The sequence below is a fragment of the Bufo gargarizans genome, chromosome 3, assembly GCF_014858855.1.
Source record: "Bufo gargarizans isolate SCDJY-AF-19 chromosome 3, ASM1485885v1, whole genome shotgun sequence".
NCBI classification, from domain to species: Eukaryota; Metazoa; Chordata; class Amphibia; order Anura; family Bufonidae; genus Bufo; species Bufo gargarizans.
Window position 1 is genome coordinate 165,024,036 of NC_058082.1, and position 72,089 is coordinate 165,096,124.

Sequence of the window (72,089 nt, forward strand, 5' to 3'; positions counted from 1 at the left end):
CGACACAAATTACAGCATGCTAGATTTTCTGTGCTTTTTTATTTTTTGGAGGGGGGGGGGGGGGGGGGGGTTGCAGTGGATCTTGGGTGAGTTCCCACACTTTTTTTCCCAGGACTTGACCCCTGTAGGCAAGTAATGCAGTTCCTCAGTATGTGGTGTCTAAAACCACCCTAAGGGTGGTATCACCCACAGGTTTTCTGAGCCAAAGCCAGAATTGGGTTTGGAAGGGAATGTGAACTATAAAGGACTTCTACCTCTTTCTGCTGGATATACTTCTGGCTTTGACTCAAAAAACCTGCCACAAAAAGGTGTGTGATACAAGTAAGCCATGAGGTCAATGCTATATGTCCATACCTGCACATCACTAGCACTGAATATGCAGTTCACCAGGTGACAGATAAGTTCATCAGTGAAGAACCCTTTTAAAGGTCTCATTCCTTTGACCACAATGTGAACACATTTTATTTTAGACTGTGGGTCTAATGATCCAAACTTACAGCATCCCATGTTGGCTGGGCCAGGATTTTAGACTAATTCAGATGCTTAAAAATACACCCAATACTACAGACCTCTGAATGAGGCCTGTCCTCAGCAGTATATTGTAAGCACAAGTTGTCAAACTATTGTCAGCATTAAACTGGACTTGAACGCCCATTGAGGACATGGAATGAAAACCACTGGAGGGGCTATAGTAGAAGGCAAACTTGGTTAACAATAGATGACAGAATCAGCCAATGTATAGAACCATTGATGGTTGTGGTCAACCACTTGGTTAAATACTCAAATTACAAATATCATGCTGTTCCTATATATCTAGAACCAGTACATGGAAAATCATGAGGCCGATGGCTTACCATATGCACTAGTGGACTCCTGAATGACATTATGTAAAATACACAGATTCAAAAAACAAGTGTTACAAAGTACAGTTTATCCTATAATCATAATATGCCAAATGAATCATTTCTGTAATATACATTGCATACACGATTAACCACTGCTACAAGCAGCTTCCCTGATTAATAGAAATGTTCCACATACGTCAATTGCTCACAATACGTGTGACCATGTGTTGGGCTTTAAAGCAGCTTCCTCTGCCTTCTCATGGGGGCTGGAGGTCTTAGTCATTTGGAACAAGACTCAAGATGCCTCAAGCACTTTATTCAGAGATATTCTGTGGGTCTGGACAAGGTTTCTTTCATGTCTTAGCAATTTCTACCTATGATGGAGTGAAAAAAAAATGTAAAGAAATAAAAGACAGCGGATAGAGAACATACTGATGGTCCTGTGACAATCCAACCAGAGCAGATCCTAATGAAGAACATACTGTATCAGAACCAAGATGTAAGGATAATCAATAGATGTACAAAGGAAAGACTTCAAAGACACTGCTAAGTATTAGCATACTGCCCAATATCCTAGGAGTGGCTTGTAGATCATGAATCTAAACCGAAAATCATAGAGAAGTAGTGATTTTTAGGCTGTGTTAAGTGCAAGGGTTCGTTAAACAAAAGCAACGTGCAAGAATTTGGCCCAGCTGTCCCATCAAGTGCACAGCATTTCTGCCTTCACTGCATGTGCTGGCTTGGTCTTTCACCTGCGTGGATTGAATTAAGCACGTCTTCTGAAATTCAGACAAGATTCCAAAAGACGTTTCCATGGCTGACCACTCCTATGACAACATACAGTCATGGACAACTATGTAGAAATGCAAGGGAGGGGGCTCACAAAAATTTCTGGCGTACATAATATCAGAGATTAATAAAATGAGATAAATATAGCCGTTAAGTTACTGTACTGAGGAGGGTCCAGTTTCAACAGAACTTCAGAAGAGAAGGGCACGGACCTGATTATAGCCATTTCCTTGTGTTAAAGGGATTCTCAGGAAACATAAACCGCAATAAATTAACAGAGGGTGTGTTCAGACGGAAGTTTTCAATGGGAGGCTGCGCCGCAGTTCATGCGGCACTGGATTTTTACCACGCTGTTTTCAAGATCGCACCAAGAACGTATAGGTCCGTTACCGTACGGATCCCTCGCAAAGCTGCAGTGGGAGCCTGTTTGCAGTTGAGCTCCAGAGCAGGTCCACATGAAACCCATGGCAGAATCCTCAGTAGAGCGCAGTGGCTTCTGCCATGGAATACGTGGAAGATTTATGTATGAAAATACCCCTAAGGGTACGGCCACAGGGTTAGGTTTCTTAATGCAATTTTGGAAGAGAAAAAAAAAAAAAGTCCTTAATACTTTCATTTTATGATTAATTCCTGGCTTTGGCTTACAAAACTGCATCAGGAAACTATTGTAGCTTCTATATCTTGAGTATCAACTGCAGTATTACTGAATGAACTTTGATCACCATTAGGGCTCATGCACACAACCGTATGTATTTTGTGGTCCGCAAAAAATGCAGATGTCTTTTGTGTGCATTCTGTATTTTGCGGAACGGAACAGCTGGCCGCTAACAGAACATGTGGAAATACGAAAACTAAATGCACATAGAGTAATCCAGTTATGTATTCCGCTACCACGGACCATAACGGAATTCTATGACAGCATGCACCACGGAAGCCTATAAGAGGCTTTCCATATTGCATTCCGTCATAATAGAAGTCCAGCATACACTTCTATTATGACGGATCCTCTTATAGGCTTCCGTGGTGCATAATGTCATAGAATTCCGTTATGGTCCGTGGTAGCGGAATCCATAATGAGATACTTAGATAACCCTAACCTGAACGCCGAACTTAAAAACACAAGTTTGCTCAACACTAATTAGGTCCAATTCTGACAATTGTAGCATGGCTCTGTACTGGAGCGGTGTATCCAATGGACATGGTCAGATCCCTTCCAGAATCTTCGGGAAATTATTCCCCGCTTCTTCCTGGCAGTAAATACACAGTTCCCAAACACAGCCATATTAAAAAGTAATACGAACGGCAGTAATTTCCGATTTTTGCACCAAATCCTGCATGTGTTACTTGCAGACTTTGGTGGATTTGGATGCAATTTCCCCGATCTCATGCTTTGCATAGCAAAGGGTGAAGCCTGCACAAGCAATTGACATGCTGCAGATTTCAAAGTCCTGAGATTTGGAAGATCTTATCTACTAAGCTGGTGCTGTATTAGGGCTCATTCACACGACCGTGGTTTGGTTCCGCATCCAAGCTGCATTTTTTGCGGCTCTGGTGCGGACCCATTCACTTCAATGGGGCCGCAAAAGATGCGGATATTGCTCTGTGTGCTGTCCGCATCCGTTGCTCTGCAAAAGTTATAAATCATGTCCTATTCTTGTCTGTTTTGCAGGCAAGAATAGGCATTTCTATAAAGGGCTGTCTGTTCCGTTCCACAAATTGCATAAGGTACACGGGCGGCATCCGTGTTTTGAGAATCCGCAATTTGCAGACCGCAAAACACGGCACGGTCGTGTGAACAAGCCCTTACCCTGCAGATTTTCTGGAGAGATGTCATCGACTGCGGGACTTGCGCTCCAAGGTCCTGCATACAGCCCGTCACAGCTGTGGTGCCTTCCTTGGGATGCTGGAATGTGGACTTGTGGTTGGAGCTGCTGTGAGGCCTCAATGACAGTAACATTTGTCCAGCACATGGTGCTCGTTCTGCCAGTGTGCTTCTGACTGGCATATTGTACTGTGTCAAAGAAGATTTGTAATAGCTACACATGGGAACAATTCTCCAGCATTCCTCCCACACAGGCAGGCAGGAATTTAGGAGCGCCCCGTTAACGTCCATAACACAGCAGTAGCATATGGAGTGCGTGCTATAAAACAGCGCGAGTGTTGTATGAAGGAAAAGGTTACCTTTATGAACTGCAAGAAGACGGACGAGCTGCTTATGATTTGAAGATGTGGCACTGAGCGCCTGCTTCATACAGCTCATGTGAACCGTGCGCTGCTAACGCCAAAAGAAGCACAGGGGTCATCTCAGGACAGAGCGCCGATCGCTTTCCTGGAAGACATTCGGAGACTGGCTCCAATAAGCTGCAGATTTACAACACCTAGAAACTTAACAGGCAGGTCGTCTAATAAACATGCACCCCTGGTAAATCCCGACAGTAACCGGTATAGATAGCAATCATCACTTTAAAGGTTAACCCTTCAAGTGCTTCCGTGGGATGATCAGGCAGTTGGCTCCCTGATCTACGTCCGTTAACCCTTCACAGTCCTCGTTTTATGTTGAGAGCAGGCGCAGCCGTACCTGCCGACTACTCCTCTGACACAATGTGTGGGGTTACTGTCCTAGTGGATACAGTAGAACTGGTCATTAGGCAGGTCCCTAACCTTTAAGTTATAATTAGAGCAAATACTACAGGAATACTTAAAGTACCCAAGGAAATTCTGACATCTGGAGACCACAGTTTGCACACCACTATCCTATCAGCCGAGACGTTTTGGATGTGGATACACAATTCTGAATTGTGTTGCATTGTGAGGACCTTACAGAGTGGACCAGTCACCACTCCAGACATGTCTGTTTAACAGTAAATAATTGTATTCCACATTAAATGACCATTTTGGAACATCTATTCTTAGGACTATGTTGGGTCATCCCTCTATTATTCCTACTGGCAGTTTATTAAATTAATTCCCAATGGGAATGTACTATTTGGGGTGTTTTCCTGCACATTCTGACACTATCCAATCAGTAGTAAATAAACTCTTAACAGGAATAATAGAGGAATGGCACAACAGAGTATAGATGCTCCAGAATTATTATTACAAGGGGAAAGCAGGCAGATACTAATAGACATGTCAGGAGAGGGGACAGTCCTACTTTAAAGACTCAGACTAGTACAGCTTCCCTATAAATGAAGCATCTGTACAATGTGGGCACAACTACATTAACTAAACAGCCCATAAAGTGCCCAAAAATGGGCCCAGAAGACAGCGCTCCACGCCCCCCCCCCCCCCCCCATTAAAAAAATGTGAGTTTTCCTGTTCCCTATAAAGGCTCAGGGCAACCACTCTTGGTTTTGGTAAAATGTAGGAAAAGACACCATCTTTTTAAAGGTGCCACTTGGGTAGTGGTGGGTGCCAATTAGTAGTTCTTTGTGCCCACTACTCCACCATTTATGTGGGAAAGTATAGATAATATCCACCCCAAAAAATTAAAAGGGTTGTCTTTTTTTTCTTTATTTTTTTAAAAAGGTTAAAATTAAAAACAGTGCCACGCCTATCCATATTTTATATCTTGTATTGCAGTCTGGCTCCATCAGAGTTTATGGGACTAAGCTGCAATACCACACACTACCTGTTGACAGGTGTGGTGCTGTTTACAAAAGAAAAAATGTTTTTCTAATCCTAGATAACCCATTTAGAGGCAGCTTCATATGGACCTAATCTTTATCTCTTCCCCACACTAAGGTTTCAGCAAGCAACACAGCTACGAAGAAGATACATTGAGGCGGCACGAGAACTGCAAGTGTATACTGGACGGTCAGAGAGGACATAGAGCAAGAGAAGGAGATCTCCCCGATTACTACATCTGCCCAATTCCAACTGAATAAGCCTGTACATAAAAATCTGTCAGTCACATTCATCATCAGTTCAATGAGAGCCTTGTGTGCCAAGAGTTAACTATAAATCCAGGAAATTAACCATTTAATGTATCCACAAGTTAGCCGTGGCCCATACCTCCACACAATGGGGAGTGTGTTGCATACATAGAACCTGACAGAGCTTTAGTTACTAGATTTCGTGTGCGGCAGGTTCCCCTGGCATTTAAGGAGAGGTGCTGCAGTGTCTCGGCTCTCGCACTATACAGGAAGCAGGACTCTATAGTGCTTTGAACCAGAACAAAACCGTTTACTGTGCAGCAGCGTCCCGCTGGCTCGGGTACTCCTCCGTAAACCTTTGAAGAACAGAATTCACTTGAAGAATGTGTCATAGAAAAACCTGGCGTTTGGCACCCGCCACCTTTGCAAACATTTTAATGAAAAACAAAAAGTGGTATAAAGTTTAACAATAAAGTCTAACAAAACAAATACAAAGATTTTCACTCTTCTCCAGAACAATAAATAAATAACTTAACTTTTTATATAAGGGGGGTGAGGGGTGGGGGCTAAAGAGGACTGGCCTCCTCTTCTAAAGATCTGTTTAGTCCAGGGATAAACTTCAGAAGTCTTTTCCGAAAACTTTTGTGTTTTTTCCTGGGTAAAGACACAAAGTTATTCTGCTCCTTGGGCTTCTCCCAGTTCGTAGAAGGACTTGTACACTTCACACTCGAGCTGCGAGTGAGTGGAGACTTGTAAGGCTTGATTGTGCTTTTGTTGAGAACGGTGTGAATATCATCTGTAGAGTCGGAGCTGAAGTAGCAGGTCTGATAGACCGCTTCCTCGTTATCCTCGGCTGTGCTCAGGCAGCTTGCGCTGCTGCATATACTTCCAGTGGCCAGGGTGCTGGGGAGTGGATCTTTGGTACATGGTGGAACTGTCCCGTAAATGTATGACCTGACGGATTCCAAGGTGTCATAAACACTGGGGTCCTTTACAACGATGCCTGGAAGACAGAAAATGATTGCATGAGAAAACCGAGAACTGAACTACGTCATGGCAAAGTTGACTTGCCTGAGCACCACATGTCTCAACGTTAACCTCAACTGAAACAAGTATTGGCCTTGTCTCCTTTGGTGGCATAAATAAGCCCATTATGACAACCTAGGGCATAGTAAAAAAAAAAAAAAGTTTTGGTTAACTATTAGAACCTGGTTCAACTTAGTCCAAAAATACCTCAAGACATGGCAGCAACGTATGCAAACATGTGTCCTCTGTTTGGAAACCATAAAAAACTGCCGTCTCCAAACATTTTCCCACTCCTTATGATGAGATCTAGGAAATTCCATCCACTTAATAACTAATCCAGTAAAAGAAACAATCCTCCCGACCCCATGTGTAACCTTTGACCTGGCAATAAACCGTTCTTCTGCACAGGTCAGGTAGTGTGTGCGCGCGTTCTGGTGTTGTAAAAGTACTGCAGATTTATAAAGAAAATAAAAAACGGCTGACAATATAGACCGAAAAGAAAAAGGAAAGCTGTGCAGTTACACCAGGGATCAACAACCATTTGTGGTAAAACTACGATTCCCAGCATGCACACTTGCTTGGCTGTTCTCGGAACTCCCATAGAAGTGAAATGAGCATGCTGGGAGTTGTAGTTTCGCCACAGCTGGGAGTGCCAGCAGTTGCAGACCCCTACATTACACCATATGAAAAAATGTTGGGGTAGCAACCAATTCTAACTAATTCAATTTGCCGACCAATGAAGTGAATTCGTAGCGGACTGAAATTATATTCGCAAAATTCAGTCCTCTATTCAGACCGATATGGATAGAAGCAGCGACAGAAGGGTCTATTCAGCAGGAAGAACTCTAGTGTAAGCTTTAGATTGTAACCATGTCACTTACCATGTAACAGCCTCTGCTCCTGCACCATTAGTGAGCGATATTCTTCCCATTTCTCATATAATGTTTGCTGTAAGAACGAGAAAGAAACCAGTAAGTACAGAGCAATGGGAGAAAATAGTACAAAGTAGACAGTGCTGAGCTGCCATGTCGACTTTGGAACCTGAGGAGCGTTTTCTTATTGGGTTATATAATAAATTAAAGGGGTTACCCCATGAGTAATGTAAAAAATGAAAATCTGATTAGTACATGACTCTCTCTTGTTAACAAACTTAGAACCAGCGCTGACCCTCACATGGAGCTTTGTATACTGATGACCTATCCTCTAGATAGGTTATCAGTATTTGATCGGTGAGGGCCGGACACCCGGAACGCTCTCCGATCAGATGTTTGAGAAGGCACCGGCGGCTCCTATGAGCGCAACAGCCTTCTCTCAGCTTTTCCTTGGCCAGTGACAACATGTTCATCTATCACATCACCTAGGAGCCCCCCCATAAAATGAATGGGGCCAAGCGTGATACCAAGCACAACCACTATACAATGTACGGTGCTGTGCTTGGTGTTGGACCCCCACCGGACAGATAATGATGACCTATCCTAAGGATAGGTCAGCAGTACAAAGTCTTGGAAAACACCTTTAAAGGCAAAAAGTATGTGTTGCTACAGATAGATTTCATTGAATAACTCAGTACCTATGCAAAATTTTAAGTACAAAAGTATTCAGATCCAGGTGCTGGCGGAAAAATGTAGAATATTTGATGAGGGACAAAGTGTTTAACAATGTGTATTATATTGTATCAGTTTATGCTCAGCCATACAGCCCAATGGACCAGACATAGCTTATCTTCTTTTGAGGCACTGCAATAGCACAGCCACAAGGGAGACAGCAACATATAGGAGATCCCCCGGGGAGTTACTGACAATCACTGACCTTTAGATACTGTAGTCTGGCCTCCAGTTCAGCTTTTCGGATGGCAGAACCATAGACCGTCTCCAGCCTGTGAGACAGCACAAGAGAATGAATCAACAGCCTCATAAAATGTACAACTTACAAGGAGACTGCACCAGTGAAGTCCTGAAGCCTCGCACAGTTTATTCTATTTCACAGATAAGATAAATGAATCCAATATATCAGTAATCGACGCCGCTCCGTAAATCAGCAGCCATGTCAAGGCGCTCAGCTACCCACTGATTGAATAATTAGGCTCACAGCTAGAACTCCCAAATGTCATAAAGAAGAGGAATAGGAGAGTGGCTGCCCAGAAACGGATCAGGCAAGGATCAGCAAAAGCGCTTCAGTTTCTGGTAATACAACAGTCTGCATCTGTTACGAACGGATCTAATTGTATTATCTTTAAAGGGAACCTGTCACCAGGATTTTGTGTATAGAGCTGAGGACATGGGTTGCTAGATGGCCGCTAGCACATCCGCAATACCCAGTCCCCATAGCTCTGTGCTTTTATTGTGTAAAAAAAACGATTTGCTACATATGCAAATTAACCTGAGATGAGTCCTATCCCTGACTCATCTCACGTACAGGACTCATCTCAGGTTAATTTGCATATGTATCAAATCGGTTTTTTTACACAATAAAAGCACACAGAGCTATGGGGAATGGGTATTGCAGATGTGCTAGCGGTCATCTAGCAACCCATGTCCCCAGCTCTATGCGCAAAATCCTGGTGACAGGTTCCCTTTAAAATAGCAATGATGGATGCAGCATTAAAACCATTGTATGTCAATGGGGGACAGATCAGTTTTCTATTGTGTCTGAGAAAACGGATCCAGTATGACCCACAACGCAAGTCAATGGTGAGGGATCAGTTTTCTCGGACACAAGCTTGTTGCAGTTTGCTCTTCGGTATGGGAACGCAACCAAAAGGAACGGAAGGCATTTTGGAGCATTCCGTTCTGTTCAGTTTTGTTCCCATTGACAATGAATGGGAACAAAACTGAAGCGTTTCTCTCTAGTGTGAAAGTAACCTTAGAATTCTATGGTGACTGTTGCGGGTCTGCCATTATGGGCATTACTACGGGAGCCAATACTTGCACTGAGGAACCAGCATATTTAAGGTATGACCACTCTGCTAAAGACTTGAAAAACAGCTATGGCATCAAGCTGTGCTCGTCGCATGTAGCCATCCCTCTCACCAATTTGGCAAAACGAGGGACAGTGACATTTTACCTTTCACCACTGGCAGCAAAAGGCTAGAAGTACCCAGCGATGTACAGGAAGTTTGCAAATACATTTGTGGGAAGCAAGAACTGGCCACGTTCCCCAGTGCTTTGGATTAGATGTAAAATAGCACATTGTTCTGTAACTGGAAAAAAATGTCATATTAATCCTACCTGATTTTATTCCCAGACGCTTTAATCAGTTCTACAATGTCTTTGTGCCTGACTCCTTCCATGTTGAGGCCATTGACACCAGCAATTATATCACCTAAAAAATATAAAAGATATAACAAGCAATTTACATGGAGGCACACAAAGTACACGGAGGTCAGTGGCAGAACTAAATAAGCAGCGTACATTTTGTTAGCACATGCATCCTTGTCATATGTCCTATGTTCTAATACTCTAATAGAAAATCACTGGGCAATGTACACTAGCTATAAGGCCTCAAGCACATGGACATATTTTTAGCCCGCAGCCGATCTGCATTTTTTTGTGGATCGGAGGTGGACCCATTCATTTCCATGGGGCCACACTGTGTGGTGTCCCAACCCATATGTCCGTTCCGTCATCCTGCACAATGGATAAAAGATGTCCTATTCTTGTCCATTTCGTGGACACGAATAAGCAACCATATTTAAACATAAGACCAGATGCGCAGAACGGCAAAATATGGAACTCACACTGCCGATTTTTGGACTGCAAAATGGATACGTTGTGTGCACGAGGCCTTAAAAAACGCACAAGAACAAGGTTTATGGATGGACGCTAGCTAGGAGGCACTGACTCAAGTGAGGGAAAATGTACTGTAGAGAACGAGGTCCTAGTGGTAAAAAGGAGACTATATCTACTAGGAGACCGCAATGCAGTTATATTAGAGAATTACGGCAACTATAACCTAAACTCTAGCCTGTGGTCATATGGACTGGAGGGAAGGGGCCTGAAATGCAAGGATTTCCCTGAATTTCTAAAACATTTGGCAGCTCTGATTAGAGCAGGAACAGAAGAAGTTCATGCTCTCTCCGTCCTGTGGACACAATCGGAGGCTCCTGTCCAAGTCCTCGGCTTCACTGACTCATTTCCTGCACTGAACATGCTGTATAATGTAAAAAAGCAACAGGGACTTGAACAAAAACATCCCAGCGAACATGAGTTTCACATTAACACACTGCTGTTCAAAGTCACAGAATCATTAGCCAAACAAACACTGGACATGGACGGCAGATTTTCTTAAAATACAAGAAATTAACCGGATTAAAGAAAGTAACCAGAGTTGAGGGAAGGAAGCACTAGTAAACAATGCTGTCAGGGTTCATATACATTATACAGTCATTCACCAGGATCAGTCAGGTCCACCATACTTAGGAATACATGTATTGTTGTCTGTATACTATTTATGTACTTTCTGCACAGATCTCAGATCTTGTGGGTTTCTGACCATATCACCAAATATACACCTTAGGGTACTTTCACACTAGCTTTTTTCTTTTCCGGCATAGAGTTCCGTCCTAGGGACTCAATACAGGAAAATAACTGATCAGTTTTATCCCCATGCATTCTGAATGGAGAGCAATCCGTTCAAGATGCATCAGGATGTCTTCAGTTCAGTCTTTTTGACTTCCCAGGACGGAGATAATACCGCAACATGCTGCAGTTTTATCTGCGTCCCAAATTCATGTTTAACAGTGCGGACAGATTCCCTTTAAGTCTAAGGCTTACCATCATTTCACAAAAAGGTACATTCATAGGGGACATAGTGATGTGGAAAATCCTAGATAAAATGGAATTTCTCCATGTTTAGTCAAACAACCACAGCTTCATTTCGGAAACTCCTCGAAAGTTAAAGTTGTGCATTTTATTAGTCACTCGTGTCAGTTTTTTTTTTTTATACCACAAATGAGCCCGAAATTCTGATATGTTTTGTGGGAAAATATTAGATACACAATAGTTTTTGAAATTCTGTGACACCTTAGGAATTGCACCCGCACTGAATCAGGACCCATTCATTTCTATGGGGCTATGCACATGAGCAGCGATTTTCACACATCACTTGTGCGTTGCGTGAAAATCGCAGCATGCTCTATACTGTGTGTATAGAAGTGAATGGTACTGCGTGAAAATTGCAAGCATCCGCAAGCAAGTGCGGATCCAATGCGATTTTCACGCACGGTTGCTAGGAGACCCGATCATTATTATTTTCCCTTATAACATGGTTATAAGGGAAAATAGCATTCTGAATACAGAATGCATAGTACAATAGGGCTGGAGGGGTTAAAAAAATATAAAAAATTTAACTCTCCTTGATCCACTTGTTCGGGCAGCCCGGTGTCTCTTCTGTCTTCAGGACCTGGGTAAAGGACTTGTGGTGACATCACGGCGCTCATCACATAGCCCGTCACATGATCCATCACCATGGTAAAAGAACATGTGATGGACCATGTGATGAGCGCAGTGACATCACCACAGGTCCTTTACCCAGGTCCTGAAGAAAGACAGAAGAGACACTGGGCTGAGCGAACAAGTGGATTATGGTGAGTTAAATTATTTAGTATATATTTTTTTTTTAACCCCTCCAGCCCTATTGTACTATGCATTCTGTATTCAGAATGTATCATTTTCCCTTGTAACATGGTTATAAGGGAAAATAATGGCAATCTACAGAACACCTAACCCAAACCCAAACCCGAACTTCTGTGAAGTTCAGGTACCAAACATGCCTTTTTTGCACGCGCAAAACGCATTACAATGTTTTCGTGCATGTTCCCGCAGCGCACCAGCATCTTTTCCCACAACGCCCATGTGAAACCAGCCTTAGAGTGTTTGACAGAAAATTGACAAAGTGCATTGCTGAGCAACATTCAGTCTGACCTTACGCAATAAATAGAGGGCGATTCACATGATCACGCTCAGGCGGTGTGTTGTTGCATCTCCCGGACCCACCGTAGCTCCCCTGATCCCGAACTGCCTGCATCATAGCGACTTATGATATGTCAGTTCTTATCTGATCGTGGCTCTATTGTACTGAACTTACATGGACGATGTGAGTACAGTACAACAGACCTGCAATCAGATAGGATGTTTTATAAATTACTATGATGCAGTCAGTTCGGGGAGTATGCAGGGACCTCGCCTGATTAGATAAATGACCGGCGGTCACATTTGTCTTCTAGGCGATAGGATTTTCCTTTTCTCATTTCCTTTGCACTCTCGTAGTCTACCAGTCGATCGTCTCTTACCAGATACCTCTCAGGCATACAGACCTGCCCATACTGTCAGTCATAACCGCTATAATACATATGCAACTGTCTTACACTTTGATAATAAGCAGCACAAAGCAATTACTCTAAGAATCATTAACTGGAAAGAGCAGCTCAGACAGGAAGTCACGTCTTTGGTTTCCTAAGCAAAACCACTCGCATTACTTCTAACGGCAGCAGGATGATGGTGATAACCCAAGGAAATTCTAGATAAATGCAACGCTCGCATTTTACTTGAACTGAGGCAAATGTAAAAAACCTGCTCTGGGGGGGCTTATCTTGAAAAAAATAAATAAAAATACACTTACCAACTTTCAACCCACACAACATGGCAGGACTTCCTTCGTGTACCCGACAGACAAAAGTGAACATTTCCACTGCGTTTCTGTCCTTGTGATGTAGTCCGTACGTCTAGAGAACGAGAAAAATGGTACATAAGTAATTAGAGACAAGGATAAACAAGAGGATGGATAACTGGGTAGGAGGCTATGATGCCAAAGTGACACTAAAGATTGGAAGAAAACTTTTTGGAAAATGCTGTCTAGCTTGATATTGAAAAATACTACAAGAATAAACCTCCACAGTCCTCGAGAAGAGCTGGAAATGGTCAGACAAATATGGAAAAAATGACGCTGTGCAAACACTTGGTCTGAACACTTCCTAGCAACCATGACAGGCGGCTGCGCTGGATGAACACAGTGCCAGATGCTTCTGTTTACTTAACAGATGATAATCCAGGAGCCCAGCTAAGTGAACGGATGTAGCCATTATTAATTAACCACTTGCTGGATCCATAATCACAGGGTACATTTTATTAAACCGTTCATACTTGTCCAGTATTAATACAGTCTAATTAAAAGGGATTCGGGATGTACTGAAGCATATTCTAGGAAAGGAAATGCATCAAAGAAAAAAGCAGTGGCCTATCATGTTCCAAACACCACTGGGAGACGACATCTCTTGTTCACGAAATGAAAAGAACTAAAGGGGTATTCCGATTACAAGTTACCCTCTATTCCCAGAACTATTAGATTGGCTGAGGTCCTACTGCTGGAATCCCACTGATCACGAAAGGACTCCACACCCCTCGGAGCCCCCCAAAACTGCCATTCCATTCATCTCTAGTGACGTTCTAAAACAGGAATCAGCAACCTTCGGCACTCCAGCTGCTGTGAAACTACAACTCCCAGCATGCACACTTAACTCGGCTGCTCTTGTAACTCCCAAAGTGAAAGGAGGATTCTGGGAGTTGTAGTTTCAGAACAGCTGGAGTGAGGGAGGTTGCCGATCTCTGTCCTAGAAATAGCTGGGCACTGTACTTGGCTGTCTCCAGCACTCCCATAGAGATAAACGGAGCAGCAATGTGCGTGATCAACCTTCTGCCCTAAGGGTTAAGGGGGCTTCCGTTCAGTTTAATATTTATTCTCCATCCTGTGGACTGTGAATAACTTATGACAACTGGAATACCCCTTTAACTTGCGCAAATCACACAGGCCCTCAGGTTTAAAGGGAACCTGTCACTGGGATTTTGTGTACAGAGCTGAGGACATGGGTTGCTATATGGCTGCTAGCACATCCACAATACCCCGTCCCCATAGCTATGTGTGCTTTTATTGTGCAAAAAAAAAAACTGAGATGAGTCCTGTACATGAGACGAGTCAGGGACAGGACATCTCAGGTTAATTTGCATATGTATCAATCTTTTTTTTTTTTTACACAATAAAAGCACAGAGCTATGGGACCTGGGTATTGCAGATGTGCTAGCAGCCATCTAGCAACACATGTGCTCAGCTCTATACCCAAAATCCTGGTGATAGGTTCCCTTTAAGTCATTTTTTTGCATAAACTAAGCCTTAAAAAAAAAAATAATAAACATACTTTGAATGTCACTTTTTAAACCATGTTTTCCAAAAGTTAAAGTCAGCAAGGCTTGCTGGCGGGGGACATGGACTAGAACTTTTAAAAATATTTATTAATACTAAAGCCAGAAAATGGCGCAAGTTTCGGCATAAATCTATTCCTAATAGTCTAAAGTGTGTCACATTTATTAAGAGGTGTGCCCCTTTTTGATAAATTTGCTACCATTCACAACAATCTTTGTGGGTCAGGCGTTGTCCAGTTTAGAAAAGCCATTTTCCTATACCCTATTAGAGATTTAGTGGCCAGAGTGAAGAATGATAAAAAACTAAAATGCCTTTCAGGAGGGTGCTCCTTTACTCACCTGAATCTCAAATCCAAATGTTTCACAATCTTCTTTTTCTAAAGTGACTGTTTTCCTGGAAGAACAAAGAAAAAAAAAGGCTTTTATATTTAATGCCTTCCTTCCCCCATACATGTTCACAGTCGTTTGCCACTAACCAGGACAAAGCATATGTGCAGCGTCTTGCACAATACGTCTTTGTTCTTTCTAAATGAGGCTGTGGGCTGCTCACATAGAAAGCCACAACACCCACCAATGCTTGAGGAGCCCTTTATTCAAGAGTCTCCTTGAAAACTTAGTCGCGCATAAACTCCATCTATACTGTGCTACCTAAAAAGCAGTCCACTGACCAAACAAAAATGGATAATGCACAGTTAATATACATTATAGAAAAGACAACGGTGAGCGACGCTCCTCCATAATAATTGCACGAAAAGTCCACGGTTCCCAACTACAATAGAAACTCATAAGCAGAATATGGAAAGCAGATGCCATATGAAACTAAAACCAGGAATCTGGTAATAAATATACTAGTCAACATAGAGAAAGCAACGCAAACGAGGAATCTGGAATGTTTTTTTAAAAGGGTTGTCCAAATCTTCTATACTGATGGTAGGACAGGTCATCAATATCTGATAGGTGGGGGTACAAAGCTTGGAACCCCCACGGATCAGCTGTATGAAGAGGTGGCGGCACTCCAGTGAGCGCTGCATCCTCTTTCTAGACCAGTGATGTCACTTTCATAGGCCAGTTCATTTGTATTGCCATGTGACCAGAGCTGCAATACCAATGCCGCTATTCAATGTACAGCGCTGTGCTGTGAGACCGGAGCGCTCCCACCGCCTCAAACAGGTGATCGGCGGGGGTGCCAAGAATCAGACCCCCATAAATCAGATATTGATTTCTATTACAGATGTCTTACCTGTGATGCTCCGATACCTGGCTTACGTTCTTCCAACCCACTGGAGATCCCTAAATGAAGACAAACGGTGACACATGAATGATACATCTGCCTGCAATATATGGAATCATTCAGCAAAAATTAATATAGTAAAAAAGTGAGAACAAAGGAAAGGAAACGGTTTCTATTAATAAACGGGTGCCTTATCTTCTGAACAAACCGAAAAATTGTAATAGCGCAGGGTTTGACAGCACAGAGTCTAAAGACACCTTTACATGTGGTGATGATCAGAACAATGAATGGTCCCATGAACATTGGTTTCTGATCAATGTCCCATGTAAACATCCTGCCCATTAAGCATGCGCTCTTGTCGGCTGATTGCACGTTTTATTTGGCCGTACAAATGCTAGCGCGTCAGCAGGACGGTTCGCCGCGTACACAGGGGATGTGCTGCTGATAAATGCAAACTGAATGGGGACGAGAGAATTTAGGTAATGCTCAGAGAACATTTTTTTTACAGCTACTTATTCCTCTGTCCATGCTGAGCACATGCACGCTTGGACAAACAGTGCGTGCATGTATGTGCGGTGGGAGATGTTGGGAGGAATCATTTCATCCACAAAGTTTATGATCTGTAAAGTGCAGAGTTAAGTGGCTGTGACAGACTTAGGCCTTGTTCACACGTCCATTTTTCACGTGTGCCATCTGCAATTTCTAAGGACAGCACACCTACCCATTGATTTTGATGAGTTTCTTCACACATCAGTAGTCAATGATCAGTGGTAAAGTCACAAGAGACGTGCACTGCTATGGCCCTTATTTATCATACCGTCACTCCAAAATTCTGGTATCAAAAAGTTGCAAGAATAGGGCTCTTGCAACTTTTTGCACTCACGCGCGCAAACGTTTGCGTCTTTTTGCATTTTTACACCCCTCGCTCCAGTTTTGTAATGTGGGTGGAAAGAGGGGCTGATAATCAGTTTCACTCCAGATTTATCATTGAGACTTTTTTATTTTTAAAGTTACAAAAAGTCGCAATCTGGAGTAGGAAAACTGGAGGGGCTTCTCTAGACAGAAGTGTTAGGCCCCTTTCACAAGAGGGAGTTTTCCGCACAAGTGCAATGCGTGACTTGAATGCACAACGCCCGCATTAAATCCTGACCCATTCATTTTAATGGGTCTGTGTACATGAGTGGTTTTTTTTCACGCATCAGTTCTACATTGCGTGAGAATCTCAGCATGTTCTATATTCAGCTTTTTTCACGCAGCCCATAGAAGTGAATGGGGCTTCAGTGAAACACGCATTGCATCCGGAAGTGCGGGTGCGATGCGTTTTTCACTGATGGTTGCCAAAAGATGTTGTTTGTAAACCTTCAGTTTATCAAAACACATTGCACCCATGCGGACAAAAATTAAAAACTGAACGGAATCACAAAACTGACTGAACTTGCTTGCAAAATGGTGCGAGTTTCACTGAACGCACTCAGACAATCTACCACGCTCGTGTGAAAGAGGCCTTAGGTCTGAGGATAAGACAAGTTTATCAAGTAACATGAGATATTTGATAAGGATACATGCACACGACCGTATGTGTTTTGCGGTCTGCAAAAAAATAAAAAATAAAAGATTATATCCATATGCCATCAGTTTTATTTTTGCGGACCCATTGTAACTATGTTACTTTTTTTGCGGGGCTACGGAACAGACGCGGATGAAATGAATGGGTCTGCATCCTATTCGCAAAATAAATAAAAAAAATGGGACGGACACAAACAAAAATTGAAGTCAGTTCTGCTCGAGTCAGTGTTGTACTTTGTCACATTTAGGCCTCATGCACACGAAAGTATTTTGTTTCCGTGTCCGTTCCGTTTTTTTGCGGATAGGATGAAGACCCATTAATTTCAATGGGTCCTCGAAAAATGCAGACAGCACACTGCTATCCGCATCCATATGTCCGTTCCGTGAACCCGCAAAAAAAAAAAAAAAAAAAAAAAAACACACACAACATGTCCTATTCTTGTCCAAAAATATAACATGTCCTATGGCATACGAATATACGGTCGTGTGCATGTAGCTCCAGTCTGTGAAAAACCACTGATGTGAGAGGCATCCGTGTTCTGTCAGTGGTTTTTTCAACGGACCATTGGTAGGAGATGAGTTGAGCAGTGTATGTGGAATATGGATTACGATGGAGGGCAAAAAACAGACAGACCAAACATGCGCATTCTTCATGTATGGACCGACTTTCCACGGACGTCAGTGTTAACGAGGCCTTACGGCATTTATACAGCGGCCGTATGAATGGTATGAATGGAAACAAATGGTTCAATTCTTTAAAACAAAGACATTCATTAAGAGTGGCATGCTAAATGGGATGATAATCTTAGACATGGTACCAAGACAACAATAAGGAATTCAGTAGGTTAATCTGGGATTAGACGTATTAAATACATTGTGTGCAAATGCAAGACTGGGTCAAATGGTTACTGAACAGGCAAATTAACACCGAGGTGTCTACAGAGCCTGTTAGGTTGTTGGTGATGACCTTTTCTAAGGAAATGAGGTATAATGAGCTGTATCAGAACAAGGGCCTCATTAACCAATTAATGCAAATGTTGCCCTTTTACGCTATAGCCAGATACTATCATCTTTATTAGGTCCCTTTCACACGAGCGAGTTTTCCGCGCGGGTGCAATGCGTGAAGTGAACGCATAGCACCCGCATTAAATCCTGACCCATTCATTTCAATGGGTCTGAGTACATGAGCGTTGTTTTTCACGCATCAGTTCTGCATTGCGTGAAAATCGCAGCATGTTCTATATTCGGCGTTTTTCCCGCAGCCCTGGCCCCATAGAAGTGAATGAGGCTGCGTGAAAAACGCATTGCAAGTGCAGGTGCGATGCGTTTTTCACTGATGGTTGCTAAGAGATGATGTTTGTAAACATTCAGTTTTTTATCACGCGCGTGAAAAACGCATCAAAACACATTGCACCCGCGCGGAAAAAACTGAACAACTAAACGCAATTGCAGACAAAACTGACTGAACTTGCTTGCAAAATAGTGCAATTTTCACTGAACGCACCCTGAACGCATCCGGCCCCAATTCGCAACGCCCGTGTGAAACCAGCCTTATTTGTTTTACTCTTATATAGCACCGACATATTCTGCCGTGCTTTAGGCCTCATGCACACAAATGTACTTTCGTTCCATGTCCGAGCCACATGGACCCATTAATTTCTATGCTATGGGGGCTGCAAACAGTAGAACATGTGTAGAACATACAAACTTCATGTAGATTAGGTTTGTCCTTTGTCAGGATGAACCTAGGAGCCCAGCGCTGCAAGACACTGATGCTAACCACCTAGCCACCATCCTGATCAGGCTATGTTCACATCTGCATCGGAGGAATCAAAGTTTCTGTCATATATGCGAGGAAAAAGGACAACATGCATTATTTTTTTCAGTAAAATGATGGGCACAGTCAAGGGGGTCCATCAGGATCTGTTGGTGCCAGTCATGTAGCAGATGTCTCACTGCTTTAATGCCCTTTTTTCCGCACCTAAGGCTCCTTTCACACCTGCGTTCAGGTGTCCGCTCGTGAGCTCCGTTTGAAGAGCCTCACGCAGCTGTCTGGCCCTAATGCATTCTCAGTGGAGGCGGATCCACTGAGAATGCATCCGCCTGCCAGCGCTCACCCTCCGCTCAGTGAGCGGACACCTGAACGCTGCAAGCAGCGTTCGGGTGTCCGCCTGGCCGTGCGGATTCGTTCCGACTTACAATGTAAGTCAATGGGGACAGATCCGCTTGAAGATGACACCATATGGCTCAATCTTCAAGCGGATCCGTCCCCCATTGACTTTCAATGTAAAGTCTGAACGGATCCGCTCAAGCTACTTTCAGACTTCGAAATTTTTTCTAAGTTATAATGCAGACGGATCCGTTCTGAACGGAGCCACCATCTGCATTAATATGAGCGGATCCGTTCAGAACGGATCCGATCGAACGCAGGTGTGAAAGTAGCCTAAGACGGAACAGTACAAGCACGTTTCACCCTGGCCACAGGCACAATGCAGGAGTGACGTCAAACATCTGCTTGTATCAAAAAGTCAAGCAAAATGACGCTGGTTCCACGCAGACTCTACAAAGCCACCATTATTGAAGAAGCTATCACAATATTTAATATTCATATATTTAAATACGCCAAGACATTTACATCTAAACGGCATCTACATAGCGTTCAACGCAAGCCACATTCTTGTCTTCACTCCATATTTCTCCATAACGTTCTGCCGCTTATAAGGAGAACCCTTTATCTACAGTCCACACTCATAAAAGTCTCTTTCACGTTGTCCGGCGTAAATTTTAATAACTCGCAATTCATTACCAAAGACAATTTCTGCCATTGTACTACTCGAGGTCCAGAACTGAAAACAAGGGGCATATTCTGTGGGGAAAATGGGCTCATTCCAAGTTCATTTATTACATCTCAATGGGAACCTCAATCTTTCAAGCAGGCGTGGGGGGGAGACGTGAGAGTATCACAGCATTAAGCTTCACACGGGCAAGAATGCAAAATATGTATTAAACGTGCAAAGTCAACGTAATATTTGCAGCAAAAGCCGAATTGTTGCAGAACATTGAGGAGCGGACCATGTGAAGCATCATATATAGACGGAGCAAACCCTTCCAGTCCAGAAGGTAACATTACATCAGCTGAAAAGAAGAAGAACTACAATTCATCTTAAATTTGCTAGAAACAATGGGGAAGTGCTGTGCAGATCTATTTCTGTTCAGGGTGGTTCTATCAGTACCGCTTCACAGGGAGGATCACTTTAAAACATTTAGGCTACCTGAACGTACTACCTGCAGAAAAAACGCAGCGTAATGCTGCACAAGCTAAGTGAATGAGATCAGACAAATCTCGCGTACATTTTGCGCACCTAAGGGCCCATTCACATGACCGTATTTTTCTGTCCGCCTCCGTTCCACAATTTTGCGGACCCATTCATTTCAATTGGGCCAAAAAAGACGCGGACAGCACGCAAAAAAGATAGAACATGTCCTATATGGCCTCGGCCTGTATTCGTGTTTTGCGGATCTGCAATTTTCGGTCTGCAAAAACGGATATGGTCGCGTTAATGGGCCCTTACACTGCAGCTGAGCGACCTTACCGCCAGGCTAATTCTGGGACTAAGGTAATCCAATCTATGTTATTGAAGAATGGAAGCCATACCTGAAGTGGCCAAAGATTTGTTCCTAAAGGAGTTAGATTAAAATAATTTCACTAAAACTACGCGATTTGGACCCGGCTGGAACCTTCTTCAGGTATAAGGCCACAATCATTGGCATTCCTTTGCAATAAATCCTTGATTACAGAACCGGTAGAGGTCCATTCTATCTACAGAACTCACTGGGGTGGTTTCGCAGTTTTTTGGTAAAGTCGACACTGCTCTGTCTGACGCAATTATTTTTTTTAGCTAATGTTGGACCTGGATCCAGCAGGAAGTAGAAGTATACGACCTTTCTTTATATTTCTAATTTGTTTTGAATCCAGTTATGGTTTTAGCTCAAAAAACTGCATCAATTCTATGTGCGAAACCACCCACTAGAATTTATTAAATTAGGGGTGGGGCTGGGTTAATTTTCGCATGCTACTACTACTTCTGTTTCAGTGTGTCAGCGTGGGTTGCTTTACTCTAACCGGTGTTGTATGACAAGTCAGGCAATGTTCTGGTCTGCCTTCCGTCGTAGATCCCTTCAAATAGAGAGGGCAAACAAAGTCCCAAATGCAGGCCTTTTTTATCCGGTAAAAAGCAGCACCTCAAATAGAAACCAAACCCTGTTATAGTGAAAAGGGTGTGTTCACCTCCGTTCAGTTCAGTTATATTCCAAATCCCAAACTTCCTGTATTTTCGTTGTTCTACTCCTCTTATGGAGCAGAATGATGGAAATTTCTAGCGCGCTGGTGTGAACCTAGGCTTAAAAAGGGTCCTCAAAGCTTCTGCAAACAGCACCTCTTGGTCTGGCTGATCTGTCTACGTATCCAGAGTCAGACTTTCAGAGACAAATGCTCACTCAATGTAAACAGGTGGTGTCATGAGGAGACATTCCCTTTAAGGAGCACAATTTTGAGAGTTGACAGAATAGTTGTCACTTCTTGCGAGATGTGAACGAGACACTGCGTCTCCAGCCTGCGCAGAATAAACTTTTTTACGCAATTAAATGAGCATAAAAGACTTTGCGAGTCTGGTAAATACAATGCTGGGGGCGTGGAGTGGGGGGGGGGGGGGGGAGTTTACTACTTCATTTTATAACCTGTTGCACTGAGGTCCCCAGTCAAGAGCTATTCAACTTGTCATGTGGTTGGCTCCAAAGATGCACATGACTCCTAGAGTGGACTCTTGTGAGCATGGCGACAGCGGATAGTACCTATATAAAAGGTTAATGTCTATGGGGAAATGCTTAGTGCTGAGCTGGAGGAAGAAAGTAACGTCATCAAATCCAACCCCAAAGCTTCTGTTCCTTATTGCTAAACCTTAAAGACAGCAAGTGATGTAAGGGATGACCACAAAAGGTCTAATTTCTACATAAACGCTTATAAAGATATAACGTAAAGGCCTCAAGCCCACAGGAACTTCCAGAATTACTATAGGCCATGAGAAGGCGTTGACAAGGACTTCTCCAGACATGTAAACAAGCCTTCAGGCCGTATCACCAGTGTTTGCTGCAGGTGCTTAGATACTGCAAAACCAGTTTAGGCCATCAAAACCAGGCTGACGTGTCAGCAGAGGTCCTGAGAACGAAGCATGTCATGGAGGGATCTGGCTTCACCATCAATGTACGACAGGTTCATTGAACTACGAAGACGGAATGGAAGCCGAGATGAAGCTTCATCGTTAAGAATGTACATTACATCTAGTGAATGAGGAACTCAAACTTCTACAAATGAGGATACAATACTACTATTTGCTAGACCATAAAACAAAAAATGAACCATATGGAGAATAGAGAACTTGTAATTGTATTGTATCGTATGGTTCCTGCTTGTGACACACAAAGTAAATAAACTAGTCCTGGCTATAAAACTCCACCGGGCATATGGCTACCAGCTTTCAAGGGCCCGTGTCCCTGCTCCTGTCTACCAAAAGCTCAATCATCTTATTGTCCCCAACTCCATGAGCCATCTGCTCTCCAAAGGATAGTGGCTAATACAGCTTAAACAAAGTAATCATTAAATGTGGGCAATTTAGAGAGACAGGGTGTGACTACCGTGCCACTACTTGCTGGGAAGACCGGAAAAACAAATGGATTATTAAAAAGATCAAGGGGAAAAAAAAAAGCCACAGACAGCAGCGTGTCAGGGTAATGTCACTGAGAAAAGTGCAATTACGGTAAATTAGATCAAGTTAATAGACAGCGACTGGGGAGCAAACATATCATTAGCCGATTAGCCGCAACGTAAAGTGGACTAGCACCAAATGTGTCGCTGGTACAGAACGCCCAGGCTGCCGTCACTCAAATGTAATTAAACTGAGAAAATGTGACCTCTGCCACCATGACACTTGTAAAGCCCAAACGACCCTTCAATACGGAGAGGACGTGGCATTACCCATTAACTCCCTAAACATAACAGAGTAAGGCTACATGCACACGCGGTCCGCAAAAAGCAGATTCGTGTTCCTGTTTTTTTTACATCCACATCCGTTCAGTTTGTCCACAAATTTTGTAGGTCGTTTTTGTGTGAACACACAAAAAAAAAAAAATGCGGGTGACATACGGATGGCTTCCGCTGGTCATCCGCATTTTTGCGGACCCATTGACTTCAATGGGTCTGCAAAACGTTTATTGCGGACAATAGGACATGCAATACTTTTTTTGCGGACAGGAAACCTGGACAGCAGACGCGGAAAAGAAATTGTTGACTACGCCGCAATTTTAAAGACTCCATAGAAATGCATGGGTAACCATCCGATCAGCCCAAAAAAAAAAAGGGACAGACGCAGAGAAAAATAACTGTCGTGTGCATGTAGCCTAAAACATACGCTTCTCAAGTTATGGCAGCTCAAGGGAAAGCCATTTCTGCACGTGGCAAAGCCTTGGCACCTGTTCCACAATTAGGCAACGTAATGTAACATGTCTCTGGGTAGATCTAGCTACATGCAGATGTTACGTACAGAAGCAAGTTTTACAGAAGTTCTCAAGATCAATGACGTATGGCCAGACAAGTGACATTTCATCACGATGGGTAAGGTACGCTCACTTCTCCATTCAGCTGTCTGAGCGCCAGATGACTAAGCTTTCAATAAACCAGGCTTATGGTCCTACAGAACTACATATATGTATGTCTGATATGAACTACCACTTAAAGGGAACCTGTCACCGGGATTTGATGTATAGAGCTGAGGACATGGGTTGCTAGATAGCCGCTAGCACATCCGCAATACCCAGTCCCCATAGCTCTGTGTGCTTTTGTGTAAAAAAACGATTTGATACATATGTAAATTAACCTGAGATGGGTCTTGTGCGTGAGATGAGTCCAGCGGGAAGGAGCCCAGCACCGCCCCGCGTCTTCCGAATCTCCTCCTGGCTCCCTGACGTCAGAAAGCCAGAGCGCCATAATCTCGTGACACGAGAGCTAGCGCATGAGCAGTGTCCCTTCTCTGTGCTGGCATCAGCCTCAAGGAAGGAACTGCACATGCACTTGCTCGCGCATCGTGAGATTACGGCGTTCTGGCTTACTGACGTCGGGGAGCAAGGAGGAGATTCGTAAGACGCGGGGCGGTGCTGGGCTCATCTCACGTACAGGACACTTCTCAGGGTAATTTGCTTTTGGATCAAATAGTTTAGTTTTTTTACACAATAAAAGCACACAGAGCTATAGGGACTGGGTATTGCAGATGTGCTAGCGGCCATCTAGCAACCCATGTCCCCAGCTCTATACACAAAATCCCGGTGACAGGTTCCCTTTAAAACTTTAGAGACCTTGAGGATCTGGAACTTAGCCACTGACACAATCATAAGGAACAGCGAACCTCGAAAGGGTTGCCAGAGACAAGGGGACAGATTCCTTTCTGTTGCATCTCTTATTTCTTGAGGACATTGTGATAAATGAAGTTTCTTGCTTGACCGGCCACAAAACGGCTCAGCGGGAATGGCCTGTGACCTGATGCCGATCTGTCAGTAACAGGTTGGATCTCACCAGGGACACAACGCACAATTAATAAGTCACCACATGTATGCACTTGCTGTTTACTTATCAAGCTCAAGGATCCTTGGGAGAACAAGCTCCTGACTAACCCATAACCTTACCAGAACAATATTTTAAGGTGAGGTCTATAAATGAATATAGAAGGATGTCACTATGTCAACTGACAAGGTCCTCCTTAACCAAGAGTGATCTTCATGATTTTACAAATATCATTGCAATACAGTCAAGGGCAGAACGTAAAGCAGATGGGATTCCATCTTATCTCTTAAGGTGGCTATATACATTTATCTAAAGTTTATCAAAATTGATGATTTTAACCAAAACGATCAGTCAGCGGCTGAAATTTAACAAATGATTATTTCAGAAGCTGATGGCAGAGCATTATCATCTGAAGAGAAGTAGGCCATGCTTGAAATTTTTGGCCAATAGTTGGACCTTTAGTTTGTGATATCTTTCTTTGAAAGAAAATTCCCAGAAAGATCCTTCATTGAATGTGTATGGCCAGTTTAAACAACTGCAACACCCAATACGGACTAAAGTGTATATGGCCGTGTCTGTGAAATGATCGCTCACTAGATGTGTTTGCTCAACTGCTGTTCAACTATCGACCTACTTCTACCTAATGTGTATGGTCACCTCTACAAAATGTGGCTTCTTCCTACAAGATCAGATAAAAATACATATATTAAAAAGGAGTTTTATAAGAGCACACATTGGTCCAGATTTACTAATCCTAAAGATGGCAGAAGCTAAGAGACTGTCTAGGCCAGGGATGGCCAATCTGCGGCGCTCCAGCTCAAGTAAAACTACAACTCCCACCATGCCCTGCTGTAGGCAGCTATCAGACTGCTGGGAGTTGTAGTTTTGCAACAGCTGGAGAGCCTCAGGTTGGCCATCCCTGGTCTAGGTTTTCACCAGATTAATCACAGGGTCTCATGCTGGATTTTACAGGGAGCTATGCGAATACAAAGTGGACAAAGATATACCTATGTACGTAAAGACAGGCAAGATAGTGGTTTACCGTTTTAGATTCTGCCACATTTGCACTACTTTTTCCAGGAAAATGACAGACACCAGGAAGGAACCCTGATGGACACCAAGTCACACATATCTATGGAGTGTATGAAAACAAGGACTCCTCTTCTGCAGTCCCCGAGACCAATTTTAATGCGTTTACTTACACAACTCTATTTCTCCGAGGATCGCTCTAACTTCTACCAATGACTGCACCAGTCCACTAGGAAAGATGCATGCTGTTTTCTGAGGCAGATGGTGGAAGATATTACTTTTCACTCCATTTCTATGCGACTACTGATACTAAGCAAAAAAAAAAGTGCAGAATTCCTTGCCCCAGCTGCTTGAGAACTGTATACAGAGACGTGACACGTGAAGGTTACAATGTGCTATAGGCTTTCCAGCTTGGCTACACAGATGGAACAAATACAGGAAAAGGGAGTCCTGTTAGACATACATTACAATTCGGAGCAGCTGACCCTTTCGCCCACTCCCAGCCCTGTATTGTCTCCAGCTATGCAGCAGGACACACTTGGAATTAATCGCCATTTTGAACATATTGTAAGTGAAATTAGAAAAGGAGGCGGCAGGTCACTTGTGGGCTATGATATACACAGCTCAGCGACATATGCCGACTAATAACCCCCCCTCCCATAATCATTCATCCTTATTGCACATATAACTGCAGGACGGTTTACACAACTCTGGCAGATGCTTATCTTTGCCGTCGCGATTTGATTTGGCTGACTTCAAGTCATGCAAATTAGTACATAATTAGGCCTTCGTTTGCTAATAAAATGAGCCCTAAAGAAGCCTGCTGTACGCAAAGTGAAACTCGATTTTCCAGTTTCGTGTTAAGTAAATAGCCAAACGTTTGCATAACTGACGGCTTTTTATCTGGGTGCCAAAGGCTGGATCCAGCTTGAAGTAATTCTATTCCCTCAGATCAGCCTGCTATTTCATTACAGTCTATGATAAGGCACTTACACAGCTGAGCTCCAAACAGTCAGATCCGCACCAGACTCGCCAGCACCAGCTGTGCACAATTACCGCCGCCATACCTTTGGGGTAGGCCTCTTTCGGACGAGCATGTTGTCCAGTGCAGAAAACACGCTCTGTGTGGGGACGTGATTTCCCCTTCTGGACGCTGCTCATTTCACAGGATATTATAATGATTTACAATGCTGCGTCTCTCTGCGGGACCTTGCTTCTACAGAATTTGGCCTCATGCACGCGAACGTCGTTTTGGTCGGCATTCGAATTGCATTTTTTTGTGGCTCAGATGTAGACCCGTTCACTCCAATGGGGGGTCGCAAAAGATGCGGAGCATCCATTCCTCCGTTCCGTGCCCCGCAAAAAATTAAAATAGAACATGTCCTATTCTTGTCCGTTTTGCAGACAAGAATAGGCATTTCTATTATGGGCACCCTCCCTGTTCCGCAAATTGAGGAACGCACACTGGCAGTATCCAATCTTTAGCAGACTGCAAAACACAGCACGGTCCTGTGCACGAGGCCTTCGGCTGCATTCACACGACCGTGGTGTCATCTGTAGGACCGCTCAACACAGCCGCCAGCCATGTCAACTCCGCATCGCGGTGCGGACACATTGCCTTCAATCTGCAGGATGCACCAAAAGATAGACACGTCCTATCTTCTGCGACATCTTGAGAAGCGCAGACCCATTAAAGGAAACAGGTCTGCACAGTAATGCAGAGTCCATGGTCGTGTGAATGTGGCCTTATACTGACATAATGCTGTCAGTATAATTCTGCAGAGACACACAGCATTATAAATCATTACAATGCTCTGCCATCCTATGAAATTAAGAGGGTGTGTGTTTTCCTCACTAATATGCTGGTCTGAAGAGGGTCTATGTGCACATCTGCAGCATAATCTCATTAACACAGTGCAGAGATTTTCTGCGCAGAAATTGGTCCGCAGTGGGAATTCTGGGGGAAAAGCCACATTAAAATCGAAAATTAACACATGCAGATTTTCATGAGAATTTGGTGCAAAAACCAGACAAAAATTGTCAAACTACACTACCATGCGCATATACCCACTGCATACAACATATATGCTAAGGGCTAGTCACAGACTGGACCGCAAACAGCAGGTCTGCAATACATGGGCACAGCGACCTTCTGTTCGTCTGAATGAGCCCTTACCGATACTGCTGCATCAACATTGTAGAAATTACCAAGTTGACATTTAATTTGGCTCCTACTGTGTGACATGCCGCACACTACTTTAAAGGGGTTTACCAAATTTTTGATATCAGTGACCTAACCGGAGGATAGGCCGTCAGTATCAGATTGGCTGGGGGTCCAAGTTCCAACTGCTGACACCCCCACCGATCAGCTGTTTGAAGAGGAAAAAGCACTCTGGTTAATGCTGCAGCCTCTTCCTAGGCCAGTGATGTCATGTCCATCGTTCACATGACCAAGGCGCAGCTCAGCCCCATTCAAGTGAAAGGGTTGAGCTGCAATACCAAGCACAGCCACTATCCCATGGATGGCACTGTGCTTAGTACCTCTGACACACGGAGCAGATTCTCCACACTAAATACACTGGTGTGAAATCCCACACGTAACATATGCAGTACATTTCGATGGGAAAAAGGATTTAAAAGCATAGCGTATATATGAGTGCCATGTCTTTACAAAGGAACCCTATGTTGACGGGTGTCACTATATGGCATCTGTCAGAGGCATCCGTTTAACCTATACGTCATATGTACAGCATAAACGTGGTGGCACGGGGGCTTTACAAACATGGCATATGACCCCGTAGTAATTACATGAACACTGCTCCCCACCCGTATGACAAACTCTTCGTTACAGATTTGTGCTGGAATTGCTTTTCTTCTCTTGTTGTTGCAGATGCTTGGCCCGAGGAGCGGAGCAGTGGACCTCATCCAATGTGATCCAGAGTTTATCCTGTCATGAAGTCCTTGGGTTGTAGCCCTGGTGTGACCAGCTGTGGTACTCTCAGCTTTACTACATTTTTCCTCTATTAAATGTTACAAGGCCAAACACTCCCCAAATCCCACAGCCAGCACTCAGACCTCACCCAGCATACCACCTTCATGCAAGGGTGGTCAATTAAATCAGAGGTCAGATGAGGCAAATCATAGGAAGCAAGCAAAACGCTGAGGGTTGGCCATACACATGAGGTAAGTCTCATCCAGCTGACCTCCATCTCTCCCAATCATCCCCTCCCCCCCCCAATATACAAGCACATTTGGCTCTGTCAAGCATTTATGCGTTGTGAATGGGGTGAAAGCCGCCGGCCGATGGCTTATTCACCTAAGAAAACAGAAGAATCGGCTATTCGAAATCCAACTGCTCTACGGGAGGTCGGCTGTTAAAAAAAAAAATCACAGGTTTGGGCGACTTATCTAAAGTGTGTGGCCTGCAACAACTGGATAACTTCATTCATTCAATTGTAACAAGTGCTTGAAAGTGTCGCACAGGATGAGAAAAACATGGCCGATTTCTTCTAAACATGGTGCCCCATCTGTCCACAGGTTGTCTGTGGTATTGCAGCTTAGCTCCGTTCACTTTAAAGGAACAGAGCTGCAATAGTAAACGTGTATAGAGCAGAGATACCAAAAGGAACAGAGCTGTGAGACCATGACCTATAGACATTGGTGGGGCTCTTAGACCCCACCATCAACTGAGGAAAGAAACCAGCTTATCTAAGCATTGTGCCCCTTCACCCCCATCAACTATTCCCACCTCTCCTTGGAAAGCTGGGTTAGATGTCTACAAGCTGAAGGAACAGACATTCACCAGCTTGCGAAGATGTTAATTCGAGGAGGACAATCCCAGAAGCCAGAACACAGCAGGCACATTTACTAAAGTGCTTGCGCCTGTTTTTAGTCAAAAATTATTTTAGACTGTCTTATTTTTTTCATTCAAATTTACTAAAAAACAAAAAAATGTGCACTTTGAGGCTTTTGGGCCTCGTTCGCCTATTATGATTTTTTAGACTAATTCAGACATTTTCTAAACTTTTTCCAACCCATTTATGTAGGTGTGCTTGAAGATGTCGCAAAATCAGTCTAATTTCTTCTACTCCACTCCCAGGCTGGCGTACTTTTCTTTGTCTGTTTCGAGTGGTGAAGTGTGACACTTTTGCATTAAAAAAGTCAGTTTCCGAGAGCCATGTGACTTTCCTCCTCAAAGATGCAATTTTTTTCCGGCACAAATAAATTAGACCAGTCTAAGTGAATATGAACCTGTCGTACTTAAAAACAACCACCAGAGGTCAGACTAAATCACAATACTCCTAGTCTAATTCATGAAGTGCTGTGCGACTTAATTGCTTGGCAAAAGAAAGACAGACAAATTAAATTCGTCTGTTTAATTTTAGGCCTAAAAACAGACAAGCTTGATAAATGTGTCCTAGCAATTTGGAAGTGGGAGAACTTGCTCTGGAGCGCACTACTGGCTCCTGAGGTCCACGGCACTAAACTGACGTGAGAAGACGACAGGCAGCAATTTCAAGGGCCATCTCCAGCTTAGGGCTCATGCACACGAATGTATTTTCTTTCCGTGTCGGTTCCATTTTTTTGCGGACAGTATGCGGAACCATTCATTTCAGTGGGTCCGCAAAAAAAACCAAAAAAAAAAAACTGAAGTTACTCAGTGTGCATTCCGTTTCCGTATTTCCGTTCTGCAAAAAAATAGAACATGTCCTATTATTGGCCGCATTAGGGTCCATTCACATGTCCGCAAAATGGGTCTGCATCCGTTCCGTAATTTTGCAGAACAGGTGCAGACCCATGCATTTTCAACGGGGCCGGAATGTGCTGGATCTGCACTTGCGGATACGCAAAAAAATAGAACATGTCTTATGCTTGTCCGCAATTGCGAACAAGAAAAGGCATTTTCTATGAGAGTGCCAGCGATGAGCGGTCCGCAAAATGCAGAAGGCACATTGCCGGTGTCCGTGTTTTGCAAATCTGCAAAACGCATACAGACGTGTGAATAGACCCTTACGGACAAGGATGGTACTGTTCAATTAGGGGCCAGCTGTTCCGTTCTGCAAAATACAGAATGCTCACGGACGTCATCCGTGTTTTTTGCGGACCGCAAAATACATACGGTCGTGTGCATGAGGCCTTAGGGTGAATTCACACTTCAGTTTGGTCAGTTATTTACAGGAGTGAAGCCTACACAGATCAGGCACAATGGAAAGATCTGCAGCCATTCTGTGTTTTTGACCCGCACCTGGTTTTGGCGCACACTGAAGTGTGGCTTAGACAAGCTAGCGCTAGACTGACCACTGACACCATCCAGGCACCTGGTCAGGCCAGGCGAGTATCCTTCACTCCGTCATACAACATAGGACTTCATTTATTTCTACGGGGCTGAAGAAGGTGCAGGATGCACACGACCAGTACCTGCATTTGTGTGAATGTAGCCTAAACGTAAAGTTGTGTGACCTGTAAAATACAACACAAAGCACGTGCGCAAGCATGGACAATACCCTGCACGTGGACATGACTTCAAAGCAGTGACTACTTAGTCTTCAAGCTTCAGGAGTCTCATGGCCAATTTATCCAGCATTTAGCAAATAAATCCTTCAAATGCTTGGTGAAATCCTTCTGCCGTCTTCTAGGAGTCACCCACAAGAAAGGAACAGTCAAATCAATTAGATGCGCACCTGCTATTAATAAAGTGTGTCGGCAGCCTGGGGGCGCCCGAAATAAAGTGGACTGGAGATTGTAGCCAGACACTGTGGGCCAACTCCACCTGCACATACAGACAGCGTAGATACTCAGTCTCCCATCAATGGGGCTGCATTCGGAAATAGCTGTGGTCAGCTATAAGAAGTCATGAGGAACCGGCTAGCATCAGACAGCGGATGTGCAACCACCTCAGACACCTCCACGTATTACTGGAGACGCAGGATACAGACGTGTAAAGTGGTAATAACTGCTTCATGTATGAGTACTAAAACGCCAACATAAACCACTGAAACCCCACGTATCAGATCCAGAAGAGTGCAAAGCTATAAGTCACCGCTCACAGAATTAGTAATGCACAACAGCAAATACATGAGACGACTGATGGTTATAGCTGTATGGTGAGGGGCAGATTATCAGACCAGCTACCCACACTCAGCGCAGGAAGGTGTACAAAGACGAGGCGCTAATAACTGCAGCACAAAAAGGTACTGTTATTACGGTCCATCACAGCGTATACGCCACGCGGGTCCATCACAGCGTATACGCCACGCGGGTCCATCACAGCGTATACGCCACGCGGGTCCATCACAGCGTATACGCCACGCGGGTCCATCACAGTTATTACAGGACATCACAGCGTCCTCAGCAGTAGGACACAGGACAGGTACTGTTAAATCACATCCATGTACAGTCCTCACAGGACAGGTACTGTTATATCACATCAATGTACAGTCCTCAGCAGTAGGACAGGTACTGTTATATCACAGCCATGTACAGTCCTCACAGGACAGGTACTGTTATATCACAGCCATGTACAGTCCTCACAGGACAGGTACTGTTATATCACAGCCATGTACAGTCCTCACAGGACAGGTACTGTTATATCACAGCCATGTACAGTCCTCACAGGACAGGTACTGTTATATCACAGCCATGTACAGTCCTCACAGGACAGGTACTGTTATATCACAGCCATGTACAGTCCTCACAGGACAGGTACTGTTATATCACAGCCATGTACAGTCCTCACAGGACAGGTACTGTTATATCACAGCCATGTACAGTCCTCACAGGACAGGTACTGTTATATCACAGCCATGTACAGTCCTCACAGGACAGGTACTGTTATATCACAGCCATGTACAGTCCTCACAGGACAGGTACTGTTATATCACAGCCATGTACAGTCCTCACAGGACAGGTACTGTTATATCACAGCCATGTACAGTCCTCACAGGACAGGTACTGTTATATCACAGCCATGTACAGTCCTCACAGGACAGGTACTGTTATATCACAGCCATGTACAGTCCTCACAGGACAGGTACTGTTATATCACAGCCATGTACAGTCCTCACAGGACAGGTACTGTTATATCACAGCCATGTACAGTCCTCACAGGACAGGTACTGTTATATCACAGCCATGTACAGTCCTCACAGGACAGGTACTGTTATATCACAGCCATGTACAGTCCTCACAGGACAGGTACTGTTATATCACAGCCATGTACAGTCCTCACAGGACAGGTACTGTTATATCACAGCCATGTACAGTCCTCACAGGACAGGTACTGTTATATCACAGCCATGTACAGTCCTCACAGGACAGGTACTGTTATATCACAGCCATGTACAGTCCTCACAGGACAGGTACTGTTATATCACAGCCATGTACAGTCCTCACAGGACAGGTACTGTTATATCACATCCATGTACAGTCCTCAGCAGTAGGACACAGGACAGGTACTATTATATCACATCCATGTACAGTCAGCAGTAGGACACAGGACAGGTACTATTATATCACATCCATGTACAGTCCTCAGCAGTAGGACACAGGGCACTTACCACCGCCGCAGGTAGAGGCACAAGTCACAGCAGACAATGGAGCCTATAAAACAATAGGTCCCTGCACGGGCCAAAATAAAGCCATGCAGAAGATGCCATGACAACGGGAGGACACGCTCCTAACATGACGGGAGCACTGCGGGGGTCAGCCCCGGGCAAGCACTCAGAGCACACTCCCCGCTGACCTCCCAGAGCCGCAGCTCTATTCACACTGTGCAGAAAATGCCATGACAATTGCCACAGGTTCTTACCTTCTTAGCCCTGGGAAGGGTCCCGCCGGAGACCACCAGAGCCTTGTACATGTCATCGCTCCTATAGCTGCTCAGCGCCATGTAGGGCTCAGCCTTGTCCCTCTCCCGGTATATGGCCTGGTCTGGCGGGGAGGTGTAGTCCTCCTTGTGATGCGGCTTCTTCAGGCGTCTCAAAGTCATCTCGGTCCCTGCAGCCGCACCGAGCCGTCCTGCAGCCAGCAGCTCACGCTGTATCTGTCAGGGGCGGGGCTCTAGGGATATAACTGATCTCGGGGGCGGGGCCGTCATTTAAGGACACGCCCCTCCCTGCTAGAGAAGCACGTGCCTGCCTGCCACATCCAGCAGCCTGCCTCCTCCTGTGTGGGATCAAACAAGCGTAATTAGTGTGTGCTCCGGTCTGCTCTGTGGTCCCAGTACCGTCAGATCAGCATCAGGGGTCCACATGCCTCATGGACGATCACATACACCAAAAGGCCACCCCCTTCACATCTCACAGTGATCTTGCTGTAAATATGCAGAGAAAAACCAGTGGGATGTGAATAAATCCTTAGACAAGCGAGATCCAACTCCTCCATGCGCTGGCCGGACACAAATCCATGTAGAAATATATAGTAATTTCACACGAGTGAGTTTTCCGCAGGGGTGCAATGCGTGAAGTGAACTTGTAGCTCCCGCACTGAATCCTGACCTATTTATTTGAATAGGGCTGTGTACATGAGCCGGTTTTTCACGCATCACTTCTGCGTTGCGTGAGAATCGCAGCATATTCTATATTCTGCGTTTTTCACGTAGCAGTGGCCCCATAGAAGTGAATGGGGCTTCAGTGAAAAACACATTGCATTCCGGATACAATCTAGATGCAGTGCATTTTTCAATGATGGTTGCTAGGAGATGTTATTTGTAAACCTTCAGGTTTTTTTTTTTTCACGTGCGTGAAAAACGCATCGAAGCTGATTGCACGCACACGGAAAAAACTGAAATGTTGAAAGCAATCATAGTAACAGTTTATAAGGCTGAAAAAAGACAACTGTCCATCCAGTTCAGCCTGTTGTCCGGCAAGTTGATCCAGAGGAAGGCAAAAACAAATTGCAGACAAAACTGACTGAATGCGAAGTGGTGCGAGTTTCACTGAACGCACCCTGACACAATCCGTATCGTTCGAGGGAAAAAGGCCTTAGGGCTCATGCACACGGCTGTTGTTTTTGTCCGTCTCAGATCCACATTTTCTGCTGGTCGGATGCGGACCCATGGAGGCAAATGACACCACTCAGCCTCAAAAACCTTATGCAACTAAATAAAATAAAACACTAACAACTTAAGGCCCCTTGCAGACGAGCGTGTCCGGATTAGGTCCGGATGCGTCCTGGTGCATTGCGGCAAACCCGCGCGAGTAGGTACGCAATTGCATTCAGTTTTGACTGCGATTGCGCTCCGTTGTTCAGTTTTTATCGTGCGGGTGCAATGCGTTTTGCATGCGCGTGATAAAAAACTGAATGTGGTACCCAGAGCCGAACTTCTTCACAGAAGTTTGGGTTCAAGGTTGTGTAGATTGTATTATTTCCCCTTATAACATGGTTATAATGGAAAATAATAGCATTCTGAATACAGAATGCATAGTACTATAGGGCTGGAGGGGTTAAAATTTTTTTAATAAATAAATAATTTAACTCACCTTAATCCACTTGTTTGCGCAGCCGGCATCTCTTCTGTGAGGAATAGGTCCTTTGATGACATCACTATGCTTATCACATGGTACATCACATGGTACATCACATGATCCACCACCATGGTGATGGATCATGTGACGGACCATGTGATGAATGTAGTGACGTCATCAAAGGTCCTATTCCTCTCAAAAGAAGACAGAAGAGATGCCGGCTGCGCGAACAAGTGGATTAAGGTGAGTTAAATTATTTTTATTTTATTTTTTAACCCCTCCAGCCCTATTGTACTATGCATTCTGTATTCAGAATGCTATTATTTTCCCTTATAACCATGTTATAAGGGAAAATAATAATGATCGGGTCCCCATCCTGATCGTCACCTAGCAACCGTGCATGAAAATCGCACCGCATCCGCACTTGCTTGCGGATGTTTGCGATTTTCACCAACCCCATTCTTTTCTATGGGGCCTGCGTTACGTTAACGCACAAAGAGGAGCATGCTGCGATTTTCACGCAACGCATAAGTGATACGTAAAAATCACCGCTCATGTGCACAGCCCCATAGAAATGAATGGGTCCGGATTCACCTCACGCATTGCACCCGCGCGGAAATCTCGCCCGTGTGAAAGGGGCCTAATGGAATAGAAAGGGCCGCAGTGCTTTATTAAGGGTAACCATAAATAAATACCATCAAATGATTTAAATAAATAAATTAAATAATTAAAACCATATCAATATAGACCAATATTAAACCATCCATATATAGACCAAGATCCACTCAGCATTAGCTGGGTGATACAGCCCCTCTAATAAAGCAAAGCGGCAAATAACTTAAAAATAAGGGAGGGCGGGCGCTGTTCAAATCTTCGTCGACTGCCCTGAAGTAGCGCCGAACCTGGGAATATAAAAGGGGGAAATTTCCCGCCGCGGGGGCGAGAACAAATCACAGCACTGGAAATCTCCCCCAGCAACGGGCAGCAACCAATCAGGAGCACAGCTTGACTTGCCATACAACTTTATCTGAAGAAACAAGAACCAGGTCCAACCGGATTAAACTGCATCTTCACCTTGACTGAGGTAATGTTACCTGAAAAATAAAGCGGGAAAGCAGGACAGGGAAAAAAGAGTGGGGGGAGGGGGTTAGAGAACAAGAACTACCCTAATATATAATGGAAAAAAGGGAGGTGTCATTATTGCCCCCATGTGTCCCCCAAGCTAATCGCTCTGGGGGGTCTGTACATTCACTTCAATGAGGTTGCAAAAGATGCGGACAGCACATTGTGTGCTGTCCATATCCGTATGTCCGTTCCGTGGCACCTGCAAAATATAGAACATGTCCTATTCTCGTCCCTTCTGAGGACAAGGTTAGAACATTTATATAGAGGGCAGGACGTTTTGTTCCGCAAACACTGCCAGTATCCGCAATTTGCGGACCGCAAAAGCGGCAATGGCCTCATTCATGAGCCCTTAGACTACCATTGGTATCACAAATGGGGGCCTTGTATTCCGCAGGGCCCCCCAAAATGAACGAAGCAGCGGGTGGAGCATGCAGACTGCCACTCCGTCTTTATGGGACTGCTGGATATCTGCAAATTCTTGAAATTACTGGAAAACCCCTTTAAAGATGCACAGAATTTAAAACGACACCTCATGACATTTGATGAAGCATCCTGGACTAATGCAAATAACTGACTTAAAAAATTCCCCTCATGATAAATATGAACCCCAAGTATGTATCGTAAAACCGCTTTGGTCAGTGATTGTGATCCAGAACCAGGAACAGGAGCAGATCGGTAATACCCCATGAACGCCTATGCAGCCTACAAAAGCTGGATGCAGGCCAGCAGGGAGAACCACTATTCCAATGCGTTGTAAAGGAAAACTGGCTTAGTTGCCCATAGCAACCATTCAAATTCCACCTTTCACAGGAGCACTGATTAAAGGTGGAATCTGCTTGGTTGCTATAGGCAACTAAGCCAGTTTTCCTCTATATCAGTTTTGATAAATCTCCCCGAGTGACTTATGTGTGAACAGGAAGTCAGTTTCTATATTCGCTCTTATAGGAAACTGACTTCCTGTCCACACATAAGACACTGTGTCGGTTGTAGAGTCACAGTGTTGGTTACATGACACAAAGACAGCCACAGGTGAGATTAGCTTCATTTCACATCATGTACATTTCTAATAGGCCAGAGAATACACATTTTGGTGGGAATGTTTCTTTAACTTGGACAACCCTTTTAAGGTTGCTTTCACGTGCGCTGTTTTCATGAGGTTTTTTGTTGCCATTTATAAAACCAATGTCAGAAGCAAATCCTAAAGTTAGGGGAAGTATATAGAAAAGATTCAGCTTTTCTTCTATTCAAAGCTTGACGACAGGCAGTAACCAGGAACTTCCCCAAACAACTGATCTCATCCACCCTCCTCCATGGTCCTAGGCAAAGGCAGTTTGGCTTTCAGTTGCAAGATCATTGACCTATGCTACTTCCATTATTTGCCGTCGCTGGCCCAGAATCACTTGTCTCTTTTGTCCTGTAAAAAAAGCACGACCGTCATGTGTTATTATCTAAGATTACAACGTGGTGGGCGATAGGGATATCGGGGGATGTATCATTGTTATACGACACTTCTGTGACATACGAAAGTTGCTAATTTTGACACAAATTCTATTTTGCAGGTAATTTTCCCCCCTTTTCTGTCACCCTCACCCTTTTTTTAGGCAGAGACATGAATAAGATCATCACATGGAATGAAACAAAATATATATTTTAGGTCTGATTGAAAAAATATGAAATATATGTTCCATTTAAAGGGAATCTGTCACCACTATCTTGAAAGATTATGTAAAGTTATACATGAGTAGTACTGCAGATAAGGAGTCCAGATTACTACTTCATATTTTCCTACTGCCCCCCGTTCCTCCGCTGTCAGAGCTTAAAGCTGCTCTGACATACATTGTATTGTATATCCTGACAATTGTTGGCATGGCACAGCAGTCCTGATAATTGTTGGCATCGCACAGCAGTCCTGATAATTGTTGGCATTGGACAGCAGTCCTGATAATTGTTGGCATAGCACAGCAGTCCTGATAATTGTTGGCATTGCACAGCAGTCCTGATAATTGTTGGCATGGCACAGCAGTCCTGACAATTGTTGGCATTTCACAGCAGTCCTGACAACTGTTGGCATTGCACAGCAGTTCTGACAATTGTTGGCGTTGCACAGCAGTCCTGACAATTGTTGACATAGCACAGCAGTCCTGACAATTGTTGGCATTGCACAGCAGTCCTGACAACTGTTGGCATTGCACAGCAGTCCTAACAACTGTTGGCATTGCACAGCAGTCCTGACAACTGTTGGCATTGCACAGCAGTCCTGACCATTGTTGACATCGCACAGCAGTCCTGACAATTGTTGACATTAGACAGCAGTCCTGACAATTGTTGGCATTAGACGGCAGTCCTGACAATTGTTGACATCGCACAGCAGTCCTGACAATTGTTGACATCGCACAGTAGTCCGGATAATTGTTGGCATTGCACAGCAGTCCTGACAATTGTTGACATCGCACAGTAGTCCGGATAATTGTTGGCATTGCACAGCAGTCTTGACAACTGTTGGCGTTGCACAGCAGTCCTGACAATGTTGACATGGCACAGCAGTCCTGACAACTGTTGGCGTAGCACAGAAGTCCTGACAATTGTTGGCATTGCACAGCAGTCCTGACAATGCATTTCAGCACAGCTTTGAGAGCTGATAGCAGGGGAATGGGGGGCAGTAGGAAAATATAAATGGCAATTTGGACTCCTTATCTATAGAACTATTCATGTCCAAGATAATTCTGACAGATTCCCTTTAGATGCTCCAGCTGTGGCATGGGTCATTTTCTAAGGTTACCCCCTATATAAAAACCAGAAAGGATAGGGGAACATGAACGCCATCACTAGATTTGGGGAAATTACATTACACCTCCATTAATCATTTTGGAGATAGCGCATCAAAAAGTGCAGGTGATAGAGTAATTAATAATACAGTTAATAATTGCTGGGGGATAATAACTGCTGGGGGGCTGCAAAAGATGCAGACAGCACACCATGTCCGTTCCGCTGCCCCGAAAAAAAGATAAAGCATGTTCAATTGTTGTCTGTTTTGTGGACAAGGATAGAAAATTTCTACATGAGTAAAAAAAAAAAAATGGCAGCATGCACTCGGCCGTTATCCATGTTCTACGGATTTGCAATTTGCTGATTGCAAAACACATACGGTGGTGTGCATGAGGCCTTATAGTTTGGTGGAAGGATTGTAGCTTTGAAGGCAATGATCAGAAATCACACTGGGCTCTATGATTATGTGCCTTACATCCAGCTGACCTTAGAGAGCATGTATATGTACCTTAATCCCACAGCCATCTGTGCTCTTTACATTGACGTACAGCAGAGATCCCGGTATATATGCCTAATCTCACTGTTCTATTGAGATCCTTTCCACTTACTGGCAGATGGTTTCCAGTGCTTTGTCTCTGATGGGAAATGCTGTATAGGGGCTCATGCACACGACCGTTGGCTGTTTTGCGTTCCTCAAATTACGGAACAGCAATACACAGATACTGGCTGTGTGCATTTCCACTTTGTGGAACGGCATTGCTGGCCCCGAATAGAACAGTCCTATCCCTGTCTGTAATGCGGATAATAATAGCACAAGTTCTATCATTTTACAGACGGCGCAGAACGGATGTGTGTCCCCATTTAAGTGTATGGGTCCGCATCTGACCCGCAAAAAATGCGGACCCAAACCACGGTCGTGTGCATGAGCCCTAAGGCCCCCTACACACATCAATTTGCACTGGGGTTTACCACTAGTAAATGCCATAGAAACCGTCTGTGGTTTTTTTCATGCTGCGTGACCTGTTTTTCAGTGGCGTATTTATAAATGACTGTGTGAACCACATTTTTAATGGTGTTTTTCCCCTATAGAAAAGGAGATGGCAAACACCAGAAAAAAAAACGTCAAAAGTTAAAGCATGTTGCTTTAAAATAAAATAAAAACTCCAGAGACCCAAAAATGACAATTAACAAAAGCGCCAGTAGCAAAAAATGCTTGTGTATCCTGAATTTCAGATTTTCCATAGACTTTCAGCTAAAATCTGGAGCTGGCATTTTTACTGCAAAAAATAAAAAATCGCAGGTACAAAAAACCCCACAAAACTGCACAAAAACTTTTTGGGGGGAGGGTACATTTTTGGGCTTGCATAAGTATTTTTGGGATGGTGTTTTTTCTTTTTTCTTTTTTTTCTAGAGAGAAGTCTATGGTAAAATTCTGTATCTACAAAACACCACCACCCAGTGCATGCTGGGATTTATAAAAAATATAATAATATAATAATAAGTGAGATTAAAAACCACAAAAATGCCGCTACAAAATAGCAGTGTCTGTGGGGTATTTTATAATTTAGCGTGAGACCACCCGTAATCAAACTGTGGACAGCTAGGCCATATGCACACATTCAGGGTTTCTCCAGGATTTAGAATCCGCTGACATTCTGCAGTTAATGTGAGGAAGGCATAGTACACCATGTGAAATCTGTGGCAGAAATCCAAGACTGACCCTCAAATTTCTGCCACAGATTTACAGTTGTGTGCATGTTGCCACCCACCATCTGTGTGGAATCTGTGCCAAAAAGTGACAAACCGTGGTTCTTTTTTTTTTCACCATGTGAATTTCAAATCCGTACATGGAAAATCTGCTGCCAATGCACATTAATAATAGTAATGCCGTAAAGAGCATCCAATAAAACACTCCATCTACTATCAGCATGAAAGCACCTGTTCAGTTGCACAATAGAAGGGGGAGACCCCTATAAAGGAGTTTATCCATATGGACATTTACAGCATATTGATAGGATATGTCATAAATGTCTAATAGATGCAGACCCAACCTCTGGGACCTTCTCAATATCAAGAACGGAGCCCAAAAGTGAATGGAGTGGATGCTGGTCATGTGCAGCTTTCTCATTTCACTGCTCTGAGACTTCAGAAAATAGCTGAGCCAGCACTATTAGAAAGCCGCGCATGTGCAGCATTCTCTCCATTCACGGTAGGACCCATTCTTAAAATAAGGAGTGGGTCCCAGAGGTGGCATACCCAGCAATATGCCATAATTGTATTCTCACATTTTCTTTAAATGGCATACCAGTAAATCCTTAGATTACAGGGAATTCTAAAAAAACAGCCATCTAATATATAAAGCTGAGTGTATGTGTGTGTATGTATGTATGTCTGCTAAAGGAATCCGCACCGCTGCATTTACAATCACGAAATTTGGCACACATGTACATCAGGTGTTTGGGAAGGTTTTATACCAGGTCTCAGCTCTCTAGGACGTACCGTTCCTGAGATATTCCCAAAAACTGCATTAGCCAATAGAAGCTTGGTCACATGACCCTTATCAGCCAATAGAATCTTGCAGGCCGTTAGCCTCCACATACACAGTTTAACTCCAGGTTTCCATAACAACCCAGCCATTTTTCTTCCCTGCTGTAGGTCAGCTTTAAAGGATATCTGTCACCAGGATAAGGCCAAATGCACACGGCCGTGTTAAAGCCATGACTTCATAGCTGTGGATGACACTGTTAAGGGAGCTGAGTGCTGTGGAGGTCACAGTTCAGGGGGCAGGTAGGGTGGCCATTCAGGCGACCCTGAAAAGACAGACTTAAAACCCTGCCCCCCAGGTCCCACTAAGCCACGCCTCCAATCCGGTTAGGTCACGCCCCTCCCACTCCTCATTTGAAAAAATGAAGTTAAAAATCAACTTCTAGGTCATGCGAAGCCGCGCCCCGGATCTGATTAGGCCACGCCCCCTCCCACTCCTTAGCCAACAGAGATTGAAAAAATTAAGGTAAAAATCTACTTCTGTCAGCTGCAGAGGTGGGAGGGTGAATTTCTCCCTGCAGCTCACACTCAGACAGCACAGTGCTGCCGTCTGAGAGTGAGCTGTTCAAAAGGACATCCCTGTGTCCGTCCAGGCCCTACGCCAGACGTAGGACAGGGAGTCTGAAAGACGGACTGTCCGGCCTAAAACTGGACCTCTGACCACCCTAGGAGCGAAGCCGGGTCCTTCAGCTAGTGTGAATATAAAATTAGCAAATGATAGGCAGGGTTAAATGTTAAGCATCAGGCCCTGTTCAGACTTGTGCCACAGATAAACGCTACTGCATTTTGTGTATCATTTGGGTATCCGTCCAACATATGACTCAACTAAATGCAGGTTATGCTAATGCTGGAGATTGTTTTTTGTCAAAACAAAAATGTCTACCTCAAGCGTAAATAACCCCCTGGTGACTTACCTCACTATTCAGGGCACTTACCTACGTTATTTCAAAACAAGGCCCTTTAACTTAATGCAAATAGGACAAGTTGAGCACAAATAAGCAGAACATGTCGCAGCATGTCTACAAAGCAATGTACAGTGGATGCAATCAATGGAGAGCGGAGTCTGGGCCGATTATCAGCTGTCATAGCATATCCATTCATTTTTACGCAACTCTTTCTGGTGGAAAATCAGGTGATTCATTCCATATTTTGCGATGAAAGACAATGGTCATATTGTTAGAATAATATATAATATAAAAGTTTAACCTCTGGGGTTCGACTGCTTCTGTCCTTCCCCTCACCCCCAATCACTTAAATAGGGGTGCCCAGTCTACCATAAGTGGCAGAAAAGTGGCCATGCATACCATGTCCCTATTGATGTGTATGGGTTGGAAAAGTACACTACTCACAAAAAGTTAGGGATATTTGGTTTTCCGGTGAAATTTATGGAAAACGTAAAGTGTTCACTCTACGGTGATATTATATCATGATAGTAGGGCATTTAAGTAGAAGCATGCAATGGTGATTTCCTCATCTCAAACTATTTATTGAAACAAAATCCAACACCGGAGATGGTATACCTCCACAAAAAATGTAAATGTCTCAAAGACTTGTCATGTGGCCTTGAGCATCAATTATAGCCTGACAACGACGTCTCAGGCTGTTCACAAGTTCACTTATTGTCTGCTCTCGGGTCATTGAGGTTCTGGGTACAGAGTTACGAGCCTCTACAAGGCGACTCAGCTGATCCCATAGGTTTTCAATGGGATCCAGGTCTTGAGAAAGTGCAGGCCACTCCATTTTAGGTACCCCAGTCTCCAGCAGCCGTTCCCTAATGATATGACCTTGATGAGCTGGCGCATTGTCGTCCATGAAGATGAAATTAGGTCTGTGTTGTTCATGCAGAGGCACAATGACTGAATTAATGATGTTATTCAAGTAGTATGGGCTTGTAACTGTACCATTTACAAAGTGTAGGGCAGTTCTGTAATGACTAGACACACCTGCCCACACTGTAACACCACCACCAACAAAGTCTTGTCTGATGACAACAGTGTCTGATGCATAGCGCTCTTCTTGACGTCTCCAACATCGTTGGTGGCCATCATTTCTGCTCTGCATGAATCGACTTTCATCATTTAACAGCACTGAGGCCCACTGGTCCCTTGTCCAGCATAGATGCTCCCTGGCCCGTGTGCAACGGACGCCTCCCCCTAGGGCCCTATATATAACGCATCCCAGGTGTAGGAAATGCCGAGTGGTGTAATGGTGCGGCCCAAATGTCTCTTTATATGTGTCACAGTGCTCCTACCTGGATACCGCTGGACCCCAGGCTTTGGCTCCAAAGCAATAAATAGGGGGAATAATTGAGGGATAATAGAATAACTTGAGTCCAGACCTTGTATGTAGTTGAACAGCAGCTTTACTTTGCATAAATGTTTCTCCAAGCAGTTTTAGGCTTTGTCTTGGTTCCAGCAGTCTTTAGCATTCAACTGGCAGGCTTCTTCAATAACTCTACTTGCTTTCTCTCTCTCTCTCTGCTGTACTGATAAGCTGAATAGGTAACTTTGCTTCCTCTATAAGCTGCACTTTCTTTCTGTAGTCTGACTCTAAGTTATGCCAGGGAACTTTCCACCTGGCTCCTGAGGCTTTAAGCTTTGGCCTCATGGACAGCAGAGCTTAAGGTGCTCTGGCTGGCGTGGGCACGTCCAGCAGGGACTTGCCCTGCACACCTTTCCCTAGCAGGGGATAAACTAGACTAACTCTCCACGGGGGAGGGGGTTAGAATGGAATGGAAGGTTCCATTCTATCTACACATAGCTCTGCCGTATTTGCTGCCACCTGCTGGTGAACCAGGCACATTACATTTGAACATAACAGTTGCAAACAGATTAGGAATGGAGAGTGTGGAGGACCTGGAATAAAATGCATAGATGACATTAATGTTAGCAGACACAGATAGAAGCCAGGTGCAGGAGTGGTGACACTTGGGTGCCTCTCACCTCCCTTAAATGTACCTGGAATTGTGTGGGATTCATCATCTGATTTCGCAGGGCATTGTTCATAATGAAGCGGTCATCAGTGCGGGATGTAGTCAAAGGATGTCCATTTCTATGCCTTTCTGTGACTTTTCCAGTCTATCTGTATCTTTGTGACAATCTGCTGATGACACTCAGCTCAGTGGCCACCCCCGTCTGAGAACATCCTGTTTGAACCCTCGCAATGGCGAAGTACTGTTGATAAATTGTTAGGTGTCGTCCTGATCTCATTATGTCAAAATGTGAACAGCATGATGAGGAGGACTGTTTAAATAGTCATTCTAATTGAACCAGTCCATTTATTGGGTGATTCATGGATCAAACACCTGTTGTGTATTTTGCCGTTAAGCTCCTTGTTAGAGAACAGCAAGTTGTGCAAGAGCCCACCTCTTCACCTGGACTGAGCGAGAAAACACCCCCATTATTAGCATGGTTGAGAAGCCCAGCAGTCATGCACCCACTGATTAGGAACGTATAGTATATGATAGATAGATAGATGGACATAGATAGATAAATACTTGACAAAAAAAGAGGCAGGACTCCAAATGTGGTGAAGAGTGGTGGCACAATGAGGCCTTTCTCAAGCTAAGTGACATATGCCATAGTGAGGCTATATACACAAAACGTAGCATCAATTACCATAAGTGGTCATAATTAATCAAAAAAATATTTACTGGTATATAAAATACCAATATCTTGCTTTACAGCCCCACTGACCGCAGCGGTCACAAGTCCGAGTCCAGAGACACTTGGAAGTACGATAACCAGCGAGGACACAGGAAGCAGCGAAAGGAGAACAGCGAGGATCAGAAAGTTAACACTATTTTTATTTTATGGCATTCCAATCAGCTTTCAATGGCTAGACAACCCCTTAATACAGGCCCCAAAATTACTAAAGACCGCCAGACCCCCACAATTAATACAGACCCTCAAGACAAACCCCAAAATTAACACAGATCCCCAAGCCCAAAAGAATACAAACCTCCAGGCAGACCCCCAGACCTCAAACTTAACACAGACTCCAGACAGACCTCAAAATCAATAGAGGTTTCAGCAGAGAACAGCATGTCGGATCTCTCAGCATTCCAGCATTGTCGGAAGCTTAAACATCGTCATCTGGCCACATTAACTATCATGGGTAGCCTTTTTGGGCAGGCTGTTCCCTGCCGAAAAGGCTACTGGATGTTAAGCACTAGTGTGAAACTAGCCAAATAAAAGATTTGCTAGAGGACAGACAGTATTCCATGAGTTTAAAAACCAATCTGTGACAGATATAATATGGACACTGTCTCTCTCACTGCCCTACATCAGACCCAGCACCATGCTCAGACACAGGAGGCAGTTCTTTGAGCAGGTAACCCTGTCTGCAGATGCACGACAGTGAGGCAGACCATTACTGTTTATAGAGGGTTAATTAACCCTGTGCGCAATGGTTTGCCCTTATCCTGCTTCCTATGTCTGAACATAGCTCTCAGTTTGATAATTCAGGACAGTGAGATGCTTAGTTTCCATATTATAACTGCCACAGAGTTAACCCTGTGGATCACAGTTGGTCCTTTCATGTTTTTTTATTGTCACAAGTAACCCCCTTAAACCTTTATTCCCTTAGTTGCTTGTTCCGATAATCTGCTGGTGTAAAGGTGCCGCAGATCACCCAATGAACAAGCAAAAAGCTAATTCATTGGGTGAAATGATCTTTGATGAGGAAACCTTAATCATCGTTTGCAGGCTGCAGATCGTGTTGTGTGAACAGTGATCTGCTGCCCAGAAACAATGAATCTGTATGAGGACGAGCAGAGTAGCATAGTAACCGCCTCCAAAAGAGCCTAGGACAGCACTATAGAAGGCCCATCTGTGCCGTTGATGTCTCCATTCTCACTGCTAGGTGAAAATCCCCGCCTAGCATAGTGTTGTGAAGCCTGGTAAGTCACAGGCTCGTGCTGCAGTGGAGCAATGAAAAGCTCAAATGCTCCTCTCATACAGTACATACTAAGGCCTCTTGCACACAACCGTATGTCCTCCGTGACATACTGTCACGGTCACGTGAGGTGAGAGAGGTGAGAAGATCGGATAGACTTGCTGCATGTGAGGCTATCTGACAGGTCTCTCTATTTTCCTCTATGTATGTTGTTGTTTGGCAGGATCTCACCTCTCCTCAGGTGCCGATCGTTATCAGTGATGAGGCTCTATTTAGATCCGCCTCATACTACTGCCCATGCGGTCAATAGTTTCTGCTTGGAGTTGCTAGTGCTGGTTTGCCTTGGATCTCCTGCTTCTCCATACATCTCTAAGCTAAGCACTTGTTGCCTTCGCTGTTTCTTATAATCTGGAGTGTGTTGTTTCTAGGCCTCAGGGAGATGCAGGTTACTTCATTCTGGAAGGAACCAGCTGTCTCATCCCCTGCTACCTATCCTAGGGCGCGTCAGTTTTAGCAGGGCTTTAGGTATTCAGTGTATGAGTATTTCCACCATCAGGATCTGCTCATACTGGCAGGAGTTAGGGAAAGGCCTAGGGATTACTAGTAGGTAACCATCCCTCTTCCTTAGCTTTTGAGGCCTAGATTGTTGTCTATTCATTGTGGTGTGTATTTGGTGTTTTCCCTTCCCCTTAACCTGTGACATTATCAACCACCCAAACTGTTATCCTTTGTTTTATCTGTGCAGCTATGGATACTGTTTCTGCACTGGTCGATCGTATGCAGGGGCTGTCTTTGGAGGTGGCTGACCTCCACACGTCCGTTGCACAGTTTCAGAGACCACAGGCGGTGGGTTCCGGCAGCGGGAACCAGGCCTGCCCTGAACCGAAGGTTGCTCTCCCGGTTAGGTTTTCCGGGGGAAGTGACAACTTTGTTCGGTTCAGGGAATCGTGCAAATTATATTTCAGACTGCGTCCTACTTCTTCTGGGGACGAGAGTCAGAGAGTGGGGATTATTATTTAGTTGCTGAAAGTGCCGCTCAGTCTTGGGCTTTCTCTTTGCCGACTAGTTCACAATCCCTCTGGTCGGGAGATGTATTTTTCAGAGCTCTGGGACTTATCTACGATTGTAGTGTCCCACCAGGTAAAGGTGGGCACTGCACAGGTTAATGTGTTGCATTGCATTAAATGTCATGTGCATGTTTTTCCCTGTATTATCTGGGTGTCAGGCCTGTCAGGGTGTAGTTTAGCCTCCCAGACGTTAGAGGGAGCTGGAGAGCCCTAGTTACATATAGGAAGGCCCAGACAGGGAAGTGTTAGTTCATTCCAGGGGACTAGAGGAGTCACCTCGTCCACCTGAAGCTCCTGAAGCTAGGATCAGCTCAGTAGAGATACCCCAGTTGCAGGATCCAACCTCCTGGGAGAAAACCCACAGTTATTCCCCTCACAGGAGAAGGCGACCCAGGGTAAGCTGAGTAACCCTGATGGATAGTGCAGCAAGCAGTATAATACCTGAGGAAGAAAGTAACCAAGGATTTAAGCCACCCAGTTAGGCATCCGGGCCTTGGGAGATATAAAGCCAGAGCAGGAGTTCTAGAAAGGACACTGTACATTGATTCTGAGGAAAGGTACAACCTGCTGCTGAGTGCTTGTGGAATTTACCCTCAGTGTATCTTGCATGACTATTGCCTGCCATATTGTGAATAAGCCCCTTTGTGGAACTGTAATCTGAAGACTGTGCTACACCTGCTGTACAAAGTTGGATTGTTCAGTAAAGTTGCGTTTTGGTTCACTATATACTTGTGTACCTTCATCATTCCAACCACCAACCGGCGTGCCACCGTCCAAAGGCACTGGCGTCACGAATACCACAGGGACCTTGCCCCAGGCACACAAAATACCTGTAACATCCAGGGCACCTCAACTACCATCCGGCCTGGTCCCTATCTACAGAGCGTGCCCCAGAGGAACTGTGTCTACCTCTCCTTCACTGCCACGCGCCTGCCCAGGGTTCTTCAAATATAGTGAGTACCCTCGATTGCCCATAACTGTGACCTCACTTCGTCATACCCTGCAGGTCTGGTGTGTTGCATAAATTGGCGTCACGAACAGGATCCGAATATTCCTGCGCCATAGCGGATTTAAAAACTGTGTGCTGAAAATTGTCTTAAAGTGACATGCCCCAATTGTTTTATTGAAAATTGCTGGGCCAAAGTGAACTGTAATAACTGCGGTGTGAAGATTGTGCTATATGGACTGTTTTCTGCTTATTTGAGTCACCGCTTGCTGTCAGTGAATAGACAGCCATATTGCCCACTTAACCTGATTGGATTACAAGTGCGCCTCGTGGAGCTGTTTGGCGCGAAAAAGAGGACTTTGGCGCGAAAAGAATCAGGCGGAGCCATCGCCCAGCCAACCAGGAAGAAGAAGCCGCGCCTACCTGCTGACGCGGTACGCAAGACGTCCGACACCCGTAGCTGCGTATCTCGCGAGACTTGGAGCGAGCACCACCGGAGTGAGTACCAACTTTAATAACTTTTGCCGGTTTCTCCGCTTACCTGTCCGGAAGCTTCCCGACCCCTGCCAAGGTACCGGAGGGACCCCCGCTAGTAGTAAAGACTTGCCTGAAAAAAAAAAAATTAAAGTTACTGCCATAGCCCGGTCCGCTCCGCTCCATTTAAAGGGCCATACCCACCTAGCAACGCCATGTCCGCGGTTGAGGAAATCGCACAGGCAGCCCCAGTCGTGCCTGCCGAAGTACCCGCAGCCGACTCTGGGGCCCCTGTCGCCGCGGCACCGCCAAGCCTGATGCCGCTAACCATGCCGTACTATTTCGGGGCCCCCTGGTTCCCACGTTATTCAGGGGAAGCCCACAAGTTAAAAGACTTTAGGGAACAAATACTGGCTCTGTTCCGGCTCTATCCCATCAATGCTGAGCAGCAAATGGAGATCCTCTTAGCTCAATTAGAAGGGGCCGCCCGCAGGGAAGTAATGTCATGGCCCCGTTCTGAGAAAAATAGCCTGGAACAGATCTTTGAACGTTTGGGCACCACGTTTGAAGCCAGAACGGTGTCAGAAGTTAAAATGCGTTTCTTCAGCAGAAAGCAGCAGCCTGGAGAGTCGCTCCGTGATTTTGCCCTGTCCTTACAGGAGACGCTGAGAGCTGTAGTCCAAGTGGATCCTAAAGAAGCTGAGGACCAGGACCGGACTCTTAGAGAGCAATTCATTGCAGGCATAAGTACTGAACATTTAAAGGGCCAGCTACGGATGTTGTCAGCTCAACACCCTCACTGTACATTCTTGGATTTTAAAGAATTGGCCATCAACATACTAGGCCAGAACCCTGCTCCAGGGCCAGCAACCTTCCCTGAACCCCAGGCTTGTCAGCCAAAGACTGTTAATGTGGGGTCTGCAGGAGTCTGTCAAGCCACCCAAGCTCCGGTCACGGATGTGGAGGCCGCATTAATGGAGCAGGTGAACCATCTTACTCTAAGCTTAGAGAAGGTGTGCAAGAAAATAGAGGAGTGGGAGAGACCATTGTTACTAGAAGATGAAGGTCCTTTTCCTCCAAGGCTCCCACCTGCAAATGGAGATGTATATCCAAAAGAGCCTGATGGGCGACCGAAGTACCGGCCCAGAAGCAGGAAACAGCCTGTCTGCCACCACTGCAAGAAATATGGACATACTGAATCAATGTGCTGGCAGTTACAACGGGCAACCCCTGAGGCAGAGGACCGCCCCTCGGGAGGTAGGACAGTAGGTCCAAAGGATCCAAGCTGGATGCCTAAGTATGTAGGATCCTGTCCGAAAATTAATATATGTATCAACGGGATACCCTTTGAAGCCCTGTTGGACACTGGGTCACAGGTCACCACCATTCAACGGCCTGCCTTCGACAAGTTCTGGGATCCAAGTCTCCTCACCCAGCCACCAGAGTCCTGGCTAGATATCATCGCTAGCAACGGTAAGCCAGTGAAAGTGCATGGGTATTGGGAACCTACTCTTCAGGTGGGAGAAGCCACCCTGCCACAGCAAGGCGTGATTGTGGTACAAGCCGGAGGTAAAGGAGGACACCCTGTGATCTTAGGGACTAATGTTCTTAAAAATTGTTACTCCGAAGTGCTTGAAGCCTTGAATCAAACCATATCATCCGCCTCACCTGCTTCCAGAAGAGTTATTCAGAAAACTATTAGTGTGCTGTGCGCTCAACAAAGGTTCGCCAACAAGAAAGGAGAAATTTGCACTGTCCGGATCCGGGATAACCGGCCGGTGATTTTGCCTCCAAATTCCCAGATCATCCTGTGGTGCCGTGCTGTATTAGGGATCCAGGGCCAGGACTACCAAGCCCTAGTGGAACCTATTCCTATTAAGGATCATCCTTTCGTACGGACAGCCAAGAGCATGGTGACCGTGTCTCAAGGTAAAGTGCCTGTTCGTTTAATTAACTTTGGTGATCATCCCGTTACTCTCCTTAAGCATTGCCCCGTTGCTCAGCTTTTCCAAGTGTCTTTCCAGGATGTGATCCGTCTGCCTGCCACAGAGGCGTTCCAGACCACACAGAGCAGCAGCACCCCAACGGCATCCTGGTGGGAAGAACTACATGTGGGGAACGAATCCACCCCAAAGGAGCAAATAGAGGGGGTCCTGAAGCTGGTGAAGGAGCACCACCAGGCTTTCAGCAAACACCCCACAGACTATGGAGAGGTCAGTGTGATCAAACACACCATACCCACTGGCTCTCACCCTCCTATTAAGGAGAGGCACAGACCCATACCACCTACTACCTATCAGTCTGTGAAAGAGATGATAAAAGAGATGAAAGACTCTAATATAATCCGGGACAGCCATAGTCCCTGGGCTGCGCCCCTAGTACTTGTTTGAAAAAAAGATGGCGGCATAAGGTTCTGCGTGGACTACAGGAAAATTAATCAAATCACCCACAAAGATGCATATCCATTGCCACGCATTGAGGAGTCCTTGACTGCCCTGGGGTCATCAGCCTATTTCTCCACCTTGGACTTAACCAGCGGGTACTGGCAGGTACCCATGGCCCCAGAAGATCGAGAAAAGACTGCTTTCACTACACCTATGGGCCTGTTTGAATTTAATTATATGCCATTTGGACTGTGTAATGCTCCAGGAACGTTCCAGAGGCTGATGGAACGTTGTTTAGGCCATAGGAATTTCGAGACGGTGCTATTATACCTGGATGACGTCATTATATACTCCAAGACGTATGAGGACCATCTAAAGCACCTGGGTGAGGTGTTTCAATTTCTTTCTAAATATGGCCTCAAAATCAAGCCATCCAAGTGCCACCTGCTGAAACCAGCCGTCAGATATCTCGGGCACATTGTCAGTGCCGAAGGGGTACAGCCTGACCCTGACAAACTTGCTGCTGTCCGTAACTGGCCTACTCCTACGACCGTGAAAGAGGTGAGAAGCTTTCTCAGTTTTGCAGGGTACTATAGGCGATTCATCCCGCATTTCGCACAAATTGCGGATCCCATCCAGGAACTCTTGAGGGGGCATCCAAAAAAGAGCCCAAAGACTCCTATTCCTGTTGAATGGAATGAAGAGCGGGAAATTGCCTTCCAACTCCTAAAGAAGAAGTTGACTGAACCCCCTGTTCTGGGTTACCCAGATTATCAGAAGCCATTCCACCTCTACACAGATGCCAGTAAAAGAGGCCTGGGGGCCGTGTTGGCTCAAGTGCAAGATAACAAAGAAAGGGTGATTGCATACGCCAGCCGATCCCTGAAGGGAGCTGAGAAGAACGACCAGAATTACAGTTCTTTCAAGCTGGAGTTTCTTGCCTTAGTGTGGGCTGTGACCGAAAAGTTTAAGGACTATCTCGCTGCCACACCGTTTGTTGCCTTCACAGATAATAATCCCCTGGCACATCTGAATACAGCCAAATTAGGGGCACTGGAGCAAAGGTGGGCCTCCCGCCTGGCCAACTATGATTTTACCGTGAAGTACCGGGCAGGCCGCTCCAATGAGAACGCTGATGCTCTGTCACGACTCCCCACTACAGAAGCCCCAGATGAACCGAAAGATGCCTGGGAAGAGGTGGAGATGCCAGCGTTCTATAATAAATTTACCCAGCAGGATAATATACGTGCTGGAGATTCCCCTGCTGCTGATCCTTCCTCATCAGATGGTCCTGAGTCCAGAGGCGATCAAGAAAGATGGATTAAACTCCAGTCCGAAAGTAGAGTCCTCGGTGAACTGCTCGACTTCCTTACTAGTGGAAAAGTCCCTGAGAGGATCCGCAGGAAGAGTGCAGACCCAGAGCTAGTGAGACTGTGGAGACATCGCCATCAACTATTCCTTCAAAAGGGCCTGTTGCTCAGAAGGAGTCTGGATCCAGTGTCCTATGATAGAGTGTATCAAATTCTCCTGCCACGTCGGGATGCCAGCCTGGTGCTGGATATGTACCACAACCAGTCCGGACACTTCGGTGTGCAAAAGACTGAGGCCACCATTCGCAGAAGATTCTATTGGATCGGGATGAGAGAAGATATCGAGAAATGGTGCCGAGAATGCACTGCCTGTGCTGTGGGGCGAACTGAACGCCATGACCAGAGGGCGCCTCTCCATCCCATCGTAAGTAAGGCTCCTTTAGAACTTGTTGCCATTGATCATGTAAAGTTAGAGCCAAGTCGCTCAGGGTATACATATGCCATGACTATAATTGATCACTTCACTAAGTTTGTTGTAGCAGTGCCTGTGAAAGACCTAACAGCAAAGACCACAGCGGAGGCGTTCTGGAAGCATTTCCTGCTGCCCTACGGTTGCCCAGAGAGGATCCTCACCGATCAAGGGTCCGCATTTGAGTCACAGCTGTTCCATGAGATGTGCCTGCTACACAACTGCCAGAAGGTCCGGACCACCGCCTATCATCCGCAAGGTAACGGACTCTGTGAGAAAATGAATAAGACTCTCATTGAAATGCTGAGAGCAGTACCCCCTGAGACGAGGGGAGATTGGCCTACTTTGTTACCGCAGCTTATGTACACTTACAACAACACCATCCACTGTTCCACCGGTTATACCCCGTTCTATTTGATGTTTGGCCGACAAGGGAGATTGCCTGCGGACCACTCCCTAGGGGTACAAGTGCCGGATGAGATCAACCCATTGCCCAAGACTGACTGGGTAGTGGAGCACCAAAGGCGTCTTCTTAATGCTAAGGAGATTGTCCAGGAACGGATGGAGATTGTCCGAGAAAGGCAGCAGAAAGACTTTGACCAGACTGCCCATGCGGGACCCCTGGCTCTGGGAGACAAGGTATGGTTGAAAAACAACCACCGGACCAGCAAGTTGGACAGCAAATGGGAAAGGATTCCCTATCTTATCACTGCCATACCTAACGCTGCGGCCCACATTTACCAGATCTCCAGGGAAGGAAAAGGTCCCCAAGTTGTTCACAGGAACCGCCTCAAGCCCTGTATAGAAGGAGAACCAGCGGCGGAGGAGATGGAACCTGAGCCTACTGAAGAAGAGTTGCCGGCTCCACCTATGGACCCCATGCAGGCTGTGGAGAACTTAATCCATGATAAAGAGCCGCTCCACTGGGCCCTCACGCCTTGGTTGAATCTATTGGTTCCTGCTCCTGTTCCTGTTAGCCCTCAGCCTCCTGAAGAAGCTCCAGAGGCAATGGGCTCCTCTGACATTCCTGAAGCCAGGCAGGAAGAATCCCTGCCAGTAAGGAGGTCTACCCGTTCTACCAGGGGGCACCGACCTGTGAGGTTTGTGGACTACGTTATGGGCCCAGGTAGCCCCTCACGGGAAACCCCTGTTTAACCATTACAAGCCTGGGTACGGACTCATGTTGTTCTTTGAGCCTCCAAGGACTTATGTTTATTTATTTTTATACGGACTATCCTGGTTTATTGATACGCTGTGCCAGGTCAGCGCCCCTGTTCCCTCATCTTATCCTGAGAGAAGAGAACGACGCCCCTTGTCATCACTCCTTTCAGTGCATTTAATAACTGTTACATTGTTAATGTGGTGAATATTGCATATGTATGTTCTCTGCTATCTTTTAGGTTGCCGTTCCAGATGGGCGGACCCTCCATGTTGCGCCGAGGACGGGCAACGTTATAGCGTGGGGGTATGTAGTGTCCCACCAGGTAAAGGTGGGCACTGCACAGGTTAATGTGTTGCATTGCATTAAATGTCATGTGCATGTTTTTCCCTGTATTATCTGGGTGTCAGGCCTGTCAGGGTGTAGTTTAGCCTCCCAGACGTTAGAGGGAGCTGGAGAGCCCTAGTTACATATAGGAAGGCCCAGACAGGGAAGTGTTAGTTCATTCCAGGGGACTAGAGGAGTCACCTCGTCCACCTGAAGCTCCTGAAGCTAGGATCAGCTCAGTAGAGATACCCCAGTTGCAGGATCCAACCTCCTGGGAGAAAACCCACAGTTATTCCCCTCACAGGAGAAGGCGACCCAGGGTAAGCTGAGTAACCCTGATGGATAGTGCAGCAAGCAGTATAATACCTGAGGAAGAAAGTAACCAAGGATTTAAGCCACCCAGTTAGGCATCCGGGCCTTGGGAGATATAAAGCCAGAGCAGGAGTTCTAGAAAGGACACTGTACATTGATTCTGAGGAAAGGTACAACCTGCTGCTGAGTGCTTGTGGAATTTACCCTCAGTGTATCTTGCATGACTATTGCCTGCCATATTGTGAATAAGCCCCTTTGTGGAACTGTAATCTGAAGACTGTGCTACACCTGCTGTACAAAGTTGGATTGTTCAGTAAAGTTGCGTTTTGGTTCACTATATACTTGTGTACCTTCATCATTCCAACCACCAACCGGCGTGCCACCGTCCAAAGGCACTGGCGTCACGAATACCACAGGGACCTTGCCCCAGGCACACAAAATACCTGTAACATCCAGGGCACCTCAACTACCATCCGGCCTGGTCCCTATCTACAGAGCGTGCCCCAGAGGAACTGTGTCTACCTCTCCTTCACTGCCACGCGCCTGCCCAGGGTTCTTCAAATATAGTGAGTACCCTCGATTGCCCATAACTGTGACCTCACTTCGTCATACCCTGCAGGTCTGGCGTGTTGCACGATGACCCAGATCGGGTTTCCCTGGCTGAATCTAAGTTGCATTGCTTGCGGTAGGGAGAGCGTTCAGCTGAGTCCTATTGCTCTGAATTTAGGAGGTGAGCAACTGATACGGATTGGAATGACCCAGCTCTTCGTAGTCAATTTTGTCAAGGACTATCTGAGAACCTGAAGGACGCCTTGGCATTTCATGCAAATCCAGAGTCATTGGAGGCGGCCATGTCTCTGGTGGTGCGTATTGACAGACGCCTGAGGGAGCGATCTAAAGTTCCTCTCGCTACGGGACCAGGGGCGTACATAGAAATCATGGGGCCCCATAGCAAAACTCAGAATTGGGCCCCCCCCAATAAAAAGTTTAATTATTAAAGCTGATTAGTGAAGGTGCAGGGTACATTAAGAGCTAAATAAAAGGTTAGGCTGTGGTCACATCACGTTTTTGCCATCCGTTTTTACTTATATGTTGGGGGGGGGGGATAAAAAAGTGCTGCACCCTATGCTTTTCTATCCTACAGAGTCCAGTAGAAAAAACGTATAGGTTAACATATACATTTTTCTTTCAAACTCTATGATGAAGGATGCCACTGTATGTATATATGAAAAAGATGGAAAAAACAGTACATGAACTCGGCCTTACCCTTTAAGTTTTATTTATTTTATGATAGGTGTAAATCGGAGGAGAGCCTATAGGGTTAATTACTGCAGCAGAACTGTCCACATTGGTCAATGTGACCCCTGGGACAGATCTTCTTTAGGTCCACAGCATTAGATCTCTGTCTCACAGCTCAACTTCTCCCTTTGTTATTAACAGGGAGCAGTGCTGAGCAATTTTAGTCATGTCCCATCCTTTTACCTCAGAGGTAGTCTATCTGGAGCATCCAGCACATGCCACAGGTCCCATGTGAAAGAATACATATGTACTACAGTGAGCAGAGCTGAGTCTAACCCTAACAGCTCTGAGTACAGTAACACTGCTGCAGCTAACAGCCCGGTCTTCCTGTCAGCTCCTCTCACCTCAGCTCCATCATGCAGAGCGCTTCTGCTTCCTTCTGCCCTCTCACACAGCCTAGGAATAGTGAAGGCAGTGCTGGGGGTTAACAAGCAAGAGAAGGGCAGGAAGACCCAGAGGAGGGTCAGCATGTGGGACATCACTGCTGATAAAAGTAAATGCAGGGCTGGTACTTTACCGAGCTGCTAGCTGTGGGAGCAAACTTCCAGCAAAGACATCACAGAGGGGCGGGCACATCAGGCAGTGAGCTGCTTCCTGATTGGAGGAATCGGCTGCTCACTCTCCCTCCTTCCAGCCTGCTGTTGTCAGCGCAGCACTAGCGCTGTGTTTAATGCCAAATCAAAATCTAAATATGTAATGGCACTGGGGCGTTTGGGCCCAGGATTGCCGACCCAAACGCCCCATTGCCAGTATTTATCTCTCTACTGTTAACTAATGCAGCGTGTATTTAGGTCGGAAAGGGGGCGGAGCCATGCAGCCTGGCCGGGCCCCCTAACCTCACGGGCCCCATAGCCAGTGCGTGGTCTGCATATATTGACGGTACGCCACTGTACGGGACCTATTATCATACAGGGAAGTGGTCTCTTCTGACACTCTGTGTAAAGAGACACTCAAGCTCGTGTCCGGTGATGAGCCAATGCAATTGGGTCAGGTCACACCTGGACCAGGTGATAAAAACTTTAGGGTTAAGAAAAGACTTTGCTTTTTCTGTGGTTAAGGAGGGCATTTTGTTAACATATGTCCTTATGTTAAACATCAAGATGATAACTTGTAACTACTAAAATGTTACCTCCTTTCCTTTCAGATTTTTCTGATGTATTCTTTAAGGGTGGAGACCAGGAGTTGCCTCTTCATCGGAAGTATGATTGCCCTGTCAACCTTATTCCCGGAGCTAGATTGCCAAAGTCTCGATTGTATAATCTTTCTGAACACGAAAGAGTAGCCATGCAAGAGTATATCACCGAGAGTTTGGCTAAAGGTCATATTAGACCTTCGAAATCACCAATGGCGCGCAAGTTTCTTCTTTGTTAAAAAAAAGGATGGAACTCTTAGGCCTTCCCTAGCCGTAAGCTTAAGCGCATCACTATGCGTGATCCCTATCCCCTTCCTTTGATCCCAGATTTATTCAATCAGATTGTCGGCGCCAAGTTGTTCTCTAAGTTGGATTTGAGGGGAGCATATAGTCTGATAAGAGTCAAGGAAGGGGACGAATGGAAAACTGCCTTTAATACTCCTGAGGGTCATTTTGAGAATCTGGTCATGCCTTTTGGTTTGTCCAATGCTCCTGTGGTTTTTCAACATTTCATCAATTACATCTTTCATCATCTGGTGGGCAGGTTTGTGGTGGTTTACCTGGATGATATTTTAATTTATTCCCCTGATATGGAGAAGCATAAGGATCACGTGAGACAGGTCTTACAGATCCTAAGAGAGAATAAATTGTATGCCAAAATGGAGAAGTGTGTATTTGCGGTCCCTGAAGTGCAATTCCTGGAGTACCTACTCTCATCTTCGGGTTTTCATATGGATCCGGAAAAATTCAGTTCTGTGTTGGACTGGGATCGACCCGAAGATCTAAAGGCACTCATGCGATTTTTGGGGTTCACCAACTACTACAGTAAATGTATCTTACATTACTCAACTGTTGTTAAACCATTAACTGATATGACTAAGAAAGGCACGGATTTCTCAGTCTGGTCTGAAGAAGCATTGCATGCTTTTTCAGCAGTAAAGGAATGTTTTGCTTCTGCTCCTATTTTGGTGCAACCGGATGTGTCACAAACTCACAACCATTTATTGTGGGAGCAGTCTTGTCACAGGGTTCTTCTCCTAGCAAATGGCCCTTGTGCTTTATTCTCTAAAAAACTCTATTCTGCCGAAATAAATTATGATGTAGGTAATAGAGAGTTGTTGGCCATTAAATTGGCTTTTGAAGAGTGACGTCATTAGTTGGAAGGAGCGATTCATCCCGTTACGGTAATTATTGATCACAAAAATCTGGTCTATCTGCAGTCGGCTAAACGTCTGAACCCAAGGCAGGCCAGATGGTCGTTTTTTTACTAGATTTAATTTCATTGTCACTTATCATCCTGGGATTAAAAACGTCAAGGTGGATGTCTTGTCGCGTAGCTTTCCCGGGGGAGGGGGGGATTCGGAGGATCCTGCTCCGATATTAGCTGATGAGGTGGTTGTATCCACCCTTTATCCAGCCTGAACTTGAGGCAGAGGTGTTGGAGGCCCAGGGAGAGAGACCCGATTCCTGTCCTTCAGGGAAGTTGTTTGTGCCTTCGGAACTACACAAAGTGTTTAAGGAACATCACAATACTGATCTTACGGGATACCCTGGTAGCAGATCCACTGTGGATCTCATTTCTCGAAGATTCTGGTGGCCAGGGTTACATAAATGTGTTGAGGGCTATGTGGCAGCTTGTGAGACTTGTGCTAGTGCTAAGGTGGCTCATACTCGGCCTTCGGGATCTCTACTTCCCTTCTACTATCCCATCCCGAACCTGGACTCATTTGTCCATGGACTTTATCACAGATTTGCCTAATTCTTCTGGGAAAACTGTGATTCTGGTGGTTGATGATCGCTTCAGCAAGATGGCGCACTTTAAACCATTATCAGGTTTACCTAATGCCAAAACTCTCGCTCAAGTGGTTGTCAGTAACATTGTGAAACTACACGGCATTCCCTCTCATGTGGTGTCTGATAGAGGGACTCAATTTGTTTCCAGATTCTGGGAGGCGTTCTGTACTCGTCTAGGGGTCCAATTGTCCTTCTCTTCGGCCTTTTATCCTCAGTCGAACGGGCAGACTGAGCGCACTAACCAGAATCTGGAGACTTATTTAAAAAGTTTTGTCTATGAAAATTAAGAGGAGTGGTCTTCATTTTTGTCGTTGGCCGAGTTTGCCATAAATAACCGTAGACAGGAGTCCAATGATAAGTCTGCATTTTTTGTTCATATGGGTTCCATCCGCAGTTTGGCACATTTTCTGGTACTGAGACGTCTGGTATACCTGAAGAGGAAAGATTCTCCTCTTCGTTGTCATCTATTTGGCGGAAGATTCAAAACAATTTAAATAAAATGGGCAAAAAGTATAAGCGTATGGCTGACAAGAGACGTGTGAGTGGTCCGGACCTGAGAGTGGGTGATTCTGTGTGGCTGTCCACAAGAAACATTAAGTTGAAGGTACCCTCTTGGAAGTTGGGGCCAAGGTTTATTGGGCCATACAAGATCTCTGCCATTATTAATCCTGTTGCTTTTCGTCTTGAGCTTCCCCATAGGTTACAATGATGCTGTGGACGTCGGGCTGCCCGAGGCCTAAAGCACCTGACATATTACTACGGTGCATCCTCTGAGTTATGGTACCTATTGAAGTCTATGATACAGACCCTACCATATCCATAGGCACTCAGAGTTCCTGCAGCCCCATAATACACAGCTATATGCACTCATGTGTCACTATATGGTGCCAAAGGTGTTTCTGTATAGAATTATTTTTATTCTTAGGGAGACTCACTGCCAAAAGCGTCCCACAGCCCCAAAAATATTCAGTTGTGTGTTGTGCATTAACAAATGTTTAAAATTAAATAGTGAAATGTCATAAATCTGTGATGGTTGGGGTCCAGGTGCTGAGACCCCCACCACCGCCCGCCCCGCCCTTTATTTTTAGTTGCAATCTTGTTAAATAGGGGGCTGGGTTAGTCGCTAAGCCTTAGGCTGGGTTCACACGGGCATTGCGGGAAAATATGTGGGTGCATTGCGGGAACATGCGCGATTTTTCCCCACAAGTGCAAAGCATTTTAATGCATTTTGCACGCGCGTGAAAAAAAATCGGCATGTTTGGTACCCAGACCCCAACCCGGACTTCACAGAAGTTCGGGTTTGGGTTCAGTATTCTGTAAATTTTATTATTTTTCCTTATAACATGGTTATAAGGGAAAATAATAGCATTCTTTAATACAGAATGCTTAGTAGAAGGTCAATTGAGGGTTTAAAAAATAAATAAAAATTAACTCACCTCCTCCAATTGATCGCGTAGCTGCCGGTCTCCTGTTCTTTCTTCAGGACCTGTCAAAGGACCTGTCGTGACGTCACTGAGCTCATCACATGGTCCATCACCATGGTGATGGATCATGTGATGTATCATGTGATGAGCACAGTGATGTCACAACAGGTCCTTTGACAGGTCCTGAGGAAAGAACAGGAGACCGGCAGCTACGCGATCAATTGGAGCAGGTTAGTTAATTTTTATTTTATTTTTTTATTTTTTTATATCTGTATTAAAGAATGCTATTATTTTCCCTTATAAACATGTTATATATAGGGGAAAATAATACAGTGAATAGACTTTTATCTTAACAACCATGCGTGAAAATCGCACCGCATCCGCACTTGCTAGCGGATGTTTGCAATTTTCACGCAGCCTCATTCACTTCTATGGGGCCTGCGTTGCGTGAAAAACGCACAATATAGAGCATGCTGCGATTTTCACGCAACGCACAAGTGATGCGTGAAAATCACCGCTCATGTGCACAGCCCCATAGAAATGAATGGGTCAGGATTCAGTGCGGGTGCAATGCGTTCACCTCACGCATTGCACCCGCGCGGAAATCTAGCCAGTGTGAACCTAGCCTTACTGGGTGGACTGATAATCAGTTCTTTAACCTCTTCAGGACACATGACGGTATGTCATGTGTATTTCCGATCACTGCCGCCCGGCGGGCGGTGATTGGAACCAGGTGCCTGCTAAAATCATTAAGCAGGCACCTTGGCTAAATGCGCAGGGGTTCAGACCTGCGGTTTGGTCTTTTACCTGCAGTTGCGGCGGCTGGCGGCAGTGCCATCGGGTCCCCATGTGGCTGTAGGGGGGATCCGATGGCATGGAAGGCAGTGCAATGCCTACTGCATGTAGGATGTCTATTGTGGTACTTGTGGTTCGCTGCGGGAATCCTCCATTGTATGCATTTTTGCTGGGGATCGTCATTAGCAACGGGCCACAAGTGCAGGATTTGCTCCCCTGTATATATATATATGCACAACTGCATGTGGGTTTGAGCACTTCCTGCCTGTTTAATACCACGCCATTCTTTTCAGTTTGTATATATAAACATATCACATGACCTAACCCCTCAGATGAACACCGTAAAAAAATAAATTGAATTGATTGAAAAATTCTCTTTGTCGTCCTTCCAAACTATTCAATGGTCTCAGATAAAGGAGGCTGTGGTAAATCAGCTGTTGTTGGTGCAAAAGGAGGTTCGTAGGAATATTCTGGATAGAATCCTTGATTTAGGGGGCGGGAAGATGTCGATTTCTACAATCTACACTGACATGAGGACAGAGGATGGGATTAGGGATAGGAGTAAACGTTTTGGGAAATGGGCTGAGCAGTTAGATGATAATGATATCAAACAAAAGATATTGAAAGGTTGGGAAGTGGTTAGGAGACATGTCATCAATGAGTCGTGGAGGGACACTCAGGTTAGATTTATGTATAGGGCCATATATGGCTTTAATATCCCCCCACATCCAGCTAAACCAGACAGAATAACCAACTGCCCGAAGTGTGGTGTGGGATACACTGACTTATTCCACAGGATTTGGACTTGCCCACAGAGTAAGAGGTTGTGGGAAGAGGTGGGAGATTTGGTCCGAAGGATCTGGGGAAGGGAGTTTACATTGTCCCCCAACTGTATTTATTTCATTACGAGAATGATGAGGTTGGTCGAGGAGGTTTACCCCGTTTATTTCATACTGGGTGTATGATAGTAAAACGTAGTATTCAGCAAAAATGGCTTCAGGCTGATACTCCAGGGTTGCAGTTCATAATAGAACAATTAAAAAATGTATTTTATTTGGAGAGGTTAAATTCTCTTGATGCAAAAGAACGACAAGCTAAGGGGTTATTTCAGAAATGGAAACCTTTTATTATTCATTGTATGTCTGACGAAGAGATACAGTTAATTATGAAACCGTTTATTTTTTGTCACCGTACATCACAAAAAGTGTAATAGCAAGCGATCAAAAAGTCATATGCACCCTAAAATAGTGCCAATCAAACCGTAATCTCATCCCGCAAAAAATGAAACCCTAACTAAGATAATCGCCCAAAAAGTGAAAAAACTATGGCTGTCAGAATATGAATATGGAGACACTAAACATGATTTTTTTTTGTTTCAAAAATGATATTATTGTGTAAAACTTACATAAATAAATAAAAAGTATACATATTAGGTATCGCCGCGTCCATATCGACCGTCTCTATAAAAATATCACATGACCTAACCCCTCGGATGAACACCGTAAAAAATGTAAAATAAAAACTGTGCTAAATAAACCATTTTTTGTCACCTTACATCACAAAAAGTGTAATAGCAAGCAATCAAAAAGTCACACGCACCCCAAAACAGTGCCAATAAAACCGTAATCTCATCCCACAAAAATCATACCCTACCCAAGGTAATCGCCTAAAAACTGAAAAAATTATGGCTCTCAGACTATGGAAACACTAAAACATGATTTTTTTTGCTTCAAAAATGAAATCATTCTGTAAAACTTACATAAATACAAAAAAGTATACATATTAGGTATTGCAGCGTCCGTAATAACTTGCTCTATAAAAATATCACATGACCTAACCCCTCAGGTGAATGCCGTAAAAAAATAAAAATAAAAACGGTGTAAAAAAAGCTATTTTTTTGTCATCTTACATCACAAAAAGTGTAATAGCAAGCGATCAAAAAGTCACACGCACCCCAAAATAGTGGCAATAAAACCGTAATCTCATACTGCAAAAATCATACCCTACCCAAGGTAATCGCCCAAAAACTGAAAAAATTATGGCTCTCAGACTATGGAAACACTAAAACATGATTTTTGGGTTTAAAAAAAGAAATCATTGTGTAAAACTTACATAAATAAAAAAATATACATTTTAAGTATCGCCGCGTCCGTGACAACCTCTTCTATAAAAATACCACATGATCTAAACTGTCAGATGAATGTTTTAAATAACAAAAAATAAAAACGGTGCCAAAACAGCTATTTCTTGTTACCTTGCCTCACAAAAAGTGTAATATAGAGCAGCCAAAAATCATATGTACCCTAAACTAGTACCAACAAAACTTCCACCCTATCCCGTAGTTTCTAAAAAGGGGTCACTTTTTGGGAGTTTCTACTCTAGGGGTGCATCAGGGAGGCTTCAAATGGGACATGGTGTAAAAAAAAAACTGTCCAGCAAAATCTGCCTTCCAAAAACTGTATGGCATTCCTTTCCTTCTGCGCCCTGCCGTGTGCCTGTACAGCAGTTTACAACCACATATGGGGTGTTTCTGTAAACTACAGAATCAGGGCCAAAAATATTGAGTTTTGTTTGGCTGTTAACCCTTGCTTTGTTACTGGAAAAAAATGATTAAAATGGAAAATTTGCCCAAAAATTGAAATTTTGAAATTTCATCTCCATTTGCCAATAACTCTTGTGGAACACCTAAAGAGTTAACGACGTTTGTAAAATCAGTTTTGAATACCTTGAGGGGTGTAGTTTCTTTTAATGGGGTCACTTTTATGGAGTTTCTACTTTAGGGTTGCATCAGGGGGGCTTCAAATGGTACATGGTGTCAAAAAAAACAGTCCAGCAAAATCTGCCTTCCAAAAACCGTATAGCATTCCTTTCCTTCTGCGCCCTAGCGTGTGCCCGTACATTAGTTTACGTTTACGACCACATATGGGGTGTTTCTGTAAACTACAGAATCAGGGCCATAAATATTGAGTTTTGTTTGGCTGTTAACCCTTGCTTTGTAAAAGGAAAAAAAAGGAAAATCTGCCAGGTTATAAAACATCATTTTACAGTCTTCATAAGGTGGTAAGGTGGACAGGGGTTAGACTTATATGTTTTTAATACACAATAGAAGACCTGTGCATGCATATGTACAGCTAATTATGCTTATTCGGCCTGTCAGTGTCCCTTTAAGGTTAAATAAGGCTGTGTCCTAAAGGGGTTAATGGACTTTAATTAACATATGTGGGAATTTTAATGAGATTGATGGATTTGTTAATATTTATGGTTACCCCCTTTACCACCTTAATGACCCTGCCATTTTTCACGTTAAGGACCAGGCCATTTTTTTGAAACTTGACATGTGTCACTTTATTGAATAGAAAAGGACTGGGCACACCTGGGATACTGGGTCATTAACTTTATTTAAATACAGTTAAGATATATATAACAATATAACAGTAAAAACGAATTATTCAATAAAGATGATTAGGATATTGTATCACCTATGGTAGAAGGTGTACAATGTTTCCAGGGACAGACACACTCCCTAAATGGGGTAAAAAGGTAATAGGGCTACCACTTATAACTGGAGTAGATGTGACATATGTTAGTTATAGCAGCATGGTTTATAGCAAATCAACAAATATAGCAGCATAGTTCGTTAAAATGGCATAAATTAATATCTGAATATAGCATAATTTGTAGCAGCGCTGATATTAACAGATTATAGGAATGGCCCAAATTCTTAATAGACACACAATTAAAATTTGAGCCCCCAAGGTGTTCTGTTAAATAGAGGACTAATTCTGAGATGGTCTTTCAGAATAAGGTTTTCCCAAACTAGAGTCTTCCAAATGTCCTCAATATTGAATAATAATATCGGATCCTCTGGTCGGACCTTTGTAGGACAGTGTATAGTTGTAATTATAGGCAGAATCACGCTATATCGCTGACCTAGCGGCGTCCCGCTTACGGTCAGTGTTGAAGCATATAACAGTATCGCCGGCTTTTTGAATAGAAACAATCTTACCGGTGTTAGGAGCTTCTAGCGTCCGATGTTGAGAGTTTCTGCCATCCAAAAAGAACTTGCTCAGGTCCCCTCCTTCAATCGAGCAGGTAACGTGTCCACAACGTTGTTTGCTCACTACATGTGAGACCGCTTGTTTGAATGTGGATTCCGTCTATTTTTCACCTATCGAGCGGAGTTCCCAAATGACTTTGACACTGTTCCTTAGTGTGGTCGATGTGGTGCACTCACATATGTTCGGGGGGTCTGACCAGATGCGTTTCGGGGTTGGGGTATCCCCTTCCTCAGTGGTAATCGGACCCCCCCGAACATTGTTTCTTTTATACCTAAAGGGGTATTGGCTGCAAGACCCGGCATGGACTCCATTCCTATAATCTGTTAATATCAGCGCTGCTACAAATTATGCTATATTCAGATATTAATTTATGCCATTTTAACGAACTATGCTGCTATATTTGTTGATTTGCTATAAACCATGCTGCTATAACTAACATATGTCACATCTACTCCAGTTATAAGTGGTAGCCCTATTACCTTTTTACCCCATTTAGGGAGTGTGTCTGTCCCTGGAAACATTGTACACCTTCTACCATAGGTGATACAATATCCTAATCATCTTTATTGAATAACTCGTTTTTACTGTTATATTGTTATATATATCTTAACTGTATTTAAATAAAGTGAATGACCCAGTATCCCAGGTGTGCCCAGTCCTTTTCTATTCAATTTTCTGTTCTTTATTGGCAGTGGGGTGACACTGCGGGACTGTGAGCACCCTGTTTGGGGGACCAACAATTCTGTGCATCCTACTAACATATTATATGTGTCACTTTATGTGGCGATAACTTCAGAATGCTTTTATTTATCCAAGCGATTCTGAAACTGTTTTCTCACCTCACATTGTACTTCATGATAGTGAAAAAATGTTGTCGATATAATTGTCATGGTCTTACCTTCTTGCTGTTCTTCTTCGTTTGACATGTGCTGGCGGCCATCTTGGTTTCTGGGTTTCTTGTAGCCTCCCACCCTGCAGCTTCTCCTTCCCACTGGGAGGAGCTGGATGCCTAGCTCATATATATAGGAGGTCTGTGGCTTCAGTTCCTTGCTTGGTCCTCCTGTGTTCACATGCTCCTAAGACTGCTGCTGCTTCTGGTTCCTGATCCTGGCTTCGTCTGACTACCCTGCTGGTTCCTGATCCAGGCTTCGTCTGACTACCCTGCTGGTTCCTGATCCAGGCTTCGTCTGACTACCCTGCTGGTTCCTGATCCAGGCTTCGTCTGACTACCCTTCTGGTTCCTGACCTCTGGCTTCGCAAGACCCTGCTTCGGTTTAGCCATCCGTTTGGACTTTTGCCTTACAGCTTGATTTTCAATAAAGCCTTCTTATTTCCACTTATCTCTTGTTGTACGTCTGGTTCATGGTTCCATGACATTAGGACCAAGCCATGAATTCTGACGGTACAGGGCCATCCTCGCTACCTACGCTGGTTGCCAGACTTGATCAGCAGGATCACCTGTTGGGTCGGTTCGCTGTGGCGTTGCAAACCCTGCTTGAACGCACGGCTCATTTAGCTTCCGTTGCCGATGGGTCGGTTGTCGCTCCTGGGCCCGCTCCTACTGCCGCTCCGGTTGTTGCGCCAGAGTCTACCCCGACACCTGTTGCTGCGCCTGCGGTGTTTCGGGGTATGACCGGTTCTGCCCCCCTTCCACAGCGCTTTGGGGGAGAGCCAACTCAGTGCCGAGGTTTCCTTAACCAGGTGGGCATTTATTTCGAGTTGCTGCCACATGCCTTTCCTACTGAGAGATCAAAGGTGGGCTTCTTGATCTCGCTGCTCTCGGACAAGGCCTTGGCCTGGGCCAGCCCTTTATGGGAGAACAACAATCCGGTGGTTGCCGAGTTTTCCGGTTTTGTTGCTTCTCTTCGGAAGGTATTCGATGTGCCGGCTCGTGCTGCCTCTGCTGCGAAGCTCCTTATGTCCATCAGACAGGGTTCACGATCCGTAGCTGAATACGCCATTGAGTTTCGTACCCTGGCAGCAGAGGTGGGCTGGAATAATGAGGCTCTGGTCGCTGCTTTCTCTCATGGTCTCTCGGATGCCTTGAAGGATGAGGTTGCAGCTAAGGACCTACCAGTGGAGCTCGAGTCCCTTATCTCTTTCCTGATTTTGATTGACACCAGACTCAGGGAGAGACCTTCCTTTAAGGAGAGCCTGCGGAGGTCTTCTAACAGATTGGCGCCTATGTTTGCTGTCCCACCCGTGCCTCCCTCTCCTCCCACGCCTCCTGGGGATGACTTGTCTGGGGGTGAACCCATGCAGCTGGGGTTTGCTCGCCTGTCCGAGGGGGAGAGGGTACTCCGGAGACGCGAGGGCCGATGCATGTACTGTGGTCTCGGTGGGCATTTTCGGTTGGCATGCCCGAACCGTCCGGGAAACGCTCGCACCTGAGATCCTGTCGGGGGCAGATCTTGGGTGGAGTCTCCTCGTCCCCGGTTTCCCGTGTTGACAAACCACTGATTACTGTTGTCCTCTCCTGGGTCGGGGGCTCGGTGACGACCCAGGCGTTGGTGGACTCTGGTGCTGGTGGTTTGTTCATTGATAGTGTGTTCGCTGCCGCCAATTCCATTCCTCTGCAGCCTCGAGGTTCCCCACTGGCTCTTGAGGCGATAGACGGCAGACCCCTTCTGCCGCCACACGTGACTCAGGAGACCCTTCCAGTGGGGATGGCCATTGGTGCCGTTCACAGAGAGTCGGTCTGTCTCCAGGTTATTTCGTCTCCACACTACTCGGTGGTCTTGGGGTACCCCTGGCTCCAAAAGCATAATCCGACTTTCGATTGGAGATCGGCCGAGATCCTCTCGTGGTCACCGCAGTGTGGGGCTAGTTGCATCCATGGGCCTGTCAAGTTGCTGTGTACTTCCTCGGACTCTCTGTTGCCTCCTGAATATGAGGAGTACCGGGATGTATTCGATAAGGTGCGTGCGGTTGCCCTACCTCCGCACCGCCCATACGATTGTGCCATAGAGTTACAATCTGGTGCCGTTCCTCCTCGTGGCAAAGTCTATCCACTGTCGGTAGCGGAGAATGAGGCCATGGAGGAGTACGTGAGGGAGGCGCTTTCACGCGGACACATTCGCAAATCCTCGTCCCCGGCAGGGGCTGGATTTTTCTTTGTGAAAAAGAAGGGCGGTGAGTTGAGGCCTTGCATCGATTACAGGGGTCTCAATCGCATCACGATCAAGAACGCTTACCCGATACCCTTGATTTCCGAGCTGTTCGATCGCCTCAAAGGGGCCACGGTCTTTACCAAACTCGACCTGAGGGCGGCATATAACCTGGTAAGGATCAAGGCGGGCGATGAGTGGAAGACCGCGTTTAACACCAGGATCCTTGGTTATGCCCTTTGGGTTGTGCAATGCGCCCGCAGTCTTCCAGGAATTCATCAACGATGTTTTCCGTGACCTGTTGCAGCAGTGTGTGGTGGTCTATTTGGATGACATCTTGGTATATTCTGAATCCATGGAGGCCCACATTCTGGATGTCAGACGAGTGTTGCAACGGTTACGAGAGAACAAGCTGTTCGGTAAGCTTGAGAAATGCGAATTTCACCGATCCCAGGTAACCTTCTTAGGTTACATCATTTCCGCTGAGGGGTTCTCCATGGATCCTGAGAAGGTTTCGGCTGTCTTACAGTGGCCCCAGCCCAGTGGTCTTCATGCCCTGCAGCGCTTTTTGGGCTTCGCCAATTATTATCGGAAGTTCATCAGGGACTTTTCCATGCTAGCCAAGCCTCTCACGGATCTGACCAGGAAGGGCAGTAATCCTCAGGTCTGGCCGCTCGAGGCCATCCGAGCTTTTGAGGCCCTAAAGTCCGCCTTTGTGTCGGCTCCGATTCTGTCGCATTCCAACCCTGGGTTGCCTTTTGTCCTCGAGGTGGACGCGTCTGAGACGGGAGTAGGCGCCCTTCTGTCTCAGCGTAGAACACCAGAGGGTCCTCTGCTTCCTTGTGGGTTTTACTCCCGGAAACTGTCTTCCGCGGAGTGCAACTATCAGATTGGTGACAGGGAGTTATTGGCCATCGTGCAGGCCCTTAAAGAATGGAGGCACTTGCTCGAGGGCTCGGTGGTTCCGGTTCTCATCCTGACGGACCACAAGAATCTGACCTACCTCTCTGAGGCCAAGAGATTGACACCACGTCAGGCCAGATGGGCTCTGTTCTTGTCACGTTTTAATTACGTGGTCTCCTACCTACCCGGTTCCAAGAACATCAGAGCGGATGCCTTATCACGGCAGTACTCCGAGCTGTCCGGGGAGGAGTCGATTCCGACTTCGGTCATACCTCCGAATCAGATCCTGGCCGCTATTCGCACCAGCCTGACCTCTCCCCCTGGGTGAGCAGATTTTGGCGGCTCAATCTGGTGCTCCCTCTGGGAGACCCAACGGCAGATGTTTTGAGCCTGAGGAGTTGCGCACTCGGTTGTTGCGAACCTACCATAACTCCAAGGCCGCGGGGCATCCTGGAAAGAATCAGCTGTCCTGGGCTGTTTCACGTCTGTTCTGGTGGCCTTCTCTACGTTCCGACATCGCCGCATATGTAGCGGCATGCTCCGTTTGTGCCCAGAGTAAGTCCCCTCGGCACCTTCCGTTGGGCCTTTTGCAACCCATAGCCACCGGGGAGCGTCCATGGTCACACCTGGGGATGGATTTCATTGTGGACCTCCCTGCATCCCGAGGCCATACGGTCATTCTCATGATTGTGGATCGGTTTTCCAAAATGTGCCACTGTGTTCCTCTCAAGAAGTTACCCTCTGCACAAGAGTTGGCCTCGATTTTTGCCAGGGAGGTCTTCCGGTTGCACGGTTTGCCCAAGGAGATTGTGTCGGATCGGGGGAGTCAGTTTGTGTCCAGGTTCTGGCGCGCCTTTTGCTCCCAGTTGGGGATTCATCTCTCTTTCTCCTCGGCCTACCACCCTCAGTCCAATGGGGCCGCAGAACGATCCAATCAGGCCTTGGAGCAATTCCTTCGTTGCTATGTCTCCGATCACCAAGACAATTGGGTTGACCTCCTGCCTTGGGCTGAGTTTGCCAGGAACACGGCGGTGAACTCTTCCTCTGGGACGTCTCCCTTCATGGCCAATTATGGGTTCCAACCTGCCGTGTTACCGGAGGTATTCTCTCCCCAGGATATTCCGGCTGTGGAGGATCACCTTTCCGTCCTACGTGCTTCTTGGGCACAGATCCAGAGGTCCCTTGAGGTCTCTGCGCAGCGCCAGAGACTCCAGGCTGATCGCAGACGAGCGCCCGCTCCTTCCTACCAGGTCGGAGACCGCGTATGGTTGTCCACCCGCAACCTCAACCTTCATGTGCCCACTCCCAAGCTGGCGCCTCGCTTTGTTGGTCCCTTCCGAGTGCTTCGCAGGGTAAACCCGGTAGCCTATGCCCTTGCGCTTCCTCCTGGCATGCGGATCTCCAACGTGTTTCATGTCTCCCTGTTGAAGCCACTGGTGTGTAATCGTTTCACTTCCTCGGTTCCTCGGCCTCGTCCGGTCCAAGTGGGCAATCGTGAGGAGTATGAGGTGAGCAATATCCTGGACTCACGCCTGGTCCGCGGTCGGGTGCAGTTTTTGGTCCATTGGCGTGGTTATGGTCCAGAGGAGCGTTCCTGGGTTCCCTCCGCAGATGTCCATGCTCCTGCCTTGCTCCGAGCCTTCCACGCACGCTTCCCTCAGAAACCGTTCTTTACTCCGCGGAGGAGGGGCCCTTGAGGGGGAGGTACTGTCATGGTCTTACCTTCTTGCTGTTCTCCTTCGTTTGACATGTGCTGGCGGCCATCTTGGTTTCTGGGTTTCTTGTAGCCTCCCACCCTGCGGCTTCTCCTTCCCACTGGGAGGAGCTGGATGCCTAGCTCATATATATAGGAGGTCTGTGGCTTCAGTTCCTTGCTTGGTCCTCCTGTGTTCACATGCTCCTAAGACTGCTGCTGCTTCTGGTTCCTGATCCTGGCTTCGTCTGACTACCCTGCTGGTTCCTGATCCAGGCTTCGTCTGACTACCCTGCTGGTTCCTGATCCAGGCTTCGTCTGACTACCCTGCTGGTTCCTGATCCAGGCTTCGTCTGACTACCCTTCTGGTTCCTGACCTCTGGCTTCGCAAGACCCTGCTTCGGTTTAGCCATCCGTTTGGACTTTTGCCTTACAGCTTGATTTTCAATAAAGCCTTCTTATTTCCACTTATCTCTTGT

The 72,089-nt window shown here is 45.4% G+C and overlaps 2 protein-coding genes across 2 annotated transcripts; one reads left to right on the forward strand and one right to left on the reverse strand.

Moving 5' to 3' along the window:
• Positions 1-5,927: 5,927 nt before the first annotated feature.
• TAMALIN (trafficking regulator and scaffold protein tamalin) lies at positions 5,928-34,196 on the reverse strand. Its single transcript, XM_044284040.1, has 8 exons — positions 33,970-34,196; positions 15,968-16,017; positions 15,067-15,121; positions 13,154-13,256; positions 9,763-9,856; positions 8,345-8,411; positions 7,417-7,483; positions 5,928-6,512 (listed from the first exon to the last, which is right to left on the reverse strand). The coding sequence occupies exons 1-8, from the start codon at positions 34,147-34,149 to the stop codon at positions 6,076-6,078; spliced, it is 1,053 nt and encodes a 350-aa protein (XP_044139975.1). The 5' UTR covers positions 34,150-34,196; the 3' UTR covers positions 5,928-6,075.
• Positions 31,304-33,950, forward strand: LOC122930558. The gene is made up of 2 exons (XM_044284041.1): positions 31,304-32,573; positions 32,619-33,950. Exon 2 carries the CDS (start codon positions 32,679-32,681, stop codon positions 33,648-33,650), a length of 972 nt encoding a protein of 323 aa, XP_044139976.1. The 5' UTR covers positions 31,304-32,573; positions 32,619-32,678; the 3' UTR covers positions 33,651-33,950.
• Positions 34,197-72,089: the final 37,893 nt, after the last annotated feature.

Excerpts from the sequence above, each read along its gene's own strand:
- TAMALIN (XM_044284040.1), bottom strand. The coding sequence starts at position 34,149 with ATGACTTTGAGACGCCTGAAGAAGCCGCATCACAAGGAGGACTACACC. Across the intron at positions 16,018-33,969 it reads CCCTTCCCAGGGCTAAGAAG|GGATCTCCAGTGGGTTGGAA; the intron begins GTAAGAACCTGT and ends GTCTTCATTTAG. Across the intron at positions 6,513-7,416 it reads GGAGCAGAGGCTGTTACATG|GCATCGTTGTAAAGGACCCC; the intron begins GTAAGTGACATG and ends TCTGTCTTCCAG.
- LOC122930558 (XM_044284041.1), top strand. The coding sequence starts at position 32,679 with ATGTACAGTCCTCACAGGACAGGTACTGTTATATCACAGCCATGTACA.